Source organism: Populus trichocarpa, chromosome 15 (assembly GCF_000002775.5).
Source record: "Populus trichocarpa isolate Nisqually-1 chromosome 15, P.trichocarpa_v4.1, whole genome shotgun sequence".
Classification (NCBI taxonomy): Eukaryota; Viridiplantae; Streptophyta; class Magnoliopsida; order Malpighiales; family Salicaceae; genus Populus; species Populus trichocarpa.
The window spans coordinates 7,831,302-7,903,390 of record NC_037299.2 but is presented as its reverse complement, the minus strand read 5'-3'; the positions used below and the strand labels follow the sequence as shown (position 1 = coordinate 7,903,390).

General features: G+C 32.5%; 2 protein-coding genes across 2 annotated transcripts; one reads left to right on the top strand and one right to left on the bottom strand.

Annotated features, from left to right (window-relative positions):
- The first annotated feature begins 7,523 nt into the window (after positions 1–7,523).
- LOC18105735 (RING-H2 finger protein ATL43) lies at positions 7,524–9,617 on the top strand. The gene has a single exon (XM_006374329.3). It carries the CDS (start codon positions 8,068–8,070, stop codon positions 9,376–9,378), a length of 1,311 nt encoding a protein of 436 aa, XP_006374391.2. The 5' UTR covers positions 7,524–8,067; the 3' UTR covers positions 9,379–9,617.
- A 14,547-nt stretch (positions 9,618–24,164) lies between these two features.
- LOC18105734 (DExH-box ATP-dependent RNA helicase DExH14) lies at positions 24,165–60,989 on the bottom strand. Its single transcript, XM_024586899.2, has 49 exons — positions 60,739–60,989; positions 60,589–60,650; positions 60,336–60,495; positions 59,728–60,181; positions 59,572–59,637; positions 57,213–57,317; positions 56,839–57,141; positions 55,487–55,603; positions 54,797–54,856; positions 54,298–54,369; positions 54,047–54,163; positions 53,797–53,958; positions 53,326–53,391; positions 53,084–53,236; positions 52,914–52,997; positions 51,456–51,530; positions 51,241–51,372; positions 51,104–51,169; positions 50,318–50,383; positions 50,105–50,227; positions 49,057–49,206; positions 40,332–40,544; positions 39,892–40,047; positions 39,576–39,800; positions 39,385–39,486; positions 39,184–39,264; positions 39,007–39,087; positions 38,238–38,441; positions 38,042–38,158; positions 37,789–37,911; positions 37,384–37,473; positions 35,416–35,541; positions 35,251–35,313; positions 34,522–34,610; positions 32,943–33,033; positions 31,818–31,967; positions 31,545–31,736; positions 31,395–31,460; positions 30,505–30,660; positions 30,264–30,407; positions 28,508–28,575; positions 27,900–28,065; positions 27,759–27,821; positions 27,438–27,533; positions 27,169–27,336; positions 26,326–26,496; positions 25,238–25,387; positions 25,039–25,170; positions 24,165–24,508 (listed from the first exon to the last, which is right to left on the bottom strand). Exons 1-49 carry the CDS (start codon positions 60,849–60,851, stop codon positions 24,407–24,409), a joined length of 6,291 nt encoding a protein of 2,096 aa, XP_024442667.2. The 5' UTR covers positions 60,852–60,989; the 3' UTR covers positions 24,165–24,406.
- Between the last annotated feature and the right edge of the window lie 11,100 nt (positions 60,990–72,089).

Below are 72,089 nucleotides of genomic sequence, written 5' to 3'. Positions count from 1 at the left end.
AAAAAAAATTAGTTTTAGAGTAAATTAAATTCATTCGCACTATGATGTGAACAATATTTTTTTTCCTGAAAAACTAGTATATAGTGAATTAAATTCACTCGCACTATAATATCAATTTTATACCTGGTAATATTTTATTTAATTTTATTACACGCTCAAAATATTATGAAAACTGTAGTTCTTAGCGGATAAATTTTATACGTAATGGAATTATAAATAGTTTAATGGAATAATAAAAAATATTTTATATAAAGTATTATTTATTTCATGATGTAATAGGATGATGTAATAGGAGTAATTAATTCTACAATATTTAAATTTAAAACCATCAATATTAATATATATTTTTTAAAATTATTTTATAACCTTAATTTCAAAATCATTCTTAACCAAACACATTAAACTACTTTTTATTCAACCTCAATTTCAACCACAGTTTTAACCAAACACCTATTTTTTCAAACCAACCACAACTAAAAGTACTTTTTTTAAAACAACTTTTTTCAAACCACAACCACAACAGCTACCGCAATACCAAACACACTCTTAGGAAGAAGAAAATGAACAATGGTGCCAAAACGACACCATTTTGTTCATTTTATAAAGAGGTCCTTGATCTTCCAATTTTGTTGAATTCAGCCAATTTAGACTGATTTCTCAAGATTTCTTTCAATTAAGTTTCTGGTTATGTCAATTTGGACCCTTGATTTTTGATGTCTTTTTTTAATTTGGCCCTTCGTCTTGGATATCTTCAATTCCATCCTAAAATAATTTTCAAAGTTTCAATTTCTTTAAATTTACCCTTGAATTTTTTAATCAATTGTAGTCCCTAAATGTGCACTCCTCTTTCATTTTGATCATTGGTTTTAGGATTCTTCAATTTACCCCTTAATTAGCCTTCAAACTTCAAATTTCTTACATTTGAATCCCTAATTGCACCATTTTGGCCTTTCAAAATTTCAATTGTGTCCCTAATCTTTTAATCTTTGCAAATTTATCTGAATTAGGCCTTTAAACTTGATTTTTCTTCAATTGAGTCCTTGATTGAATCCTCCCAACCTATTATAAGTTTAATTAAATCCTTTAACTTAATTAATTCTTCCAACCTTGGTCAAATTGACTTTCAAACTTAATTTTTCTTCAATTCAGTCCTTAAATAAGTCAATTAAATCTGTTAGAAGTTTAATTAGGTTCTTAGATGTAATTAATTCTTTAAATTTTGATCAAGTTTGGATTTGACCCTCAATTTGCTTCCTTCCTTCATCCCATCTTGTCAAAATATCTCAATCAAGCTATTCTTCTAGTATTTTGCAGCTCGAAGACTTATCTGCTCGTGTCTCGAAAATATTTTTGGATTATATATATATATATATATATTTGGATTTTTTTATTAAAAAATAAAAATATACAGTTTTTATAAAACAAATTTGGGGGGGGGGGTCCAAATTTGGGTTATAATAGGGAGCATGAGGATATTGAATTTTAAAATGATAAATCCAAAGAGGATAAGATGTCACCACTTAAGGACTGTAATGATGTTGAGTATTCAATTGATGGAGAAGCTTTGATGATTTGAATATCACTTAATATTCAAATTAAGGAGAATAATGTAGACTAGCAAAGAGATAATATATTCCATAGTAGATGTCATATAAATAATAAGGTATATAGTATATTGATAGTGAGAGTTGTGCTCATGTTACTAGTACTATAATTGTTAGAAAATTGAATCTGAACACCATTGAACATGAAAAACCTTATAAGCTTTAATGGTTGAATGATTGTGGAGAAGTAAGAGTTATTAAGCAGGTTTTGGTTTCTTTTTTGGTTGGAAAATATAAGGATGAGGTTTTGTGATATTATATGTCTATACATGCTACTCATTTATTGTTGGGGAGACCTTGGTAATTTGATAAAAAAACCAAACATGATAAGTTTAAGAACATGTATTCTCTTGAGAAGGATGGAAAAAAATTCACACTTGTAACATTGTCCTCTAAACAAGTGTATGAAGACCAATTAAAATTGAAAGGAGAAAGTGAAACGAAAGAAAAAGATTAACCATGTAAGGATGTGAGGAAGAGTAAAAATAAAATGAGTCACGAGAGAAGAAGGTTGGATTTGGCCAAAATAGAAATTAGTGGGGATTCAGCCCGGAGAAGAGAAAAGAAAAGAGAAGATAAGAAAGGAAAGATGAGAAAAAAATAGAGTGGGGAAAAGATAAAGAAACATGTTAATTTTTATTTAAAGGGGAGTGAGATTAGAATGCTTATTTTTCTAACATATATAAGATTTTACTTGTGTATAAGGAAATATATTTTAACATTAATGATCTTAATCATAGTCTTCCTAATATTTATGTTTCTTTGTTATAAGGTTTTGAGGACATCTTTTTTTATGAGATTTCTAATATGTTGCCACTTATTAGGGGAACTAAATACCGAATTGATCTTGTATATGGAGCATCTATACCTAATCGACTAGCCTATAGATATAGTCCTGATGAGATAAAGGAACTTCAAAGGCAAGTGGAAGAATTGATAACAAAGAGGTACATGAGAGAAAGCTTGAGTTCATGTGCAATTCCAGTGTTGTTAGTATAAAAAAAGAATGGGAATTTGAGGATGTGTATTGATTGTCGTGCCATCAATAATATTATGGTAAAGTATAGACACTTAATTCCTAAAATTGATGATATGTTAGATAAACTACATGGGTCTTGTGTGTTTTCTAAGATTTATTTGAAAACTGCATATCATCAAATAAGAATAAAAGAGGGCAATGGACAAAAAACTACCTTTAAAACTAAATATGGTTTTTATGAGTGGTTAAGTTATGCCTTTTGAACTTACTAATGCACCTAGTACTTTCATCAGATTAATGAACCATGTTTTGGGCAATTTTATAAGTAAGTTTATTGTGGTTTATTTTGATAATTTTATAATTTATAACAAGAATTTAGAGGGGCATGTTAAACATTTAAGAAATGTATTGGTTATTTTGTGGGAAAAAAATGTTTATACTAAAAAAAGTGACTTTGACATGGAGAAGATTGTATTTCTTAGATATGTTGTTAATGAAAAAGGTATTCAAAATGGATGAGAAAAATGTTAGGGTTATTCAAGAATGACCTACACCCAAGTCAATCACTGAGGTAAAAAGTTTTCATATTTTGACTAGTTTTTATAGAGATTTGTTAAGGATTTCAATATTCTAGTTGCACCTTTAATTGAGATTGTTGAAAAGTCACTAGGATTTAAATGAGATAAAGAAAAAAAAGCATACATTTAACTTTTTGAAAGAGAAATTGATTTTGGCCCCATTATTATCATTACTTGATTTTAACAAAAAATTTTAAGATTGAATGTGATGCCTTAAGCATAGGTATTAGAGTTGTTTTAATGCAAGAAAAAAAAAGGTCCATAGCTTATTTTAGCAAAACACTTAATGGTGAGACATTTAATTATTCTACTTATGATAAAGAACTTTACACTTTAGCAAGAATTTTGAAAACTTGACAACATTACTTGTGGCCTAAAGAGTTTATGATCCATACTGTCATAAGTCATTTAAACATCTTAATAGCCAAACAAAGTTGAATTATTGGCATGCCAAATGGGTAAAGTTCATTGAAATGCTCCCATACATGATTAAGTATAAGTAATGTAAGGAAAATATAGTGATTGATGCACTATCATAAATGTATGTACTTTTTTCAACTATAAATAATAAATTATTAAAATTTGAGTATGTGAAATATTTATATATTTAGGATGTTGATTTCTACCAAGTATATATTACATGTGAACAGTTGGCTTTTGATACGTTTTATAGGGCTAATGGAAATTTATTTAAAGAAAACAGATTGTGTGCGCCTAATTATTCTATATGTGAATTGCTAGTTCATGAAACTCATGTGGGTAAATTAATGGGACATTTTGGGGTTGTTAAAACTTTATATATTATACATAAGCACTTTTATTGACCTAAGATGAAAAGAGATATGCAAAGAATTTGTGGTAGATGCATAATATATATGTAGACAAGCTAAGTCTAAATTTTTACCTCATAGTTTATACACTCATTTACTAATGCCTAAGAAATCTTGGGTTAATATATTTATGAATTTTATTTTAGGTTTGCCTAGGTAAAAAAGGGGTAGGGATTCTATTTTTATGGTTGTAGATAGGTTTTCTAAGATGACACATTTCATATATTGATATAAAACTGATGATACAACTAATATAATAAACTTATTCTTTAGGGAAATAGTTTAGCTTTATAAGGTTCCTAGAAGACTTATTTGTGATCATAATGTTAAGTTTCTTAGCTACTTTTAGAAGGTTTTATAGGGTAAGTTAGGAATAAATTGTTATTTTCTAATACTTGTCATCTATAAACAGATGGTCAAACTATAGTTAATAGGACTCTAACTACATTAATAAGAACTATCATTCAAATTTTTTTAAGGAATTGGGAAGATTATTTTTCGTTTATTGAATTTGCATATAATAGAAGTGTGTATTCTACTACTAATTGTTCTTCTTTTGAAATTATTTATGACTTTAATCCTTTAAAATTTTTAGATCTGGTTCCTTTACTTATGGATGCAAGGGTTAGTCTTGATGTCAATAGAAAGACATAGGTAATGAAGGCTCTTCATGAGAGTGTACGACAACAAATAAATAAATAAAATGAGCAATGTGCATTCAAAGCTAATAAAGGTAAAAAAAAAGGTTATCTTTGAACAAAGTGATTAGGTTTGGATGCATATACACAAGGAGATGTTTCCTTAACTTATGAAGACTAATTTGATATTGAGAAGAGATGGTCCATTCCAAATCCTTGAAAGAATTAATGACAATATCTATAAAATAGATTTACCAAGTGAGTATGGTGTTATTGGTACTTTCAATATTTATGATCTTTCATTGTTTAATATAGGTAACAATTCGAGGTTGAATCCTTTTAAAAAGAGAGGGGATGATATAATCTAAACTACACCAAATAATTCATTAGAAGTTTTAGATGGGTTAATTACAATACTAAAAGCAAAGAAGTTCAAATATGCATTTAATAGGTTTATTTAGAGTATTTGGGTCAAGATGAATTTCATGGAGGCTATATATTTAACAAGTGATGATTAGAATTTATTCAATTTAATATGTGTATAAAAGGGGTCTGATCCATGTACTTTATGGGCTAATTAATTTTGACAGTTATAGACTTATGTTTTCTAATGCATAATTTTACTCTAACAAGCATTTTTTATAATCCAACGATTAGATTTGGCTAAAAGTTTACCAGAAGATTTCAGAGACCTTGTTTTATATTGGGTTAAAATCTCAAGTCAATTAGACATCTAGAAGTCCTTGGGATAAGGTTTAAAAGCTATTATATAAGAATTGTATTAGTTTCCTAGTTGATTTAGGATTCTTTTCCTATTTTATTTAGAACTCTTTTGTTATTTTTTCAGTATTGTTTATAATATTTTTACCTAGTATAAATATGATTATTTATCTTGTAATTAGTTTTTTTAAGGACATACTTTGATTTTGGAATAATTTATTATGTGATTATGAGATGATTCTCTTGATTCTTCATTAAATTACTTTGACTTATTAAAGAGTTGACAAAGCTTCATGACATCTTCTATAAAAAAATTTCATGTTTTTTTATAGGTGTTAGGTGGAGGTTTGGTTACTTATAGTCTTGGTAGCATGATACAGGTTATCATTGTTTCAAACTCAGTTCCAAACTTGGTTATAGCTTTTTTATTTTAGAAGAGTTGATTTGACAATCTAGATTTTTATATCAATGAGGTTTGCATCAATGTGTCTCATGCCTAACATCGTGATACTTAAAAAGTTCAAAGTGCTAAAGTTTATATAATACAATGGCATATAATATCTCATAACACAACTATAAGTTTACTACAACAAAATGATCGAGATAGTCTATGATAAGAAGGTTTCGATCCATTTTTTCTATGAGAGCTTATGCGATGTAGCGTTGAGTTAGAACATGCATTTGGATATTACCAAGATCTATAAGTGGAGGGATTTGATAGATACTTTCATAACGTAATACAAGTTCAACATAGACGTGGTGCCAGGACATTCCAACTTAGAAACATGAAAAAAGACCTATGAAATCCATTAGAGAGTACGCCTAAAGGTAGTATAAAGTGGTTGCACATATCTATCCACCTCTAATTGAAAAGGAAATGATTACTCTCTTCTCAAATACATTTTTAAAACTCTAATTAAAAATGCTCTTAATGTGCTCACATGCACATCTTGGATTGTTTACCAGTTGATGTATCATATATGCGTTCGACCAATATGATGGCAAGGGCATATATGTTAGGTTTCTCAGAATATATAAACGTAACAAAAATGATGATTTAAATTTTTTTCAAGAGTTTAAAGGATCCTATAGAAAATTTAGGGTTGTTTAGGGTTTGAGCAAATATTATCTAAAGATTAGATCTTTTTTCTAAGGTTTAATAAACTTTTTTAAAGCTGGGTTGTCGTAAATTGTAAGTCATCTAAGTGTTCAGACTTTAAAAGTAATCCATACGAACCACTAATTAGAATCTTTTAAAACAGATTATTGGTCATAAATTATTGAATTGACTTTTAATGCGAGTGACTTGTTATGTTTCTAATATGTTGGTCTAAATACAAATTACAATCCTAAACAAAATAGGATTAAATAATTTAATTTATTATCAATTCAATAATTGATTTATCTATATTTGAAGATCAAGTGCACCGTCTAATAACGTGTCATGATTTTCTAAATACTAGGAAAGTCATATGTGGGTTGACTTAACTTTTTAGTAACTTGTTTCTTAGTGTAATTATTATCTCTTCATAAAAAATATTTTTATTTAGATATTATAGCATGAAATATATTTTCTTTGTCAAATTATGTTTGTTATCTACAATATAGTCATTGATATTTTGAATAAGATTTGAAACTCTTTTTAAATCTCATTTTACCATGTATAAGGTTTTCACAATCAATACTATTTGAGAATACGTGAAATATTTTTTCTAATTCACATAGGGTTGTGAATCCTCTTTTAATCACTCAAATTATCTTTATATAGTTCATGCTATACTCAGTATTTGTCTGTTTGTTACCCTTGATTAGCACAATATATAGTCAGAATCAAAGCATATAATTCTTTTTATAATATAACTTGGTGATATCAAGAATAAAAATCATTTACACAATTATCATGTGAGCATTTTCATAAACACAAGTGATTTTTTTATATAAAATCCTCATGCTGGTCAATTCATTATACATGTTATCTAACAAGCATCTATATATTAGTTTTAAGTATTATTTGATGTGTATATATGTTTACATAATACTTTCGTTGAATTTCATTTATCTAATTCTCCCACAAAAGATATTATTTATTTTTAAATTTTAAATGTGATTCAATTGTTATAAAGCAACGAAAAAAAAGAACATCTAAAACAAAAGAGGGGGTAAAAGTTGAAACCATATAGTATAACTATGTTAATTTCAAGACATGAGTCCGGCGTTCACACTTTCAGGTGGGATGAGGGAACCGTGTTTCATGATCTGTCGAGGTGAAGCATCGAACATGCGTCACGTGTTTGGCTCCTGTCTTTTAAGACCCATGTTTCGGAGATTTGAGGTTGAAATCTCTTTCCAACCAGCAAGCTAGCTGCCTCTCTCCTGCGTGTTCACTTGTTTCATCTCTCTCTCTCTCTCTCTAAGAACTCTCCCTTTTAACTCTTTTTAGAGACGATAGGCCGTTACAAACTACAAATTAAGTTCAAGCTATTCGGTCGTTGATATGGTTCATTTGTTATTTCTGATGGGTCTGTCTCCATCTCTGAAGGTAATTTAAGAGAAGGGAGCTGTGAGTATTTTAACGATATCCCAACCAGGTGAGTTAGAAGCCTTTGCCTCGTCTTCTTTGTGTTCTTATCTAAGCCCATTCCACAGAATCTCGCCGGAAAACAAACCTCCTTTTCCGGCCCAAGAGTCTCAAGCTTCCCACCATCTCCAGGAGGACACATGGGCGCTTTCAACAAAGCGTCATCAATCTTGTTCATTTTTCTTGCTTCGATTTTCTCTATTTGTTTTAGACCCTTATTTGCAGACATTAATGGAGACATTATCACACCATTAAACCCACCTACACCTCCTCCGCCCCTTTCGCAGTCAAATATTAGTAGACCAAATGAGACACCATTCAGGACAAGCATAGCCATAATTGTAGCCGTTTTAACCACCATATTTTCCGTTACCTTTCTCTTACTTCTCTATGCCAAACACTGCAAGCGTGGAAATGGTAACACTATCAGCGTTACGGGTTACGACATTAACGATCCGAATGTAAGAGCGGCAAGAAAACACTCAGGGATCGACCGAGCGGTAATCGAGTCGCTACCAATATTTCGGTTCAGCTCACTTAGAGGGCAAAAGGAGGGACTAGAATGCGCTGTTTGCTTAACAAGATTCGAGCCTACAGAAGTTTTAAAATTACTTCCCAAATGCAAACATGCATTCCATGTCGAATGCGTGGATACTTGGCTTGACGCTCATTCAACATGCCCTCTTTGTCGCTACCGAGTGGATCCAGAGGATGTTCTGTTGATTGGAAATGATGTTAACAATATCAATTACAACAATGCAGAACAAGATCCTGAATTCTTGGACATTGAAAGCGGAAAACAAGGAGACGGTTCCACCGCCGCGTCTCCAGGATTCCGGCGAATTTCAGGCAGGCATTCTTCGGCTGGTGAGAGGGTGAGTAGCTGGTTCCAGCACAAGTTAGGAGTTGTTCCTGCTGCGACGTCGTTTAGAAGGTCCTTGGACAGTTCGAGTTCGAGAAAGAAGAATATCGAGTCTGCGTCTGTGACCGTTGGATGTTTTGATCGCGGCGGCCATAGAAAGGATGGACTTCTCTTAACCATCGATGATAAAACAAGATTAGAGCATAGGATAATCGTCTCAGGTGGGTTCCACCAGAGATGGAGCGACGTACAGCCGTCAGATCTACTTTATCTACGGTCAGAAATGATATTAAGTGACAGCCGTAGATTGTCGACATCGTCAGCGTCGGCATCAGTGAATCTGCAGTTGGACTTGGTAGGGGATGGGAGGCATCGGAAAGGGACTGGTGGCAGTGGCAGTGGCAGAAGTGTAATAAATACAAGAAGCATGTCCGAATTCACGGGTTTGAACAGGTTTGCGAGCCGAAGCACTAATAACAACAATCAAGAGGGACAGGTAGCTGGGGTTGTTTCGAGATGGTTGGCTTGGATTTCTTCTCTCTCACAGCCAGCAGTACGGTCAGAGCGTACTGCCACTTCAGCTTCTTAGCATTGTTTTGTTTTATACACGACGGGATAATAATAATAATGCCATTAATTATGGAGGAGCATGGGAACAAACACTGTAGATTTTCGCTTTTTTTTTTTAAAAAAAAAAAAAACCTAGTGGAGTGAGAGTGGTGGCAGCAACACAACAGGAAATTATTGTTAGCCGGGGAGCGGGGCAAGCAGGTTTTTGTCTTGCTTTTTCCTTTTTTTTAAGTTATAATAATTTTTATGATTTCTTAACTTAGTACTCCTAATTTTGAAAATCATGAGTTAATTCATTTATTGTAATTCCTTTTTTAATGTTTAGATTAAACTTTAATTAAAGATGAAAAATGTTTAAAGACAAACAATTGAATTAATTTTCAATATAGAGATTTGATGTTGAATTTCTCAAACTATATGAAATAACTAATTTTTATTTATATTTTAAATAAAATCACAAAGATTAAAATAGTAGTTTACTCTTTTTTCTATTCCATAATAGCTGTATAATGAAAAGTGATTGAGAAAAATTCGAACGGTGCACCATCGTAATAATAATAATAATAAAAAGGGTGAATAAAAGATTAATTTTGGAAGAAAAGTGGGCTGGAAAAATATTCGGTTTTTCCAAACATATACACGCAACAAAATTTTTTTATTATTATAAATATTTTATAATTTTTTATATAAAATATTTTTATCTCACATATTTTATCTTTATTAATTAAACATTAATGAATTAAATATAATTGAGTATTAAAAATAAAAAAATATTTATTAATAATAAATATATTTTTTATGAATAAAATTAATATTATTTTAATATATGAATACTAGGAGACTGCAGCCAAGTTTAATAATTGAAAATAACTAGAATCGGGAAATAGGAGCACATGGATGGAAGAAGAATGTCCAGGTACAGCTGTTATACGGTTCCCTGAAAGCAACACAGTGTTTTGTCTGTTTGTTGGTGGCTTTTTGGAGGATACAAACGGCGGGTATTGGAAGTTGATTCTTCGGTAGCCACTCTCCGGAAGCCTTCTACACTGTCCAATAGAATATTACTAATTTGTTTATACTACAAGACAAAAGCTCCGAAGCCCTTAAAAAGCTCTATTAATTTATAATTTTATATAAAAACTTAGAGGCAGAACATGTTATTTATTATCACTTTGAATTCTCTTACTTAGGCCCCGTTTGTTTGCAGGAAAGTAGTTTCCTTTTGGAAAGTGAATTTCGGGGAAAGTGAATTCCGGGAAAGTATTTTCCGATGTTTGGTAGTGTAATGGAAAATAAGTTGGAAAACACTTTCCAGTGTTTGGTTATGTTATGGAAAATGAGCTGGAAAATAACTTATTAATGTTTTATTTTTCAAGTTTATTAAAATAATAAGGAACAAATCTTACAAATTAAAAAGTTGAATGAGAATGAAATTGAAAAAAAAATATAATTTCATAAATTATCTCAAATAAAATAAATAATAATCAAAATAATAGAGATCAAATCTAAAAAATTAAAAAAAATAAAAGGTGAAGAAATTAAAATAATAATAATTAACATTTCATAAATTATTTCAAATAAAATAAGTAAAAATCAAAAGAATGAGGACCAAATTTGATAGATAAAAAATTTCAATAAAAAAATGATAAGGAAAAAGCAAATAACAATTATAAAAATAAGGACCAAAATTAATATAAAAATTAAATTTTAAGAGATGAAATTGAAAAATAAATATTCAAAACAAATTATATATAGCAATCAAAAGTATGAGGATCAAATTTGATATAATCAGCAAATAATGACATTTCTAAATTTTTCACAACTTCCGGAAAGTGTTTTCCGCCCAAATTTTTCAGGAAAACACTTTCCTGAAAACCAAGCCAAATTTTCCTTTGACTGGAAAGTGTTTTCCGTTGACCAACTTTTCCAATGGCAAACAAACACAGGAAAGTTTGGAAAGTGGTTTCCCGGAAACCACTTTCCGAAAAACAAACACAGCCAAAAAGGAAAACACTTTCCTAGAAATCAAACCAAATTTTTCTTTGACCGGAAAGTGTTTTCCGTTGACTGAAAAGTGTTTCCGTTGACCAGAAAGTGTTTTCCGTTGACCGGAAAGTGTTTTCCGTTGACCAACTTTCCTAATGGCAAACAAACACAGGAAAGTTTGGAAAGTGGTTTCCCGGAAAATGAATTCCGGGAAACAAACATGGCCTTAAGTGTAAATTACTTAAGTGACCATATGTTTATTTTCAAAGGAATACTTGGCATTAAATTAATTCTATTGTTTTGCATGTTTATTGTTTTTTTAAAAAAACAAATATTACATTGACTAAACAAACTTGTCAAAATAGCATGACTAGAAACTTGTTTGTAAAAATAACATGATTTATTGAGATATGCAGGTCTCACATGCGTCACCAATCAAATTAAAAAACTCATATAAATCATTTTTCATGTTTTTCTTTGTTCCTCCTTTTCCTTCCATGCACCACCCTTACCCCCCTCTTGATCTCTCTCCATTGCGATAACTCTCTCTCCATCATGATAGAACATGTTTTTCTCTTTTGTTATCGTGTTCTTTCTCTCTCCCTCTCTCTAGTTGTGACAGCAAGTACGACCACCACCGCCACCATTATAGCCACTTTAACACACCACCACCGCTCACAACACCCCACCTCATGATTTCAAGTATAATCCACCCTCCCTTTCTATTAATTTGATGTTTTTTATACTAGTTTTTTTATATTATTATGTTAGGGTTAGGGTTAAGTTTTTTTTAGTTTAGGGGTTTGCTAATTTTGGTTAAATTAAATATAAATTATATTACTTAGCTATAAAATGCATTAATTGAGTTGATAATTTACATTATTTATAGAAAAAGCTGATGAATTAAGTTTTTGTTGATTATGTTAAAGTTCGGGTTTTTTTTTTAGTTTAGGATTTTATTTTTTTGGTTAAATTAACTATAAATTATGTTAATTAGCTTAAAATCACACCATTTAAGTTGATAAATTATATTATATAGGGAGAAATTTTATGAATTGTGGTTCTATTGATTATGTTATGGTTTATGGTTTTTTTTTTTAATTTAGGGTTTTGTTGATTAAAGTTTTGATGAAATTATGTAACTTGATGAATTTGCAATATTAATATATTAGCATTGGATTTTTGCTATGTTGTTTCATATAATATGTTTTTTAGTATAGGATTATTATGATGATATTATTGTCACACCAACAATGCTATCTTTTACTATGAAGGGGTAACAAGTTCCTTACCACTAGATTAAACAAGTCAATAATCACATATATCCCTATACTTTTACTTAATTAATCGATCACCACACATGTATCCTTAGGCTTACCATCAATCCATTATTATTTATTGTCTAAATTGTACCACATTTATATACAATATTGCTTATATAGAACCCTTTATATTATAGTTGGCATACCCTCCTTACGAGAGCACGACATCGCAACGACAATTCTCCAGTGGTGTCTTTTGGAATGATCTTTGGTTTGGTTGGGAAGTCGTCACCTAGTATTACAGCTACTAGTAACACTAACTGATTTTTTTAGAGACTCAAAGCAAGGGACTTATTGCGTAAAGAAAAGGTATTAGTACTCTTAATATATCTTACCTGAGGTAAGTTGCACTGTTTTTATTTGTTTGTTTTGGTCTAATGACATCTATCTTTACCGACTTACTATGACGGGTATGCTATGATGAACAAACTCTAATTTTCTAAGTCAAGAACTCGGTCTGGAAAGGTGAAATATCCTCAATTATTGTTGAGGCTTTTTTGGGGGAAAACTTAGAATTTTTTTTTTGTAACGTCATTCCGAATAATATTTCAGATAAAATTCCTTTTAAATTTTATCATTATATTAGAAGTGAATAAGTTGTATTATTCATAACAATATTTTGAATATTAACCTCATACAGGTTTCTTATCATTATATTAAAATGAGTCATAAAATTATTATCCCTAATAATATTTTGAATATTAATTCCTTTTATGTTTTTTATCTTTGTATTAAAAGTGAATAATATTTCCTTGCCAAAAAATATTTTAAAATATTTTTTAAATATTGGCCAAAATCCTTTGGAATTTTACAAACTTGTTGTAAAATTCAATGCAATATATTTTTTAAAACAATGCCAAAAGTGTTTTAAATTTTCTTTAAAAATATACTCAAAATAAATTTAGGATTTTTGGCCATATGCAAAAAAAATATATATTTATATTTTTTAAGCTTTATTTGGTAAAAATCTCATTTTTTTTGTAATAAAACTAACAGGGTACAAGTCCTTTTTTTTTACTCGACCGGGTTGACTTGAAATCTTTGGTTTAACCATAAACCGTACCAAAAATTCTGGTTTGACCCAAAAACAAAGTGAAAACAAAGATAAAAAAAAAATACACTTGCCGAAAACACAAAAACTCAAAAAACTTCAACAAAACAAATCAAACGCATAAAAAATAAAGAACACAAAGAATACCAAGCTTGAACCTGAATAAACCCAGCAACGTGGGCTCAGTTCAGACCAAATTTGGTCAGTATAAAAAGCATGTAAGTGTTGAAAATCATGTGACGAATAAAAATCTAGCATCTAATCTTTTCAATTTTCACTAAAAATTCATGATTTTGTTAAAATGGATCTCGATTTAAAACCCAAACCCAAGGCTTAAAATCTATTGTAAACATATTATTTGTGCAAATAAACACTAGATTACTTGTTAATTATGTCCATTGAAGTGTTCTAGGCAAGGAAATTGACCAAAATTCATCCAAATCATGTAGCTTAGACAATGTTCTTGGAAAAAACATGAAGAACACAAAGAAACCTAAAAAACTAAACCCAGCAAATGTGATATTCAAATCAAGCCCAATATGGGTAAACCAAAGGAATAAACATGTTGGGAATCATATAAGGATCAACAATCTAGCATTCATTTACTTAAATTTTCAACGAATCAACATGATTTGGTCAAAAATAGGTTTCAACACCGAAACCAAACAATAGGATTTAAACGCATTAAAACATGTTATTGATGCGAATTAACAAATTATTGACTAATCAAGTCCAGGGAATAGTTCTAAGCAAAGAAATGGACTAAAATTGATCCAAATCATATAGCTAAGGCAATGTTCTTCGTAAGAACGCGAAGAACATTGCCCAACCAAAACCCAACAACATGCCTGGAATGCAGCCACTACCAAGCCTTCAAAACTGGCATTTTTTTCTTCTAAAACATGCTTTCTTTATCCAAACAGGTCACACTAACATATACAAACATATTTGAATAAAAAACACTAACAAAAAATATCAAAACATGAAAATCAAGCTTGAGGTATCAAATCCAAAACAACAACTTAACACAACTTAAATGTTCATGGAACATGGTTTCAAAATTAGCTTTTTGAAACCATTTTATGCAAGAACATGCATGGCAAAGCTAAGGTAAACACGCTTGCATTAACATGCATAAGTTAGGTCAAAACACAAACTAAAACAACATTATATATATATAAACTTAAAACAACAATAAATATGTTTCAAAACATAAAAAAAAACTTTAGAAATAACAACACTAAATGGAAAACACATCATCAAAGAGGTGAATGCAACATCATTTATTAAGCATTTCAAAACTCTTTGTTATGCTTGTAAACATAAATATAAAACAAAAAAAAAAAACTAAAACAGACCACCAGGGCTTGCTTTTAGATTAGAAAGGTACCTAGGATAGTTACTCCCTTCTTCTTCTTTTTTTCACTCTTTTTCCTTTGATTTTAGGGGGGTATTTATAGAGTTTTCGGGAGGATTTTGAATTTATTCTTGACCCTTGATCTTAAAGGAAGGGTTTTGAACCTTTGATAAGAACTTATGAGAAGCCTTTGAGTGTGAATACATGAAAAAAAAAAGCTAGTTTTTTTACACAATTGAGTTTCATCCCTAGATGACTGAGTTGCCCACTTTCAAGGCTTTGTTGGAGTAATTCATCGTCCCCTACGACCACCTGGAGCTGGTAGAGACGGTGTACACCTTTCATTTGAATCCAACATTACTCAATTTGGAGGTCTGTAGCTCCACATTCATTCGTTTGAAGTTGCTAACTCGACCAGCCAAAATTGTCAGAGCTATATGGGTTGTCTACTTTCGAGGCCTCTTCGGAGTAATTCTAATGCCATCGTAGCTTGTGACCACATGAAATTGGTAGAGGGGATGCACACCTTTCATTTGAATTCATCCTTACTCAATTAGGAGGTCTATAACTCCACATTCATTCGTTTGAAGTTGTCAACCTAATCAGTCAAAATTGTCAAAAACAGAGGCCAAGTCGACCAAATGGTGTGTCACTCGCCTTCTCTTCTTTAAGTTTGAACGACGCGTCGTCTGTGTGGGATTAAAGTTTTTAATTTGGGATTTGAAATTTTTAATTGAATCCCTGTTCTTCTAATTTTTTTAATTGCACCCCTAATTGCCTCTAAACTTTTAATTTCTTGCAATTTCACTCACAATAAACTCAATTGACAACCCCTAAGATGATCGCTTTTTTCATTTTAGTCTTTGGTTCTGAATTTGTGTATTTTGACCCTCAATTGACCAAACAACTTCCATTTTCTTCAATTTGGCCCTTGATTTAGTCAATTTCAGCCCCTACATTTATGCATCTTTTTCAATTTAGTCCTTGGTTTTGAATTTCTTCAATCAAGTCCTTAATTATCCATCAAACTTCTATATTTATGCAATTAAGCCATTGATTTGACTAAATTAACTTTAAAAATTTCAATTCGACCCCCAAATTTTAACTTCTTCTAATTAAAGCCTATATTGACTTTAAAAAAATAAAATTTTCTTGCATTGAGCCCTTAAACATCTAATTTTAAATTTCTCTCCTCAAATTGAATTTTCTTTATTAATAGGGCCTTCCTTAGGCATTCTGGTATATACTGTCAAATTTTTCAATCTTGCATATTTGATCCTCAACCATTCTTCAATGATTCGTTAGGCGTTCTGATATACTCTTCTTACTGATATATATATATATTCTTCTAATGTTTTTTTTGTATTTTTTTTCTTTTTGCTTATGTGGGGCCCTAAAAAATAGGTAACAATAGATGCCTTTTTTTTACAATACCTACGGAGCAAAAAGATTGATTAAGTGCTTTGCATAGTAAGTTTGTAAAGATAAATAAATTGTTCTTCAAAACTAAACTTCTTAAAGCTTTTAGTTTGATTGATCTGAAACTCTATTTATTGCTCTTCTAGCCTAATTTTTATCCACAAACCTTCCAAATATTCAACATCACAACAATAAGATTTATCAAAAATCAAGTTTGCTTTCCACAATTTATAAATTAACAATTTGATCTTTATTAACAAAGTTCATAATCTTGTCTTAACTTCTTCTCTCCACTTCAACTCACCCTTACTCATCTAATTTTTAAAACAATACAAGTTTTATCAATTAATTATGTCAACTTTTTCATCTTTCCAAAATCTCTTAAACTTAGAATTTAGCCAACTTTGACATCAAACACTCCATCCATTGCATCTTTCCAAATTCATTACTTAATCACGTTAATTTTCTTAACACTAACATGTATTACACCCATTAAATCCATAAGTTATCATATCCATACTCCAATAAATGTCATTTCATACTTTCCAAAACATTCACACAACATATAATTCATGCTTCCTATCATAACTTTCACTTTAAATTCAATCACATAACTGATTAGTACTTAAAAGTGCATTTTTTTATCAAGGTTTTATATCATCATTTTGGACTTGAAGTATCAATAACTCCTTAACTAAAGCATGTTTTATAATAACAAGTCTGATACTATAAGATACATTTAATGTATGGTAAAATGTTCATCTTAAATGTAGGCCTATCACATAAATCAAAGGGTTGATTAATGAGTTTAACTACTAAAATTAAGAAGACAAAGAGAGGGGCAAGCTTAGAAAAGAGATGTTGGTTCAGTCCAAACTGGAACACTATTTGGTTATTGGATCATACCTAAAGATGTAGAACTTGGATTTAGGTCTGGTCTATATGGATGGAAAGATAAAACATAGGCCTAAAAATTTCATGAAGAGTCCAAGATTCAAGAAGGCCGTTTTCAAGTTCAAATTATAGCAATAACAGAGAAGTCGGAATCTGACCTGCAGCCCAAACACTGCTCAATGTTCAGCCCATATCTCGAGTTCTAGAAGTCCAAATGACCTCATTCTTGTTTTGTTGAAAAGCTAAGACAATTCCCCAAAACTTTCATGAAGACTATCTATTAAAATTCTGATGTTAGCAATGATATTTTCTGCAGACAAGAAGATAAGGATGGTTACCAAGTCAAGAGGTGGCCACCCACTCAACAATTAGTCATCAAATCAATAGTTCTGAATTTTGGCCTATAAAAGGAGGCATTTGCCATGCATTTAGGCATCTTAGTTTTCCAATCAAGATCATGTTCTTGCTCTCTCTCTCTCTTTATATTTTTGTAATGCTTAAGTTTTGCTCTCATTAATATCTTGTTTATAATTTTCATCATAACTATGTTCTTATCTAGTTTGTTTATGTTTCTCTTCTTAATCATGTTTAGCTAAGTTCATCATATCAAAATCAAAAGGGTACACTAATGGTGTAAAAATAAGTATAATATAAACTCAACATGGACTTTAATGTTAGATACTAACATGTTTTGTATTTGTTAACTTATTCACTCTTAATACTTTGCTTGTTAAATGGTTAATCTAGATTTATATTGTATAACCCTTGGAACAACAAATACTTGGCACTTTCATAGCCCAACTGTATGGTATAACCGACACCTGTGCTATGAAAGGAACTTGATTTGTTGTTAACATAAATTAATATCATGAATACCTGACAACATTTACAAGTATTAACATTATTCGAATAGGATAACTAATGTAATCATGTTAACAATTTATAATCCGATTGGAACCTCCTTTGTGTGTGGTTTCTAGTTGAGTAATGAAAAGAATTTATACTATACTTATTTGAAATACCATTAGTGGATCCTCTAACCTTGACAATTTTTTTATCCTTATTTAATCCTTACATCAATATCCCATAAAATTCTCATAAACTCTTTGTTTTATTAAATATATATATTATTTATAATTTATATAGTTCATCTTCATGTGGTTCGACCCCATTTTTGCCGGGTTATTTATTACTTCGACACTTCTGCACTTGGGATAAGACATCAACTATTTGATTGTGTCAATAACTTTACACATCAAAAGACATGTACACAAAATCCATTAGTTTATTTCAATTTTTTTTCTCATCTCTACTAATTACCCCACGACCACTTGTGATTAGAAAGCCCTATTAGTTTATTTCAAATTTTTTTCTCAAAGTTTCCACTTAAACAACTATATTACATAATCCAACTTATTTTTCACACAAATAGCATTTCTTCATCCATAATTCAACAAACCCTAGCCCCTCCTTCAAATCCATTTCAAAATTAATTACCTTTTCAAACTCAAATTGATGATAATTTCCATGGTCCAAAGCTTCTCCTTCCCTTTTTCTTCTTTAATCTTTCATTTTCTCTCTCTATCCAAATCTTTCTCTCTCTTTATCTAAATTTTTTTTTGTCAATAATCTCTTATTTTCCCTTTTTGCTTCCATTGTCTCCCCAAAACTCTCCATTTATTGTGAATGTTCAGGGATAATTTGAAAAAAAGAAGAAGAAATAAAGCTCTCTCTCCTCTAGCGATGACCAACTTCTTAAAAAGAAGAAGCTGGACTTCCATAGCCAATTATAATTTTGCCCTTACTTATTGTCCACATGTTATTTTCGGCTACCGGTAATTTTGTATGACTTTTCTGAACTCTGATTGACCTGGAATTTTAACCCATGTTATACAAACATGTTAGGAGACTTCACGTAAAAGTTTAGCTCGATCCGACAGTCAAGTTCAGAGTTATTCTTGATGGCGTAAAACTGGTCAATAATTGATTTTACATAAAAAAATCTAAATTTTCATGTTCCATCCTTACATGGATCATATAAGTTGTTACACTAAATCCTTGGGATGATCTCCTTATTCTAAAATATACTTATTTTTTCTATTCATTGTTTATTTCTTTTACAGACTTATTCACGATAACGTTACTGATTTTTAACTAAGGTTTACACCAGCATTTTTTCATTTAATTCTTTTTTAATTGTTATTCCTCATTTTCATTATAATTCTTCATTTTCATTATAATTCTTCATTCTCAAAACATATTTATTTTAAATTTTTCTAATTATTCTATTCGTCGAAACCTCATTACCAATTTCATCAACGTTGTGAATTGTAAACTAAGTTTACCAACATCATGATTTTAAACTAAATTTATTAGACCTCATTTTAACTTCATCAACACCTTTAAATTTACTTACGAATGGTATCCCCTCCATTTACACATCACATGTATTTTTATTTCCACAATTTATTTATCTATTTTCATCCCGAGTTTTCATTACTCGTCGAAGTCTTATTACCTTTAATTATAAGTTAACGCAAGGGTTAACATGAACACTCAACCCAAAATCCATACCATACTATGGCCAAAAACGTTATTAAAATGTTTTATACTCTAGTTTTTGTTTTTCAATAAGAGGAAACAATACAAACACTAATGACTTGGCTCAACATGGATCATGATACAAGACAACCTTCAATAATTATCTCTATCAAAATCATTGATTGATCAGCTATAATTGATATCTAACATGAATGTCATAACAAATAGAGCAATGCAGATTTCATAATTGAAAATGAAAAAGACAGTTAAACAAAATTGTTGCTAAAATTTTCTATCAAGTACAAGCATAGAATCTTAAGACCATGCTAAAAGATAGTTTTCTTGAAGGAATTGAATGATCGGAGATCATAACCATAAAACACTCCACTTAGTTCCTTTAAGAACTCTATCTTATAGCATGGCATTCTAGTAAGGGTTCGATCAATGATCAATCAATAGTTTAGTTTCTCATCCTGGTATACTAGGTAATGAACACCTCCCTTCATAATTTTGGCAATAATCATATGTGAATTGATTCATATCCTCTATAAAGAATACTGATTCTTGGTTAATGGTGGTAGTTTTTAAGAGTTCAAATCTATGAATGATCTATTCTTTAATGAATTTGATAACTATTTCTCAATTAATCAATTAATAAGGAAAGCTTCAACTTATTTGTTGAAGTAATCGGTGGAAACTAAGATGTAGTTATGTCCACTTGATGATGGAGAATGTATCTTGCCAATAATGTCCATTGTCCAACCTTTAAATGATCATGGTTTGACCATTTCATTGAGTTCATTGGAAGGTATGTGTTGGATTGAATCAAAATGTTGACATTCTTAGCATTCATTTACATAACTAGCACAATCCTTGGTTATGTTTGGCCAATGAAAGTCATGGTTCATAATAAGCCACCTCATTTTTTTGTCAAGATAGTAAGCTCCATAAAGCCCTTCACGAACCTCAAACATGACTAAAAAAACTTCTTTTAGTCCTAAGCATATAAGCTAAATTTTAGTTTTATATCTTTTGAATGATATATCTATTAGAAATATATAATTAACAACTTTTATCTTGAAAGACCTTAAATTTTATTTGAATAATCTTGCAAAAAAGTTATAAAATCATCTTTTTAATCTTTACATGGATCAAGAGCACTAGTGTCATTAAAATGCTTTGCTCGTACTTATTTGAAAGTTAGCAACAATTATATTGTTATTATCTTTATCATTCTTTACCATAGAATTTACATTACTTTGTTTGTCATTACAATTCTATTGGATATCACTTATGGATGATCAATCAAAGATTTTATCTGAGATAATGCCATGACTATTTAAGGCATCTTGTACCCTAATTCATGTTGAGCTAAGCCATCAGCTTACATATTGTTTCCTTCCACTAAAACTTTAATAAAGTTTATGACTACGTTATGGTATAAAATTAGGTAAGAGTGTTTACACTTATATTCTCCATATATATGGTTGATAATAAATAATAAATCTCTCCCCGATTCTATTAGTATTTCTAAGCCTATTATTACAACCTTATATTCTACAAGAAAAATTAATCCAAAATGATAAAATCATTTTATGATCTATTGATGATCATTAGCCAATTTATCATCCTTATTTTTACCTAATGTTTTACCCTATTTTTTATTATTGTTTTTAGAAAAACCAAAAATAGTAAAAAACAAAACAACAAAAAACCTAAAAAAAATGTTCTTGACGCATTTGCGTTGTTTTCGGTGTCTTTTCCAAAGAATTTTAAATAATAAAAAAGGAGAGAAAGAAAATAGAAAAAGAAAAATGCCTTTATTTTTTAGTGATCTAATTATAATTATGGAAATGAGAGGACCAATTTGAGATTTAGAAACCCTCTCACCAAGCAACCCATTTTTTTAATCAAATGGTCTCCAATCATTCTCTTAATCTAAGGGTTCATTTTTCTTTGATTTGTCTTCAAGTTATCAAATAAATGGTTGAGATTTATTCTTAAAATTCAATGGTTGATCTTGGTTTGCTTTGCCTTCAAGCCAAAGAAATTTATTTACATATAAATATATGGTTATACCACACACAAAAAAGATGAAATTTTAGGAACAAGAAAATAAATAAATAAAAAGATTCCCACACTTTTCTCTCCAAATTTCCCACAAAAAAAAAAAAAACCTATCCCCAAGACCTAAACCTAAAAATTTTAGGGAGAGGGGGGGTATCATCTCTTTTTCCCTCTCATTTGTCCTCCCCGTCAGCTCCAGCCAAACACCCTTGAGCCAACACTCCCTCTTACCCTTCTCCTCTTCACCCACTGATAACCGCTCTCACTTCTCAAGATAGCCACACTAACAGACCCATCAACCAGCCTTGACAATAAAACCCAAATCCATTTCACCTTTTCAGCTCCTTTTTCCCTATCATGACAATCCATCTTCCTTGCTGCAACAACAAACCCTCTCATTTTTAGCTAACAAAAACATTCAACCCAACCCAGCAGCTAACAACACACATTTCAATTTTTTACTGATTTGTTGCAGACCTGACAACTCTAGCTTCACGATTTCCCTATATCTCTACACAGCAGCGACACCATCGAGATCTACGCAAATATAAGCACAACCCCTCTCTTTCTCTAGTCTTCTCACTACCATCATGAATTCTCTCCATAATCATAAGTACAACTAGCAACCCACACCGACAGCTCCCTCCACAACCGCCACTAACCATTTCCACCGTAGCAACAGGACCAGTAGCAACCACCTACTACCGATAATGTTAGCCTCTACCATGCCTCTCCCCCACTGTTTATGGTTGAAGCAACGAGAAAGAAAAATTGAGAAGACAGACTCGAGAAATAGATATGTGAAAAAAGTAAAATTAAAATAAAATCAATTGTTTGTTGCGTTTTGTTCCCTTTGCAAGTCACGGTGAGAGTCACCATTAGCACAGGGAATAAGAAGAGGGGAAACCGCTCTAGACCACCCATTTTTTCACTGACAACAGCACGTGAACCCAAGCATCGCCAATGGTGGTGTTGCGTGGAGCAAACACGCCACCACTATTCCGCCACAATTCCACCACTTCTAGAAGCTTCTCGGTATTGTCCTTGAGTTTCCAAGACTTCTCCCAGATTATTTTGTGAATTTTAGATGGCCTATTTTTTCAAATTTTAAAAGTTTAATGTGTGTTTTATGTATTTTTAAATTTTGAATTGTTATTGTTTGTAAACATATAATTGTGGGGTGTGTGAGTAAAAATCTATAATAATAAAAAAAAGAAATGTTTGTGTATTTGTATTTTCTTGTATGTTTTTTAATGTTTAAAAACATAAAAGACAAAAAGAATTAAACGTTTTAATTACATACGCTCATGTCTCTCAAAAATACATAAATCATATCTTGTTCAAAAAATACATAATCACTAAAATTTTAATTCATGAGAATTAATTGCCAATATTTTAACATAAATATTGAACCTACAAGTAAAATTGATATTTAAATATCAGGAGTTGATCAAAAAATTCTCAAAGTTATTTTAAATATTTATCAATTTTTATTTAGAGTATTTACAACACACGTGTTGGGAAAAACTTATTCGTTTTTCAAGATAGATGAACCCTGTCAGGACATCTACATAGATCTCTTCCATAAGAATTTGTTTTAGCACACGATCCCATAATAAAATCCTAAACACCAGATTTATTCACATGAATAAATATTCATCATAAACCATAGACAAACTACCGATTAGAAACCCATCAAAACCATACAATGCAATTGACCTCAAGTAAAGTCAACCATAATTAATCTCTTACCCTTGAATCTTTAATAAAATCAATACATCCGAATTTCATGACTTTTAATCACACAACTAGGTAAAGATTCCACGCGCGACAATCATCCTTATGATTGAGTTTGGTTAACTTTTGTTATGTCTATTGATTATGTCATTCAAGCTTTTAAACTTGGGCTTAGCCTTTCATATTTTCTAGTCGAGGATTATCATGATTACTTTTACTTTCTATTTTATTTGTTCATCTCTCAATTTTTTTTTCTTTGAACTCTTATTTTCTCCCTACTTTTTAATTGTTCTCTTCATTTTATTTTATTTTCTTTTCTCCTTTTTCATATCGACCTTTCCTTATTACACCATAAATAAAATAAAAATTGATCTGAAAATCAAATAAAACTAAAATAAAGCACTCTTTTTTATTAAAAAAAAAAAAGCACATTGAAAATGCATAATATATATATGGATTTTTTGGGTATTTAGAAATCAAAATTGAAAACTTGTTTCATAAGGGTAAAAAACTAGTGCCTGCAGCAACTTTCTGTACACACCAGATCTATAAATAAATTCCTCGAGCTGTGAACTCCATGGTATCCGCCTTTGAAGGGATGCAGTTTATATAACGCACTCCCACAAATATTGGTGGGAAATTCACGAAAGTGTTGGATTGAGAAAATTCTTATTCAATCACCTGCTTCTGTTTGTTGAGATTTGATAAGTTCTTCAACTGAATGTTCTTGCTCAAAACCAACGTAACAATCTGAAACCAGCATCAATTTCATCCCCTGAGAAAGCCAACATATCCAGTGAATTCACAAACAAAAATATAAGAATATGCGGCAGAAGTCAGAAGAGTGCAATAGTCTTTCAAGATGCTCACATGGGGGTGTTTCAAACAACACACTAACATAGCACGGAACTACCTCCACACAAACTCACTACGGAAATATTTTCAGCATAATCATTGAGGTATATCGTAAAGAATGATACTTGGAACCGGTCTTGGCCAATCAGGGTCTAGGAATGGTGCAAATCACCGTATATTTCATGATCTCCTCGTAGTTCTTTTTATTTGCAGAGAAAGGGCATGGATTAAGTATTGAGTTTTTTTAAAAACAGTAAAAATCCAATTTTATTTTATTTTATTTTATTTTTTTGAAAAACAAGATCCTGAGAGGGGAAAAAAAACAGATCCCAACAATAAAAAAAAAAGCCAATTACATACATGATGAGTAAAAACCATTACTTTAAAGGAAGGCTCCCGACATGCAAAAAGAATGCCAATTAACATGACTTTAAAGGAAGGCAAATTAACCTGGACAGAAGTTAATGTTGATGGCAACTCCATATGGGTCACCAAGTGATCTGTGAAAGAAACTCTCTTCAAAGCATATAGTTCAGAAGTGGATGTGTTTCCAAGAACTAGCCACCATGCTTCATCTTTCAGCTGTAAAAATAAAAACAAGCTTAGTCTGTTTACCAACTAATGAACAGAAAAGAGGAAAACCATGTACCTTAGGGAAACGGGGAGTGAAAGCCCTTGATCTATTTTGCTTGCGATTGGTCTTCTCCAATTTTATTTTCAGAGCGAGAGATTTTCTGCCATCAATGTCCTTTTTCTCAACTCTTAACTTCATTCGAATGCAGGGGAAGTTCTGCAGATCCTAAAAAAAAAAGAAAATAAAGGTTGAATAAAATGGATGGTTGCATGCATAATGTTAACAGTCAGACAAAAGTTTTGACTGATGTATATAATTAAGAAATTCAAGACATATATGAATGTGTATTTATTTAAGGTCTAACTTCTCCAAGTAACTTTTAACATTAATTTGCTCACATTATGCCATGTCTCTCCAATATCCATTACTAAAGCTATATGGCTGCCTTCCTATCTGCAACATGGAACTCCTCACGTGGACAACTTTCTAAAACAGGTGACACTTGTAAGGAATGTCCAACAAGTTCCTGGCTCAATAACTTCATCTCTGACCTCAATGTGCCCATTCCTAATTGTCTATGATAAATAAGCAGCAACCAATTTATGCTGCCCGTGTATGGATGTCTCTCTGTTTTTTTTTTTACTAGTGAAAAAAAAAATTAATAGGCATATGAACTTCTCATCATGCATGAAAAACCGTATCAATCAAAACCAATTTTAACCCTTTAAGAGAGCCAGTGATGGTTGCAGGGGAAGAGAATTTAGATGAACGGACTCTGCAACTGTAATCTTCCCATTTGTCATCATGAACACACAAAAATAGCCCTAGAAATCATCCTCATGTAAAAAAATTTGTAGTGGATTGGTGGACATCCAAGTTAGCCACTTAACCTCTGCTTAGATGAGATCAGTCACATCCTCAGATGCAATCAGAGTGGACTGGATGGTTTCTGTACAGCCATACTGATAAATCTATAGTCAAGAAGAGCAAACCTGGTATCCTTAAGCCCTCCATGCACAAACAGCCCCTTGTAGAGTTTGCCAATAGTAGGGCATGTAGAGAAATGTGATTGGCAATGGATCCCATCCCCAAAAGGGCCTGTGTACGAGTTGTGTGTTTTCCATGCATAAAAAGGTTGCACAAACATCTAAATGGTTGCTAACCTGATAAAATCTTGAAGCAGGAAAATTTCCAATCATGGCCTGCAAAGTTGCCCCGGGAAGATCCAATAGTTGTTGCACTGTAGATATTCCTCTTTTTCTTAGTGATTGCTGAAGATCTTCATTCATGCATGGCAACATCCACAACGAAGAATCCTTATCGAACCATAAGCCCTGGGAAAAGCACAAGTGTGTCAAAAAGGGGATGAGGAAAGCAAGGTTTTCAATTCATCACATCAATTGTGTTAAGAAGAATCATAAACAGCAACAGCATGGATGAAGAAAACAAGTGATTTTTGCTATATATCTACCACATGGCACATCTGTTCCTACAATTGTTGGCAGAATAATGCCGCTGAGAATCTCCAGAAACCATGATTTTTGCTTTCCATCCATCTTCGCACTTTTTCTGCTCTCTAATTGCCATGTGCAGGACCTTATGCAAGCCATGTCTGTTGCTTACTAGGTTAGCTCTCTCTTTGTGTGCATGGTGTCTCAAAAAAATAAAACATATCTTCCCTTCCACCAAAGAGCAACAGAGGATACACTCTTTTTACTTGTTCTTATATTCATTCTTCAGCTATTTTTTTTTCACTTGTACAATCTTTGCTAATCCTTTTTATTCTAGCATAGCTTTAATAATTTTACATAAATGCAAAATACTATAAATTTTTAGTTGATAAGCTTAAATAAAATATATTTTATTTTTATACTTGAAACTTCCTAGATTTCAAAAATTTAGGATCTAATGTCAGATGTGCATTGAAACAATCGATTTAGCTTCTCCATTGGCTTGTTAAATCCTTCATTTCTAGTAAAGATACTGGGTAAAAAGGAGAGAAATACCTGCATGACCATTTGCAAAAGATGCATGCAATTAACTGAGGCTGAAAGCCATCCACTGTTAGCACATATATCTATCATGGCCTGGATGATGCGAATACTTTGGTCCAACACTGATTTTAAATCAGTTACATAGTCACTGATTGGTAACTCTAACTGGGAAAAGTGTGCCTGGAAGCCAGAAACAAGGTGTTATTTTAATGGGAATGTGGATTATTAAGAAAGAAAAAATCATTACAAAAACAGAGGTAGTATGCAATGGGAAGTCTTACCTGAAATAATAGATTTGCTTTCACATGTGGGTCATCCAAGCCATTCTTATCCACCATATATCGAACTCTTCCAGACAATGCTTCATTGTAATTTTCCTGTAACAAAGGAATAATTTACGGTTTACCACAAAAAATTATTCTCACCAAACAATAGCAAGTATCATATATACAATCATAACAGATACACTTCCTATGAACAGGTTGTTGCACAACATTAACTATCAAATGATAACTGGAAATGACAAATCATGGGACATCAATGAAGAGATGGTTGTCATTATAACAATATTATCTTGCTTCAATCTCTAAAGGGCCATGTACCTCGTTATGCCGCACAGGAAGTTCATCATATTCTGAAGCACCGGATAGGATATGCAAAAACATCTATGACAGAGGAAAAATTCTAAGATTGAGGAACCAAATTAAAGGAACATCACATCAACAGTTTAGTAAAGTGCTTACTTCAAGAGATGTATCTGGCCCTATGTTTGACCCAAACATTGATACAGTCATGTAGCTAAGGTAATATTGTGATGCTATCGTACCCAGCACCATGGACTCAACATTTTCCTCATCCATCTTTATACACCCACTGTCTTCCAGGTCTTCAAATGTAGTTTGCACTAATCTGCCAAAAATTCCTATCGATGTCACTGAAAGAAAATCACAAATTGTAACAGAACAGATCCCATGAAATGATGTGGTCCATTTAAAGGCCTGCTGATGTTATTATAATCAACATTATAAGCTGTTTTATAAAAAAATTAATGAGAAGAAAGTAAGCACAGAATAAATAGACTAACTATTATTCAGATTTATAATTCTTATTACATGAACACCAATTCTTTATCGTTTAGCATTGACTTCTAAAATATGCTAATTTTTGAAATGCATATGCTATTGTTTGAAATGCACAAGTCATTAATCAAAATACCTTTCGAGTAGAACATCTTTTGAATTATAGGAATTGTGTCAGCTAACCGATCATGAATTTTAAAGTAAAACTTGAATCAATTTAGTGATTTAATCAGCTGAAATACTCTTAAAAGAAACAACTAGGTCCTTATTACCTAGACAAATAAGAATTCAGAGTTTCAGCCTCCGCATTCTCTAACCCATAGTAGGCTGGATTAACCATCTGCAAGAGAGATTTATGACTTATCTTTTGCAGGTGAATAATAATAATAATATAATAATAATAATAACAACAACAATAATAATGCTCAAAATATAATACATGGATACTAAAAACAAAATATGATATATAATTGATAGTGGCTTCTACACAGGGAATATTGTCATGCTACAGAGTTAATCATTCCAGAGTGTCAAGTAAAAGAGTATTTTATTCATCGTCATTCAGCAATGGAAAAGAAAAATAGAGAAACCCAAAGCCTTTCATTTCTTTACAAGTTTAGCACATTTTTATCAGGTATACATCTTAGTTCAACAGGTCTTATTTTAATTATGGCCACCAACAAAAGCTGGCAATTTATGTGCCCTGGATATTTGCCAGAGCACAGATAAAATATCCAAAACGCACAAACAAGAAGATTCTTATTTACATATTTTTATTTGATGACATTAAAAGAAAATCAATCATAGTTTACCTTCTGTTTTACTTATATTTATGATGTATTTTTTGTGATTTCATCACTATTTGATTCACTATCCTCTCCTTTATGCTCACTGCAAAGGATAAAACTCTCCAAGGCCACGGGTTGAAAGTTAAACATGGTACTAATATTAATAAGTTGACTTTAACTTGAAATGGAGTTGTGGACACCTCAATATTAATAGTGCTACTAATGCATTAAATGTTTTATAATGTCACATTATACACTAATAGTGGTGTTTTATAAGGAAAAAAAAAAAACAACTTTGATTCATGACGTTATAGAGACAGTGCAGGCAAGCCTATGTGGTGATTAAACACCTGATGAACGCTATTTAATTCCTAGAAGTTTGATTGACCACAAACCTTGTGGTCTCTATTAACTCCTAAATTTATTATATATATTTCCAACATTTAAAACCAGTTTCTATCCTTCCATTAATGCCATGTTGCTATTTGAGTCTCAGGCAAATCTGTCAATGCTAGCAATGCCAGGACTCCTGAAATGACAAAGACAACATGAAAACAGGCTCAAATTTTTTATAGGGCAAATTACTTTCAAGTCTTACAGTTTTAGTGAAAACAGGGTAATTTTTAAAACCAACACTATATTTCAAGTGATGTATGCTTTTACTTGAAAAATTAGAGTAAAAAAAAAAGTTATATTCGAGCACAGAACAAAATCTCAAGAACTAGGTTTTAGAAGCTAAGAGACTAAAGCTGAACCTCACTAAAACCTCACGGACTTAAAATAATTTTACCCAAGTTTTACAGCACAGGTGAACAATAGGCTTAATTCAAACTCATTTTAATGAATATTGACCACGTAACTTGTTAAATATGCCAACCATTTAGTCATGTAATATCAATATTCCATCTATCTAATACTAATAATAATCTTTTCTGAGAAACGCTACAAAACAAGATATTGAAAAATTTTAACACTTTAATCGCAATCTGGATAACAGAAACTGGTAAAATTTAACTTCCAAAAGCTAATAATAAGATTTCTACATGATGAGAGACTTCCACAGAAATTTTGCAGGTAGGAAAGACCACTGAGTTAAAGTTTTTATATATATATACTTTTTGGACTATTAATAACCTGACTCGTAAATGAAGAGCTGGAGCTGAAAGATCATAATCTAGGAAGGCAAACTCTTATCGGAGTAAATATTTCTTCCTTATATTGAGAATCATCAAAATCATACCAATCTACGGAACAAGTAAGTCCATGTAAGATAATGCATTGCATCCTCTTTGTGGCAAATTGTGCCAGTCACTATCTCTGCATTGATGTGTTCGTGCAATTGCTCCCTCAGACTACTCTCAACTGGAAACGGTTCGTACAAAAACTGAAATTAAAGAACATCAGAGTTAAGCCCAGCTTCCAAAAAGAGTATAATTAAAATTACCATAAAACACATACAAATTACTAATGGTACTCTTAACCTTTTTATAGAAGCTCTTTTTGGGTTCATGAACAAGAATAACAGCTTTGCCATGTTGATCATACTGTGGACGGCCAGCACGACCCATCATTTGCAAGATATCTGTGATTGGAAAATCTACATATCTCTTTGCTTTTCCATCATAATATTCTGTTCCCTGGAAAAGAGATGCACATTTTTTGAAATAAACATCCATAGTTTGCAAAGAAGGAACTTTCCCTGGAGAGTATATAGATATAGATATCTGAATTTGATAATTTAAAAGGCATTCAGGGAATCACAATAAACTGATTAGCAGTCAGAGGTTTATTATTTTGTCATATTTCTTCTCATCCTTTTCTTTTTCTTTTCCTATGACTTTCCATAAAACTACTTTTTACAGTTTGAGTTTGGATGTTGGATGCCAGCATCTTTTTGAAGTTTACACAATACACTACAGAGGGCAAAATGCCTCAACTTTGCTTTTGAACATGGCACACCATTAACAATCAAGCTTATAAAGATTTCTACACCATCACATGATCGATTCAGAAACCAAACAGAACAACAAACTCCACAAGTATTATTTCAGGTTTACATAATGAATGAGGCATGTATGGAAGTATTAATTTCAAGCCACTTAACAACTACTGGTAGAGTTGTGGTGTCTGGTGAAGAGCAAAACGAGCTTGAAATGTTAATGACCCCGAAGCATAAGAAATATTATGACAGATAAATCAAAGGCCAGATAAAATCTTGCCAAATTTACATTTGTGCCAGCATGAGTAATCCAAGTACAGTAATGGTGCAGAGCACGAAAATGGTAAAAAAATCTTCACAAACTAGTGGTGAAGTTCCAATGAAATCTGTAATAATATAACATAAGAGTATATATGCATATTTATGTCTCACCTTGATAATAACTAGATGGGCTGGAAGATTTACACCCCATGCCAGTGTACTAGTACATACCAATACCTGTGAATCAATAGTCTCATTTTCTGTTTGGAGTATGTGCTTACTGGGTATGGAAAAAAAATAGATCATTCAGGTGATAGAAACCTGGATCTTGTTATTTGCAAAAAGTTCCTCAACCAGAGATCTATCTCTTTCATTCAGACCTGCATGGTGCAGCCCAATCCCAAACTGTAAGGTGTGCCTGAGGTTCTGATCAGTGACCTGAGAGAGAACCATCTGCAGCACTTCTTCTGTCATACTGAGGAACTGCCTAGGATGTTCATCTGAAGCTGCAAACTACATAACATAAAAACACAAAGTTTAAAATGTATTGTAATAGGACTACTCAACATGCCATGATGTGATGATGCACTTCACCTGAATAAGGTCAAGAGCAGTGAGCCTTGTCTGGCGACGAGATGAAACAAATATGATAACTGGTTTTGTCGGTGAATGGGTGCATATTGCAGCATAGGCAGGTTTATTCATGCTATTCATCCTTGGGCAGTAATACTTTCCAGGATATCCCTGTCCATAAAAAGCAACTACTTGTCAAATGCAAAATCACTTCCATATCAACAAAAAGATCTACATAAGGTTGAACAATAATTTCTACAATTACAAGTCTTATGGACCAAATGTTAGTACGTACATTTTAGGTAATCTCAGCAAAAACATCCTGATCTAAGAAGTGCAACGAAAGCAACACCAATTTTTCAGATATGTAATATATACACAAAGACCAACTCTAAAACACAGGGTGTACAAAGTGGGCAGCAACAAAAAGAAAAATACAAAGAACAATAAATAAGCAGGCAAAGGTCCAATACCTAAACCTAATGCATCTACCAGAAAAAATAACTCTGGCATAGAAGATTATTAAACCTTATATTGATCTCCAACACCGAGTGGCTACAATACATCTCAGCCAACAATCTAAACTTTACAGCATACCAGGTTGTGTGCTTGCCCACATAATATGATTGTTGCCTCTTCCTGACACCCCTTCCAACTTTTAACACAGCATTTTGTCTGTAAACTGTGGTTTTGCTTCCAATAGGATGTGCCTAAAACAATGTGTGAAAAGTTGAGGAAGAGGCAACAATCTTGTTATGTGGAGAAGCACACCACCTGATATGCTGTATAGTTTAGATTGTTGGCTAAGATGTACTCTAGAGCCACATGGGGTTGGAGATCAATATAAGATTTTATGATTTCCTATTGAAGCAACACTACAGTTTATGGACAAAAATTAGGGCTACAGTTCCTATATCAAGCATCACAACCAATTCATTACAAAACTGACTAAGATAATCAAAAGCTTTGATGACAAAATATTTTTAGCTACCATACAATCGAAAGATGACTGAAGATTGAAAAGGCCCATTTCTTGCATAATCTTCTCTTTCTAATGAAACACTCTTCTTTAAACAAAAGAGAAAAGAAAAGGACATTATTTCAGTTGCAAGATAAATTTCCATGAAAAATACAGCATCTACTTGCCTGGATATGCACTTCAAGAGGCACAGGTCTCACACTTGGCTTGAAATTGAAGAGCCCGATTTCACCAACACCCAACCAATCAGCCAAATCACTAAATAAATAAAGATCATAAGACAAGAATTACAATAAAAAAAAGTTGTCATTAGCATCTTAAATGCACCAAAACCATGGAAGAAAAGGCTACTAAAGCACTGACGATTAGCATTTGTGGAATAGACATCATAGTAGCAATAGAGCAATACAGCTATGTGGTCTTTTTTTCTTTGGAAAACTCAACTAATGACATAATCAATGTGATACAGCTGAGTACACAAGTATCAGAAATTTTAGTAACAAAAAAAAAATAGCAAAACTTTAATGCAGGAACTTCTCAAACTAGTTCCTTCCTATTCCGAAAGTAGATTGATTTGACTAGCATAATGTTTTCATAACCATCCTCAATTCACTTTCAAAACAATAATATAAGATTATGTAAAACTCCTCTTATCCCCTTTCCTCCTGTATATGGCATTGTAAATCTTACTTTTTTCTTATTCTCAGTTAACTTCAATTGCAATTGTAACATGGAAGACACGTTTGCATTGTGAGTTTAGTCTATTTTTCTGTCAAAAAGGAAAAAAGAAATTGTCTATCCATGAGCAATGCACATGAGAAATGTTTTTTGAAATTATATTACATAAAATATTATGCTATAGTAGTTTAAATTTATTTCATCTTTAGTCCTAAAGAAATGAAATTTTATATTAAATTAGGAAACAATAGGATGGACTTTTGGTCAAATTACATATACTTGTACTTCTTAAAAGAGGCGATATTAATAGCATGGAACTCAAATCAGTTAAGCCTCAACACTAAACTATTCTATAAATTGTATAAGCAGGACTACACATCTCTTGATGTCAAATGGTCAATTTCTCATGCCGTTTGGCCTCATTTTTTTTAATGTTATTGAAGAATTAAATTTAAAAGATAGATTACAAATAAAAGAGTAAAAGCAATTACAGATGAAAGGACATTGGCAGAAGTAGAGATGATAATAAATAAATAATAAGTACAAGATTAAAACATATTAAAAAGATTAAAAACCTTAAGAAAATTTCAGAATTGACAACATTTGATGCAGAAAATAATTAGAAGAAAAACTTGAGATATTAGAAACCATGTAAGATGAAGGAATAACCACGCAGACACATGAAGAGTGGAGAAAGAGTATTCATTTTAATTTGGTACTGCATGAATAATATTTGGCATTAGTAATATCCATTGGCATAACTGGTGAATTTCATCACATTTCAATATCAATTCTAATGAACATATTAACAAATTCTTTGAAGATTTTGAGAAAAGGAGGTAAAGGATTATGAAAGGGTATCATTGTTGAGGTTTAATGAATTGATGAAAAAAGACAGGATATTAGTGGGAAAGTAAGATATTTAAACATCAACCCAACATTTTGGACCATTAACAGTAAACAAAAATAGTTGTCTTTATTATAAGACCTCATGCATCTATCAAAGAATAAATCATTGGCAACAATTGGTAAGACTTGGGTGCTTGAGATTGAATCAGATGCACACACCTTGCATTTGCCAAAGCAGTTGAAAGACCTACAAAACGCACCGCGCGCTCTGTTTGTGATGATATGTATCTCATCCTAGAAACAATAACCTGGAAGCAAAAAGTTCAATGTTGTCAAAGGAACAGCAAACAATTTATAGACCAATGAAATAAAATGTAATATCGAGTTGGCTCTAAGCATTTAAACAATTCAATGCCAAGACCTCTTTTTTCAATACTCCCCTCAACTAACCGAATAAATTAACAAATTTTGGCAAAAACACTTCACTTTGAAACCACTTCGAAAGCTGTCACACCAAGGAATTGTCAAAACAACTCAGTTGATCATCAATGGCCTTCTGATTAGAATGCACGCCCATGATAAGATTAAAGTACAATCATGAGAAAAAGAAGTTGCCTAAATCTATCATCCCCTATAAAATTCTGTTGGAACTCGAACCCAAACCCAAACTATCTGCTATCAGTTTGAGCCACCGCTTAACATATGAATTAATCGCAAGTAAAAGAAGAATTAGAACAATTTTTTGAAAAAGTAGTAACTTGACAGAAAACAGGGACAAGTGCAAAAATAAAATAAAATGCTACATAAAACATATGAATAAAATCCAAAAAAAAAAAATTAATCTCGTTCATCAATAGATAACCCTGAAATAATAAATGAGAAGACAAATTCTGAGGTTCTATTACAATAAATGCTCAGGAACAAGAAACAGAAATTTGCCATTAATACCTCAAGGATAGGTCCACGATCAGCTCCCAGTAAATGAATCTCATCTAAGATCACAAGTCCAACCTATCAATGAAATTGAAGCAAATGTCTAATGAGGTTAATAATAATTGAATGAGAAACAACAATTTCATTCAAAAGTAGCAGCCAAATATAACAGAAATGCACCTTCGTTACATAGCTTCTACTATGCCAATTACGACTGATGCCATCCCACTTCTCAGGAGTGGATATAATGATATCAGCTGACAAGAGAGCCATCAAATCAGGAGTATAATCTCCAGTCATTTCAACCTGATGAAAAACATAATCTTAATTCCATAAGCATAGTTAATGTCTAGCAGACACTCACACGCACACAAATAAACAAACACTTGCAGTTACTAGCTTACATGTATACTTGTTTTAAAATAAGACTTGATCACAAAACAAATAAAATATTATATTATTGTTGTTGTAAAATAGAAAATTTTATATTAGGTTTTCTATAAATTTGATAGTATTAGTTAACACCTATAAATTAGAAGTCACTCCTAATTAGGAAATATGATTTGATTTGGCTCCTGATTTCATGTCTTGTATTATTCTTTAAATAGGAACCTTGTACAAACTATTTTGATTCAAGTCAATATAATGATTTCCAGAGTAATTTGTTTTCATAATATCAGAGCAAGGATTTGATCACCCACTATCTTGTTGTTCATCAAATGGTATTCCTAGTGTTTCCTTGGCTCAAATAGATAGTCATCCTTGTGCCTTATCTTCTTGTTCAAATTTTGCTTCTTAGATCATTGATTCAGGTGTATCCGATTATATGACTAGTCATTCCCCCATCCTAATGAGAAAATAAAAATTACAAATGGTAGTTTCTCACCTATTGCAAGAAAAGGGTTAATAACAATTTCTAAGAGTATAAATCTTAAATGTGTCTTCCATGTTCTTAAACTTGCTTGCAATCTTATGTGCATGAGTAAATTAACCAAAGATTGTCACCATCGTGTTATTTTTTTTTATTCTATCTGTATATTTTACGACCGGAGCTCGGAGAAGATGATTGATAGGGCTAGGATGAATGATAGGCTTCACTACCTTAATGACAACTTCTTCGGCAATAAAAAAAAAAAATTGGAGGCTTTAGTAGTATAAGTTCAATGTCTGGTAGTGAACAAATAATGCTTTGACATTTTAGACTTGGACATCCTAGTCTTCTCTATCTTAAACATTTATTTTTTGAGTTTTTTTAAAATTTGAATTGTTTATCTTTTCAATGTGAAAGTTGTCATTTATCAAAAAGTTATCGTGCTACATATCCTTCAAGATCCTATCGTGCTTCAAAACCATTTTATTTAATTCATAGTCATGGGGTCCTTCAAAGATCACTACTGTATCTTAAAAAAATGGTTTTACATTCATAGATGATCACACAATATTATGTTCAGTGTAAAACTATCTTTTCATGCTACATGAACACAATTTGATTTGCGAATAAGAGTTTTTTGTTGCATACTCTTTGTTCACATACAAACAAATTCCAATCTAAACTTAATCCTAGAATTAAAAAATGTGTTTTCATTGGATATGCCCCAAACAAAAGAGGGTACAAATGTTACACTTTGACTACTTGATCAGCTAGCAGGCCATGGAAGATATCTTTAAGCTAGCTTGAAAGGGAGTGTTGTAAAATAGAAAATTCTATATTAGGTTGTCTATAAATTTGGTAGTATTAGTCAACTCCTATAAATTAAGGATATATGATTTGATTTAATTTCTGATTTCTATTCTCCTTTAAATAGAAACCTTTTACAGACTATTTTGATTCACATCTCCAGAAAATACTGTCTTTAATTTCTTTAAAATTTATTTTGAAGAAAATAAAATTTTAATATTTTAAATAACTTAATAGTATCAATACACCATTAGGTCACTTATAATTACATGTTATAGAGATCATTTAGGAAAATATTTGAGTTTGTGCATAGTATTAGTATATTAACATGTCTCTTGTTAAGTCACCTACGCTAAGGATATTTTTTCCAAGGACAAATTATTTTGAATATAATAGCGAGTGAAGAATTTTTGTGGCTTCATGCTTTGATATATAGTATATTTATAAAGCAAGTGAATAAATGTTCTCACCATCTGTTTCCCAAGCTGAGAGACAAGATGCTTTCTCCAATCATTCATTCTTTCTCGAACAATAGCCTTCAGAGGTGCTATGTAAATAACCTGCATTTAGAGAAATAACTAAACATACTGCATTCCAGGGTAAAAAAACACTTAAAAAATCTTCCAAATAATGGATCAATTGGTATAACAAGAAACCTATTGTTATTTTCAGAGCATAATTAAATCCAACAAGGACCTTATTCTCCTGTTCTTTAACAAAATATTGGTCATAGTGGTTTGCGCTTCCAGAACATACCAAAAAGCAACGCACATTTAGCTGGAAACAGCCCTTGTCCTCTTAGTTTTGCATTTTTCTCAATAACTTATGTTTGCACATAATGTCTTTTGCATTGCAAAAATTGTGAAAAATAGTACCTTCATGTCAGGCTGTGTACTAAAGAGGCGAAGCATAGCAAGTTCAGCAGCTATTGTTTTCCCACTTCCAGTGGGAGCTCCTAACAGAACATTATTGTCAGAGTGATACAGAATATGAAAGATCTGCAACTCACAAACAAAAGCATCAAATCACAACTGCAGAATACTTTTCATAAGGTCAAAAGTGATGAACAGTTTAAAATAGCTAAAACCATGAAATAAACCAACAAAAATTATATATAATGGACTACACCTGCGTTTGTATAGGATTGAAATGAGAAAAGCTGTACAAGGCTTCATAAGTGTTGTTCCCAAGTGAAGTTACAGGAAGCGGTTTCAAATCTAGAAGTTCTGTATGTGAAGTACGAGCCTGGACAGACAGAATTTGGTAAGAGAAGAAAATTGCCATAAAGAAATGTTCAAACGATCATCTAATGTACAATGAGTACCTCTGGTAGCGCGAGATTATGGAAAGATATAGTGTAGAAAGATTCAGCATGCAACCAAGAATCAGAAACAGCACGAATGTAATATTGTGGGGGATGTGGTTCAAAAATTGGCACAGTGAAGGATAGCTTGTGAGGTTCCCCACGAATCATCCGCTTTGTCAGAGTTAAAAGCTCAGAATGATAGATGTGGTCATTCTCAGAATCCTGTTTGAATAGTTAATTAGGCCTCAGTTACATATGAAAAAAACTGTGCATCTCATTAGAGACAATGTCAAAGTTGCACTCATTAGAAACAATGTCAAAGTTAAAAAAGACTAGTCAAATCATGACCTCTCAACACAGGAAATTGCAATGCATACCCAGTAAAGGAGAACTTCTGTAAGTCCAAAATTTAAATCAATCATCATGTGATAGTGCAGTCGTGAGCTCAATAAGTGAGTATAACAAGCCTGTTTACCAACATTTTCTACACCCAATCTTGCAATTACAAGAGAGTAAAACGCACCAAGTAATATTTCTCTATGGAGAAATTACCGATAGAATTTTAATTTTTAAAAAAATTGATTAGAAACTAAGTTGCCAAATAAATATTTGAGATGGCATAGTTACTGAAATTTAGAGTTAAAAGGTTTTACACTTCCAGTTCAAAATGCATATTAGTAGACAAGAATTTATCCTTAAAGCCCCTTCCAGTTTTAGAGTGAAGCAAATCATCAAAATTTTATCCTCTAACTACATAGGAATCACATTGGGAGATATACAACAACACCTCAACAAGAATCCACCAACGTTGAGCAGCACCATGGAAACGATCTTTCCATATGAATTCTGGAATTATGAGCAAATCCAGCTGCATATTGAAATTAAGCATCATAATGATGTATCCATATTGATAGAATGGAATCTATAATCCTGGAGATATATGGAAGCAATTGACTATAATTACCTTCAATACTGTTCTGGTGATTGGACTAACAGTTGCTGATAACTGGATCCTTGGGAAGTATCCCAAATATTGCTTAACCAACTTCCAGTGTTCACCAATCCCCAAAAAATAACAAAATAATAATAAATTATATAATTAAAGTCAGTATTATTTCTGCCAACACAAAACAATATAGAACATCACTCCATACAAAAAGATTACCCTTCCTCCAGGAGCATAACGAATAAGTGTTCCGATATCCTTTTCTTCCATCTCTTGCAGATGATCTAAGTCAGATCCTCGTTCTTCTAGCTTCCGCAATATCTGGACCAGGTACAAAGTGATGTCAAACAACGGTCACCACAGGTGCATTTTGGGGATAAAAAACGTAAATCAAAGTTCAGTAGGCAAACTTCTGCTGAAAGATCCTTGTCAAATTGTCTAAGTGGATGTTGATGAGGCCAGATTTGGCGATCTACAGCCTTGCAGTATTCCAACATGAATAAAGACATCTCACTCCAGCCTCTGCGCAAACAAATCTCAAACAATGCCCGCATGATACGGGCCAAGCTTGCACTGATATACGAAGCATCAGAAACCAGTGAAAAGGTATCAATCGAGCCACGAGATATGTACAACTGCAAGTTGACATAAACAAAACAAGAGTCAGATAGAATAGTTTCTTAAACTATGGTAGGGACAATTAATTACACAAGAAAAGCTAAAAACCTGAATAAGAATTGAAATTTTCCCATGCTTGTTTGAAGGACCACCCCTAACTTCTAAAGGGCATGATGAACGCAACAACATCTCCAGCTCATTTTGCTCCTCTTCTCGAACAACAATATTCTCAAATTCAGAAGAATGGGCAACCATGTCAATAACCTACCACAGGAGCAAAGCAACATAAAGGTTGTTAAATAAGATGATGGAAAGGAAAAGGCAAATAGTAATTAGAGATCAGAGATTAGAGAGATGGTATCACAGTCCAGTGCAACTGAAAATACTGACTTAACATATAATCACTAAATAACTCATTACTAGGAAACCTTGTGCACCAAAAATTCTGACAGCTTTTTTTCACAAAACTCAAGAGAAAATAAAAAAGAACCATAACATTTTGTAAACTGATGTTACACATAGTGAAACCATGGATAGTAAAAAATAACCTCGCTATCATTCATGTGGCGCCTCAATAATTCATTGTAAGTTTCAACGCTAGAATATTGTATATAAAAGTGGCTTGCAATGCGACCAAGCTCTGTGCAGTAAAAATTGCCACTTTTCTCATCAAACCGCATCATTTTAGCTTTGTCAAGTGCACGTGCAGCATCTGTTACAAGAGCTCTCTGCTTTAAACTCAACGAAGGGTCTTCAATGACCTAAAAGCACATAAAGATTCTTCACATAAGCGTCATGTGGAAAACAAAGTATAACAAGGACATCTTTTAGATTCAAGACCATTCAAGTTCATGCTCTATCAAGGACATGGAAGTAAAACAAACAAATAAACTTACATGCATGCATGAGTCCATGCATACATTAATGCAAAAGTTCAGTTTGAGCAAAGTCTCGGAGTAGACAAGAGAATCAAATCATGAGGTTACAGTAGTGATTGAACATTAGGGAACTATCACAAGCAAATTCATAATATTTGTGGCTATCATGAGTGTGAATATTAGCAATTTCTAGCAATATTGTCTTTAATGCCAAATTTCTCAATCATTTCAGTAGAAAGGGATGATGCTTATGCTCTCAACCTAATTAAGAAGGATCATAATTTCAAACAATTGTAACAAGTATTACAGTGTTTTTGGTACCACATAAACTTGAAGATCCAAACAATATTTTGTAAAAGCATTGAGAATTTAACCTTATATCTTCAAATCAAGAGATGAATCTTGATTTTTTAATCAAAATGTGCATGACTGTGGTTTGAAGTGCAATTCAATCTTATGCAAGATCTTCAATTACAGCACCTAACTACTAAGTTTTACAAGCAATAAAAGAAATGATAGGTTAGGAAATGGAAAATTGGCTTTAGGTGGCTATTGTGGTGTCTTTAGCTTACAGTTATGGTTTGGGCGAGTAACAACAATGAACTAAGGATCAAGTAAGCTAAAAGGGAGAAAACAAACCTAGCATCACCCTAGGGCTCCTACAAATCTGAAGTGGGGAAAGTTCTTCAATATTCTTGGCATAATAATGTTTATTGCATTATTTTATTAATGGTTAAGATTTTTAGGTTTTGAGGGGTTTAAGAAGAGTTCAAAATGCAGTTTGGTAAATCAAGCATAACTTTTAATCCGACCATTGGATCGAGCTAAAATTTTAATAGAAAATTCTGAAGGATCTTTTTCCTATTGTGTTAAAATTTCAAAATGATCAGAGATCAGAAAAGCATTCAAATAAGGCTTGGAATTTACTATGCAGGATTGTCTTTATTTACTTTGTTGTAATTGGATTCTTTTTTTCTAATTTTAATTTAATTATTATTTTACTATTTAGAAATCTTAATACTAGATGGATTCTATTAGTTAGGTAAGTTTTAATTAGTATTTATTTTTTATAAAGAATTTTAGTTTTAACTAGGAATCCTTTCATATAAAGGATTTTAGGTCTAATTAATATAAATAGAAATATTTAGTTTATTTTGAGATTCAAACTATTCAGATTTCTAATAAAATACTAGAGTTTTCTCTAGATTTCTTTACAGCTTAGGTCAGTAACATTGAAAACTGTAACTTTTATCCACATTATACGCCACGTTTATCCACGTTATACGCCACGTCAAAATCACTCCTAAGAATTCTAAGACATCACACCTAAGATAAGATGCATCACACATCTAAACGGCTGAAATCTTAATTTAGTTTCACTAAAAACCATCCTCTCAAGTGGGATTACAAAAAATATAATTTGGCTACTAAAGTGGTGCCTATGAAGGTGCACAATAGCAAGTGCTAGTTGGCAGGTCACTTCCATAATGCTAAAGAAGTTGACTAATCTACTTCCTAAAATTATAAGATTACCCCTAACAAAACAAAAATTACAAAGCTGCCCCTGGCAATTAAAACACCCAAAATATGTTGTGTTATCTATTAAAGAGTCTAGATTAGCTCCAATTAGGATGAAGGCAAATCGAAAAACTTGTAGGATTCGATTTCCCTCTTGTTCTATAAACTTTCTAGATGTTATTTGCACCATCTATCCCTATCTTGAGAAAACTTGACTCTAGAGAGTTAAATGACTTGTATCGTCCATAAAATCATGGTCTAGGCATTGAAACTCCACATCAGAAATCAAGTAGATTCAAATAATAGTTTGTTCTTCCATTTCACCAAATATTTTTTGTCGTAACATATACGAGTTGAAACAATACTATTGTCCACAATGTGTTCAATTTCTTCTTGAATTATGGGAACTGGGGTTGGAGTGTTGGAGCATCTATGGAAGAAGTATCTATATGTCCTAGGTAAAGAGTGAGGTCTTCAATGTTGAAGATGTTACTCGTACCAATATCTTCAGGTAGGTCCAAAACAGAAGCATTAGAGCTAATCTTCTGTAAAATCTTATAAGGGCCCATATTCCTATATTGAAGTTTCTTGTATTTGCTAGTTGGAAAGCCTCCTAGCCAAATGTGCACCATAACTTGATCTCCAGCTTCAAATTTAGCATGTCGACAATGCAAATCCACTCGGTTATTGTACCCCTTATTGCTTGAAGCAATTTTTAAATGTACATCGGCATGTATGCCAAGAATATGCTCCGCAAATGAATTTTCTTCAGCACTAGTACCGGCTGAAACAGGTAATGGTACCAAGTCAATTGGCTTTCTTGGCTGTAAACCCAATACAACTTCAAATGTGCTACAGCCAAAGTGCGATTAATGAATCTATTGTATTTGAATTTTGCAATAGGTAGCATCAAGTCCCTCCCATATAGTTATTCTGTGACCTCAGTTTGTCCATCTAAAGAAGAATGGCAGCTAAGAATTTCAATTGTGTTTATACTAATTGCCATAAGGTTCTCCAAAAGTAGCTTGTAAACTTTTCATCTGGGACAACAGTTAGAGAAAGCCCATGAAGGTTGACCACTTCTTAGAAGAACAATTTTGCAACATGAACCGCATCAGTTCAGTTGTTTAAAGAATGTGTTTGTTTTTTTGGTTCAAACTGTTGTTCAAAGTGTTTTTCACCTGAAAAAACATCAAATTGATACTTTTTTTGGTGTTTTGATGTGCCAATATCAAAAAAAAATTAAAAAATATCAAAAACATTTAAAAAACATGAAATAATTTCATTTTAATACATTTTCAATTGAAAAGCATTTTGCACCGCTTTACCAAACACTCACTTGGAATAAGAGATGAAATGTGTCATTTTTTAGAAGTGATCGATGAGTACAAAATAAGAGTCATGCCTTTGAATTGTTCTTGGCAATCCAAGAACAAAGTCCATGCTTAGATCTTGCCAAAAGTTTATGTGAAATAGAAAAAGGCATGTAAAGACCAATATTCTTCTTACTTTTAGCCAATTGGCAAGTTTGGCATTGGATTGCCAGCTTGGCAGCATCATGCTTTAAGCTTGGTCCGCAAAACCTCTCTTCAACCATTGTTATTGTTTTTTTACTCCCAAAAAAAACTCTCTATTGTTCTCAAACATAAATATGCTAGATTGGTGGCACGCACTACATCCCAGGTCAGGCAAATGTTTTCTCAACATAAAAAAAATAATGCCCCGGCGACGCTAGTATTTTTAAAGAAGCAAGAAAAATCCAAGACTCGGCCATTAACTTGATTGGATTCCATAAATTCAGTTAATTTAATAACATAATTATAAAAAAAAAGGCAACGACAGCAAATAAACCGAAATTAAAAAAAAAAATATCAACTCAAAAAAATAACACTTGACAATATTACAAAAATATATCCTCAATACTTTTAAATAGTCCCTCGATGATCACATTTGATAAAGAAGCAAAAATTAAAAGAAAAGATGATTACAAAATAGACATTAACCTTCGAGTTGAATGAATGTTAGAGGAAAAAATTTATAAAAAGATCAAATTAAAAAAAGGACAAAAAAAACAGATCCAAGTCCATGCAAGTCAGGCTACCAAATTCGTGACATGGTCGTGAGACCTGGATATCCCGATAAAAAACAAATTGAATAAAATTATGAAACTTAATTCTCAAACAATCCAATGTTGAACGGCAAAATTGGAATAAAAAATCAATTTTAGGAAAAAAGCAATGAAAAAAATACTTGAATCAACCCGAATTAACCAGCAAAACTCATGACCTAAGAAAGGAGATTAGTATAATCCCATATAAAGAAAACTGAAAAAAATTACAAAGCTCAATCCTCAACCATCCAAATGTTGAATGATGAAATTTAAAAAAAAATGTCAACTTTAAAAAATGAGCTAAAAAGGACCGAAATCAATTTGGGCTAATCATTGAAACCCGTGACCCAATCATAAGGTCATGACTAACTCCATAGAGGTCCAACCCAAAAAAATCACGAAGCTAAATTCTCAATCAACTGGAAAAAAAAATCAAAAAATAATCTAAAAAACAAATATCAATTAAAAAATAACCAAATTTGATAAAATAAAAAGAAACCAAATGTTAAGAGATGAAATTGAAAAAAAAGCAATTAAAGATTAAAAAAAAAAAAAGCAATCAAAAGAATAAATATTAAATTTGGTATAAAAAATAAATAAAACCAAATGCTGCAAGCTGAAATTGAAAAAAAAATCAATCAAAAAAAGAATTCAAAAGAAAACAAATAACAATAAAAATAATGAAGACCAAATTTAATACAAAAACAAAATGACAAGACTCCTTTTAATTTTGGCGACCTAACTCGAATCCCGAGAAGAGAGAGAAGAGGGAAAAGAAGAAACCAAGGTCGTCAAAGCCCCTCAACTGACACGCACTGAACAACCCGGGATAGCGCGGTGTGCCGCTTCCATACCACTACTAAAGCCAGCATTTGGCTGCCTATAGAATAGTAGTGAATTTATATACTTGTACATATAGTGAGACATGTCTCATCTATCCCACTGTCTCCATCTCTGTCTCTTTTTATCTCAAACGCTACCTTAACAAAATGTCCATCTTGGAGAGAGAAGTCTTTGCATTCCTGCTCGTGTCTCAGTATATATAGTGTTGAAATCCTTGCATCTAGAGTACTCATTCTTCAAATGCTCAAAGCCCACAACCTTCATTGCCATAATGGTAGCCAAAAATAACACTCAACTAAGAGCATCAACATTTTTATTTTCAGTTCTAGCCTTCTATTTGATTAAGAAGGTATAGGCTTGTAGAAATTCAACCCATTTTTCATGTCTTGGGTTCAATTTTCTTTGGTTATTGATGTACTCGAGAGCCTTATGGTCAAAATTGAGAACAAACTCCTTGTGAATGAGATAATATGACCAATAGGGTAACATTTGCACCATTGCATCAAATTTTGTCGTAGGTGGAGTATTTTTGTTTGACATTATATAGCTTTTCACTAAGTTTATTGAATGACCTTCTTGAGAAAGTACACCACCAATTCCATGGGAAGCATCACAAGAAACTTTAAATACTTTAGAGAAATCAAGCAGCTTTAAAACTGGAACCTTATCATTTTTGTTTTGACTTCTTCAAAGGTTTTTGAAGTTGTCTTTATCAAAACAAAGTTTCCTTTCTTCATGCAAACAGTTATTGGAGCCATTCTAGTGCTGAAATTTTGAACAAACCCTCATAAAATGTTGTTAGCCCATGAAAACTCCTCACCTAATGTAAAGTAGTAGGGATAGGATAGTCAAAAATAGCTTTAACCTCCTCTGGATTTGCTTCTTGACACAATGAAACCTAAAAATACAGCTCTCGGGAGCTCATGAAGGAGCCCTTCTTCATGTTGATAAAAATTTCTTGTTGTAAAACTTTCATGACTTTTTGGAGGTGGAAAAGGTGATCCGCTTTAGACTTGTTATAAACCAATATACCATCAAAGTAAACAACTAGAAATTTGCTAAGAAAAGGGTGAATTACCTTTGTCATCATTCATATGAAGGTGCTTGGTGCATTGCATGAGCTAAAAGGCATGACCAACCACTCATATAGGCCATCCTTTGTCTTAAATAGTGTTTTCCACTCATCCCAAGGGCTTACATATATATGACAATAACCGTTGTTAAGATCTAGCTTAGAAAATATGGTAGCTCCACTCATCATGTCATCAAGCCTTGGGATTGTCAAGCAGTATTTGATAGTTATCTTATTGATTGCATGACCATCCACACACATACATAAATTGACTTGGTGCCTTCATTTAGCTTGCTTGGCCCTCTTGATTTCAGTGCTCATATGATGAAGAGTGATTTTCCTTACCATTGCAATTGAAATGGTAAGTGTTCTCTCCTCCACAGTGAGACAGAGAACGATCATAAAGTCATTGGTGACCCAAGAGTATGTGTGTGACATTCATAGGAACTATAACACCAAATAGAATCCTTATACTAATCATAAGATTTAGAAACCAAACACTCGGTTACTAGTATAATGGTGTTATCAATCCATGCTACTTGATATGGTTGTGGATGGGGTTTTGTGGGAAGTTTTACTCTTCCCACAGTAGGGGCAGAAACAACATTCATACAACTTCCCCCATCAATGACAAGCTTGTGTAACTCTTTCCCTAACATTTGAAAAATTGCAGTTGTTCTCCAATCTTCCTTTCCATGTTTATGAGTAGCTAGTATACATCTCACTACCATAGTAAGAGAAGTATCTACATCCAAATCAGCTAAATCATCATCATTATACACCAAGTCTTCTCTATTTTCTTCTCCCTCAACATCTTGATTCAGTTCTTCATGCTCCCCTCCAATATGCAAGTTGGCTTTAGTGGAACATTGATATCCCATATGGCCCTTACCTCCACACTTGAAATAAGCGTCTTGATCATTGGGCTTCTTAGGTGCTTCTATCAATGGCCTCTTCCCTCTAGGATCATAAGGCTGATTAGAAGTTGTAGGATTTGTCCGAAAAGTTCTGCAATTATCTTTGACCCTTGGCATTATTGAATCCCTTGGTTAAGGCTGCAATTTCCTGGTAATTGGCACTTTCAAGTATTCTTCCATGTCTAGTGCCACTTGAAATGCATGTTATGCCATATAGTGGTTGTTGAAGTAGTTCTCTTCTCCAGTCAGCCCTTCAACCTTGTCAATGTGAGACGAGAATCTTCAATAATTTGACTCTGCGTCTTCAGTTCATCAAATTTCTGCATATACACTACAACTGAAATGCTGCCATGTTTTGAATTGACAAGTTGTTTGCAATTCTTGTCATGGAATCAGAAGGGAAGTACTTTTCTTGAAGTTTTGCCTTCATTTCTTGCCAAGTGCCAATTGGTGGCTGCCCTAGATATCACCTTCAATACCAGTCCACCACACTTTTGCTAAGCCTACTAACTTCATCTTAGCAAAGCTTAAACACGTCTCTCATCAGATATCTCATACCAATCAAAATACTCCTCAATTGCAAATAACCAATTAGAGAAGGTTGTAGTGTCAAGTCTACCATCAAAATCTGTAAAATTCAACTCTCACCCTTCTTTGTGATGTCTCCAGCCATATCTTGAGGCTCATAATGTCCCTTTCAAGAAACTCCCTAGCTCGATCCAAGAGGGGAACTTGGGGCCTTCGTATAAGTCTTTCTTCCCTCACTTCTGCCCTTGGAACTTGATTATCTAGCTAACCTTATATACAAAGTCTATGGAACTCTTATCTCCTTCAGATTTAATTTATTTATACCAGTAGCTCAAGATTCATAATTTGCTAAAAATTGTGGTGAATAAAAGATACACCAGTGCTTGAGTTTTGTTTTTGTCTGGGGTGCTGATATGCAAAAGAAACTCTTAGACGCAGGTAAAATAATTTATGTTAGTCTCATTGATGATTCAATTGGGAACTACAACTAAGGACTGGTGCGACCAATTTCAGGAACCCATTTAGCATATCAAGGGAATTAGGATTATTGTAGAAGCACAGAACTTATTAGGCCACAAAAGTCTATGATAGTAATTTGCTAGCATATCCAATATGCTTTCGCATGAGCCAGACCTGGTGATGTAGACAAGAAAACAAGCTGATTTCTTGTATTTCTGTGTGGTTAATGTAGACAAGGGAATATCTATAAATTCCAGATTAGGTGGAAATTTTCGGGGCCTAGGCTTTTATTTTATGTTTTCTTCTCTTATTAATCCTTAATTAAGTAGATTTTTATTGGGAATAATATGTAACACGATAGTAATTCTGAAAAAGATCTTATAAGAAGTCAAGCCAGTATGTTTCCTATTTAAGAGTCTAAGTTCTTGTTGGATTAGGAATCCAAACTACATAAAGCTTTAAGAGGTTGTTGAGTCTATAAATACCAATGCTTGTATGCTTTGTTTTCAGAAAAGGCTTTGATGAATAAGATTTCCAGCCATATGCTTTTGATTGTGTGATGCAATCTTCTCTTTGGTGTAAAACACTGTTCAAGCTTAACCCTATAATCAGTACCAGAACAGCCCATTAATATGTCCTGCATCCCCTGGGAGGTCTCATTGGTTATCCTAGAGGCAATAATGGGCCAATATCACAATTGTTCATTAAAAATTCTATTGAAGCCCAACTAGTGACCACCCTTAAAAGTGAGTTTGAGAAAGTACTCTCAAGACAATCAAGTTGCAACAAGGATACTTACTTCAATGGCAATGAAAATGCATCCTAAAATATCAACTAAATCGTTAAAGATAACCCAATTTCAACATGTTGAACCATGTGAACATTGTTTGTAGAGATCTGATAGTGCCAGTTGGGTAGATGTAGAACTTAATAAAATAGATGACATACCTCATCCCACCCGATACCATATGCCAGAGGATTCTGCCTCATCCTGATAAAAAGATATGTGTAACCAAGCCATGCACAAGCTTCCTTGACATTGGTAACAGTACCCAATGCCACCTCAGCATTTAAATTATCTTTTAAAGAGCTAATAAACTGCAAACACAAAGGAAAAATCACAACCAATATGTGAACCAGCCATTTAACTACATAGAATCAGTGCAAAAATGGAATATATTTCAATGCACAATCAGAATATAAGATATTTTAAGCAACCATCACCACACTGAAAACCATATAGCAAAACCCAACATAAACCATTTGCATTATCCTGCTAGACAGAACTTGTGAACTCAATGGATTTCCATCATGGCTTCAACAACAGATGGCCAGACCATCCAACTCTGCAGCAAATTAAGGATATAATATTTCCGTGCAAATTGCCAAATTATGAGGTTACCTTTTTTCCCGCATGCTTCATGCATACCTAGGATTTACCCAGCATATTGATTAAGAGGTTTAATTTATTTAGGTGGCTAAGTTTGCAACTAGAACCGTTTGTAATGATTGCAAATATAGTGGCTTTACTGTTAGTGTAACTATCATCTAGTATTAAATACCTAAACCATATTCATTAACAGAGTCACTACAATCTACTAGAAACTGAGATATGAAAATCTTCATCACAATTCAACAAATGTAATATCAGATCAAATAGCATAGATGCATACAGAACACAACTTCATTTTGCAGACAAGCTACACATAAAATCTTGTAACAGACATGGGAGAATAGACTCCAAACAAGTAAAACATAGTCCATATTTTGTATTAAGCTGTTCAATAATCTGTGTTGTTCCTTGCCATAAGTGAAAGTGAAAGAATCCAAACTTCAAACGAAAAGATGGTCTTCAGAGTTGACAAGGGAAGATGATACCCAAGTTACCTACTCCATAGTAACCCAACTCCAAATCATGTTTAGAAACTCTAGCACACCAATAATATGAGTCTAATATTATGCTTGGACATCCTGAAGTCAAACTATAAATAACTACCTGACTTTCTATAGGAAGTTGACATGTCAGCAACCTTAGATAGTATGCCAGTTTCTCATGGGACGTGATTATGATGCCTTCACCACTCTTGTCAAACTGAGGTCTCCCAGCCCTTCCAAAGATCTGTATACAATGAAATCATGAGAACTGTAAAAAGACAAGACCCCAATAATAAGCAATAAAGAAATTAGATACATTTCCTCCGAGTCTAACCTGCATAACATCAAGCATGCCTAGGTCACGCCACCCACCAGCCTTTGGATCATATAACTGGGTCCCCTGGAGAATAACATCAGAATGGTTAATAGAAAGAGGAATGCAAATGAAAACTATATCAAAGATTTATCTATGTAAAAACGCTATCTTATGCATTGTATTCCTGAAACTAGCCAGTATGAAGAACAACTTCAAGTGCATAGCACTGCAATCAATGCATTTTCTGTTATTAAACAATGTCACTTTGATATTTACTTTAATGAGCCGCATGTCGAATGAGATGTTGCATTAATATCAATTCAAAGGTTTTAGTTCACCTGGTTGAAATGAAATTTTACTTCCAAGTGTGATTTCTACTTTTTTTTAAGGAAAGGCTCACTTACTTTCTCTAACTAATAAGATACCAAATTGTCTTTTAAGTTAAGAATTTCAAATAAGCAGCAGGTATTTGGTATTGTGGTGCAGGGTGTTTTTCAAAAGTGCTTTTCAATTGAAAATATATTAAAATGATATTTTTTAAAAGCATTTTGACACTAACACATAAAAATCATTGAAAAACATCTAAAAAGCATCAATTTGATGCTTTATTAGGTGAAAAGCAATTTGAAAAGCACTTTGAAAAGCAAAAGCTAATACAATGCCAAACGGGTCGGTGACTTTACATACATTGAGATTGATTTCATTTTGTCTATGGTTGCAGCTATGGAAAACGGTTGCAGAAAGGATTGAATTTAGGCAACAGTAAAACCAATGAACATACATGGCCTGATAATGAGCACAAACCTTAATCACAACAGTGTGAGCAGGTAGATTTACACCCCATGCCAAAGTTGCTGTGCAAACAAGTACCTAGAACAGAAAATGATCTAATTTCAGCAAAGATGTTAGGCAAAATTTCAAAGCGCAAAGCAGAACTCTACCTTCAAAAGTCCACCAGAGAAAAGCCGTTCGGTTAGACCTCGGTCAGCTCTTAGCATCCCAGCATGATGAACACCAACCCCACTTCCAAAGAGTTCAACAAGATCTTTGTTTCTGGACTTCATGACTTCTTTCTGAAATGCATAAATTTGATAGCTATTAATGTCATAAACCTCACAAGCACCAAGAAAAAAAAACGAAATACATCAGTTCCCACCTTGAATAAGGCAAATTGTGGATGTTCATCATTTCTAAAGAGCTCTACATCTTCATTATTCCGTGCAAGTTCAACCTGTAAAATATATTGTTAACAACTATGACTATGCACCAATATTGGTCAAAACATACACATTCTCCATGTATATCTGTGGAGGCATAAGTTTCTGTTTCCATGACTTAATGAGTATTGAGTTTAGACATCGATACACATTGACACTCCACAAATCAAAGTGTTGCAAGACCTGTTCCTTAATTTCTCAGTCAAAGGATGACTGCATTATTAATGAGAAAGGATGTACATGAAACACTTCAAGTTAGGATATCCTCCCAACCAGGCAAGAAGAATATCAAACTGAAAATAAAATAGCACTCCAGTCTTGCTTGATGTTAGCAAGGTAACATCCCCAAAATCCTGAACCACAAAGATGCAAGAAACAGTATCCTGTCACGAGAAAATTGTCAAGGAAAAGTGATCCTTACAAAATTATAGCATTTATCTCCATTCAAACACATCATGTAACTGCCAAAATGGGATTGACTGTACAGCCTTGTAATTTTTCATACAGATACCCATGAAACAAACTGGCAACAAATTTAACATCCCACCCAGGATCACCCGAGTATCACCTTCAATACCAAATAGCCTACTTACATTTCCCACAAATTTGACAATGAAGAACCAGATGGCTTTGAGAATTTCCACTAAAACAGGATTACAAATATTAAAATGGAGGCCCAAGATTGACATCCTCAACTTATGAAGCCTCCTAACATGCAACAAGTCATTAGTGTTAATCTTACTAATAACCCCAGTCTAGATAAAAGGCTAAACTTTGGAGGCACGGTGGTTTTCCAAGAAGAATTAGAAATCAGAAATTAAGTAGGATGGGAAGGTTCTTCATAAAATTCAGATGAAATACATTGTCAACTTACATATCTATAATCCAATACAGACAGGATCATGCAAATTTTATCATAATATCATCATTCATTGGTTGTCATAATATTCTGTCTCATCCAAATGCTCAGTTGATAGTTCTGGTGTCTAATTGTGAGTCAGTCAGGATAGCTAACTCGCAAAACACCACCAACCCACCCAGCCACCCCCCACCCCACCCAAAAAAAGAAAGGGAAAGGAAAGAAAATAGTGTGTGCATGTAACTGACCGATAAAAAAAATCATAAAAGAGGATTATTCCTTAGTGGACCATCATTCACCAGCAGCAGAAGACAAATAGATATTAAGACACATGTAAATATCAGGAAAACATTAAAATACATGTAGATAACTGAGAAAAAAAATAACAAATGAAACTAGAAAACTGCAGAACCAGTAGTGTCAAAGAAGAAAGCCATCTAAACCAATCAATCTGATCTAGCAAGTAAATGTCAACAACACTTACAAGCAATATCTGTTATTAACAAACGTCACAAGTTAAAAAAAAAAAAAAATGTACCAGTTTCTCAGCCGTCTTTGCTGTATCCTTCCTGGAATGAACAAATACCATTGCTTGATGACCTTGCTTTAATGAATCAACAACCTGAAACAAAGAGTACCATTGCTCCAATTAATTTTCAGTGTAAAGATTGATAAACTTCCAAAGAGAATCCATCTACAAACAAATACCTTTTTATAACATATTTCATTCAGCAAGTCCTTGCGAGCTGCAAAGTTCTGCTCACTAATTCCAATATACTGTTGGGCAAGAGGCACTGGACGATAACTAGAATCAAAGAAGAAGAGACCTGTCTCTGGACTCACTCTGAGAAATTGAGCAACCTAGGAAAATTCACGATTAAAGATTTAAAGATTTGGATAATAGCTCTGAAATATATACAAGAAAGTTTCAACTATATTGTAGAGAAGACCTCCAGGTAATTGGGTAGAGTGGCTGAAAGTCCAACAATGCGTATCATTGTCTGTGTTGACTCCACCTGTCACCCAAAACAGGAAAAGGAGACGGAAAGAAATGACTGATCAGTTCTCCACCCACTCGTACAAGGGTTTATAATGATATGAAAGATTTGAAAGAATGTTAGTGGAGTAACATCAATAAGGAATTCTCTAGCACATACATACAGATATGAAAATTACATTCCAGCCATGACTAAAATAGTCTCAACATAAACAAAATCAAGGTACTAATGCATACAATTTGCAATACTGTGGTTAAAATAGGCAAAAGCTATCAAAGGGAAGAAAAAAAGACAGTGTATCATTTTACAGTGAAGCATTGCCAAATTACAAAGAATTTGATAGAAATAATCCCATAGATGAATATGATCACAGGGAAGTACTTTTCAAAATTACAGTGCAATGATGGTTCAAGAAAATTTCACCTGTCGCAGAGTCCTGGCAACTAGTGCCTCTATCACAGGGCCTCTATCATCATTCAAAAGATGTACTTCATCAATAATTAAGAGCTTCACCAGCATTGAGAGAGACATATCACTGCTCTTACGAGTGATGACATCCCATTTCTCGGGTGTTGTCACTATCATCTGATTCAGAGAAAGTCAAAGAGAGAAACCATTATAGAATGCATGCAGTTACTGCATAAAAGCACAAAACAATTCAAAGAAATAAAACCTGAGTCTCTTCAAGTTCACTCTTAGACAGTTGCATGTCCCCAGTAAGTTCTCTCACAGTCATGTTCAATGGAGATAAGCGATGGCTAAATGTTGATGTGACCTCTGCAGCTAACGCCTGAAAAGAAAAGGAAGATCCAAGAAGTTAATAACAAAACCAACACCCCCCCCCCCCCCCCCACACACACACCCTTCTTCACCCTAAACACACACACAGAAGTGGACAATATATGTCTTACAGGTGGGCTATACCTTCATAGGAGCAACATAAACTATCTTAAATTCATCTTTGTGCAAGTACCCATCCTTGAAGTGCTGTCCAATCTGAAGACATAAATAAATGAAGAAGAAGAAGAAGAGGCCAACTTACTAACCACATAAATTTCAAATATATATATCATCCTGTGCAGTATTTTAGACTACACTTCCAATTGTTTAAGAAAGATAAAAAATATCATATGTTGTACACCAAAAAAAAGAAACTTGATATCAACAATATCACTATAGGATAAACTTTTAAACAACCAGTAACTTATAGTTAGAGGAAAAAAAAACCAACCAAAAGAATAGAATCGTCCATGTGAATATGGTATTACTGATCAAAAAAAATAAGGTGATATATCTAAGAGGCATTAAAAGAAATTTCTCCCACTCATGTGGCACCATACAGCCCCTCTCTAGTAAACCATAAGCAGTCTGCCCAAAGTCTCAAACAAAAACACAAGACAGTATTAGCCCATTGATCAAATACCTCATGTAGAACAGAGATCATAGCTATGTTTGTTTTGCCAGCTCCTGTCGGTGCACAAACCTGCAAATACAAAGAAACTTCAGACATTCTAAAAGCAATCCTTCATGCAATGAATCCAAACATATGGTTGATCATGCTTTATAACAAGCAGTGAGTAAAAGCCATATATTGCTTTGCCATCAAGAACAACCTATCTCTTCAGCTGGATTTCCCCATTGACAACAAAAACCAATTCTGTCATAAACATCTAAAATCATTCAATTCATAGGTTCTTAGAAACCCATTAGAACTTCAAATTTTAGTTTCAGATTATCATTTATTCTCAAACTATTTGAACCATAACTGAAGCTCCAACTTTACTTTATCTCCCCAGTCTTACCCCCCCCCCCCCCCTCCCTCCCCCCTTTTCCAAAAAAAATCCCACCACTCATATTAAGCCATTACAGTTTGGCAATCCTCCATCTCTAGTTTATTCACCCAGATAGAAGAATGAAAATGACTATATTTTGAGACTGAAACTAAAAGTAGGAAAACTCTATGTGCTAGGGGTCCACAGACTTGAAATGAAATAAAATAAATGCATGGCTTTACATAACTGGCTGCCATAAAGAAAGGCTTTACAGATCAGCAATGCATAATTAACCTAGTTGCTAAAATGATTAAATGTTAACCACAGAACAGATTACTCACAAGTATATTCTCGTTAGTGTAATAGACGGTTTGAAATATCCAGCTCTGTATCCGGTTTAGAGATTTATAGCCATGAAAAGCAGCTTGAGCAAAGTCATCCAACTCCTTTATCTCAATCTAACAAATTATCAAGATGACAGAAACATTGTGAGAGACAAATCAATATCAATGAGCAGCATACTACTAGAGTAACAGCAACCTTCCTGGAACAAGCAATGCACAGAAAGAGAGAGATACAGAGAGCAACACAAGCAAATGAGAATTAAGCAGTAAGTGTTCCACAATGAATCACCATACCCACCCTAAAGAGAGACACCATTATCACAAACTGTCCTGTCACTAAACAACTTTATCCTGCAACCCCCAGAGTAACACACTACTTATCATTAATCTTCTACACAAGAAGTTGCACAGATTTCATTTAGCTACCATAAAAAGCTTCCAAGTCCTTGACAACTGCCCTCTCTTGCAGAAGGTCCCAGTTTTCCAACCTGCAAGTGCATAAAGCCTCTTCCAATGCGTCCATATTGTAGTCCTGAGTTCTTATCAAATGCAAACATCCAAAATCCAGAAAACATCTAAAGCATGGCGACAACACTTCTGGAGAGTGTTTCAGTTGTCATGTCATCAGTGATTACTTATATGTGACAAATCACCACCTTCCATCCTCTGGAAAAGTGTAGAAATCTAGGAGTTCAGAACAGTTAAACTTCTAAGAGTTTGAAAAGTGATGCCTGGTTTCTTCAAACAGTCTATCCTTGGGAAAAACAAGTGCATATTCTTAAAATCGAAGCAAGCACTGTTGTTGCAAATCAATGATTAAAACTTAGCATCACTTTTGCAAGAAAATTGGGAAAATGAAATGCAAACAATTTCTCTTGGCAGCTTGAAGCTCATACATTTTCCTCAGTATCAATACAGTTTGAGAATGGAAGGGGTATTCATAAATTGGTTCTTACAGCTATCAAATGGACCTAAATTAAGAGGCCAACATGAAGCTTGCCAGAAAAGAAATGGAATGATTCCTCTCATCATCAATACAAAAAACAAATGCTCTAAATGACAAAGTATCGTTCAGAACTTGTAACAATCATCTCAACATTTGTTTCTAGACATAATAATAAGCAAAGAGAATTACTTCAACTTTCTTATTTTGCCAGACAATGATAATCAACTGTATTTCTTTCTATTGTTATCTTTTTTCTTTCCTCTCTTCTGTGAAAAACACCTTTAGTTCCAATATCACCAACAGGACATACAGTTATCACTATCAAGGAAAACAGAAGCAAGAATGCACAGAATATCTTCACAATATATCATGAAAGAGATTAATCTACACCACAAGAAATTACCAGCTTTTCTCCAGGTTTCATTTCTGTGGTTGGTGTTGGGGGAATAATGACTTCCTCATACCCCTTGTAATGTTTCCTGACAGTACCTTGCGGAAGAGCAGTCACCGACAATGAATGGGGTCCTGGTCCAGACCCAATAAGATTGTCAAATGGGTTTTTCCTCTCACTTGCTTGAAGTAAAGATGAAAAACTTGCAACTGCCACATCACTCTCAACCCCATGTTCTGTTCCACGTCTATTTCGCTTTTCTTCCTTGCGCCGGAGTTTATCAATTTGCTTCGCAGATTCTGTTTGGATGGTAACCTAAAAGAAGAAGTTGATATGTCACTACTTGTAGAAAAATTAATGACATAATTATATAACTCTTTTTGTACCTGAGTACCATAACTAGGCATGCGTGATTGAGAGTTTGAGGCCGTTTTATCTGATTTAAGTAGAGACAATCCACGATGGATAGCATCAACAAGTTCCTTGCGATGCTGGGGAAAAAGTAATAGAAACTTTCAAATATAGCCCCAGAGAAATAAGTGATAGGTTTGTTTGACATTGAACCATCAAATAATCAAAAGAAAGAGACAGATAGGGAAATAATAATTTAAGAAACATAACATATGCATTATTTCCAATCAAGTTGTTCCAGCAATTTAGTGTGCATCTCTCACTGATAAACATACTAGAAACCCAGAAGAGTGATACCATACAAAATTACAGGTCGTGATAGATTAAAGATGAACCCAATAGGGAGTCACAATTCAGTGGAAGACATTGCATTGATTTCAGATGAAATTAATCTATAATAACCTTCTGTATAAACTTAGAACAGCAATGTTCTAACTTCTCAAGGAAGCATCATACATCATATATCAGCAAAGAGAAACATACAAGTCCATTGACCAGCGCTTCGAGTCGAACCAAGTTTTTTTGAAATGTTTAAAAAAAATCAAGATTGCAGGAAATTTTTAAGCTACATCATTAACCCCGCAACCTGGATGACCAATAACAATGTGGTATGGATTTTTAAAAAAAAAATATTCAAGAGGACAAAATAACTCTGTAAAAAGCAAATCGAAACCAATTAATCAAACAGAAACCAAAACAAAACATGTCATGAAGACAAATTCAAAATAAACCAACTGTGTAAAAAACTTTCAGTGTAGCATCTTTTTTTTCAAAAACAATTGAGCCTCCAACATATTTGATTGACCCATGCTTTGTAGCCTAACCTACCAAGCCCGCGATTCGGGTCTTGAAATCCATTGGGTTTAATAATTTATTTATTTATTAAGTTGATTTTTTTAACCTAAATATAGGATAAAAAAAAAAAGCTAAAGGATGAAACTGGAAAAAAACAAATTAAAAGAAAAAAATTACAAGATGACTTCTTTTAGGAAAAAAAAAGTACATGGTGACATATTAAAGCAACCTAGGTCAACTTAGGTTAACTTGCAACACCTGCGACCCGGGTCGTGACAATCATGTAAAAAACAATTTTAAACAATTAATCCCACAGAAAAAAAAAATTCAAACACATCACGAAGACAAATTCGAAATAAGCTAAATGCTTGAAAAAAAATTTCAATATGGCATATTATTTTTAAAAAAATATTGAGATGATAGATCAACTCAGACATTATGGCTTAACCAGTCAAACATGCAACTTGAGTGATGGACTTAATCGGGTTTAATTTTTTTTTCTTTAATTTTTTTTTACCTAAATATACAATAAAAAATAAATAAAACAAAAAAGCCAAAAAAAGAGCCTAGGCCTACCCCACGCGCCTAGGCCTAGTTTTATTTTTTTTAATCTTTATAAAGGGTGAGCTACAGGTTATTTGCCCCTTTTTTAAAATAAAAAAATAATCAGACGACATGTTGCTTATCTACATGGATTCTAACCACCACTACGGTGGTTGGAAAATCAGGGCAGAATATTTTGTGCCCTACAAACCCTTTTTCAACCCATTTTAATTAAAAAAACACCCTTATAATATCTAGGAGCCAATTTATCAACGTAAGAAACCCGAAAAACCGTCCAAAAACACAAAATCAAACCGTGTAAAATATTTCTTCCTTTCGATCTTCTTTTTTTTTTTTTTTTGCAATATTAAGGTTCTAATCAACCACTATCAAACTCCTCTCATTAAATGGAACTCGTTGAGACCAAAATCAACTATTTTGGTGGTCAAAATCGGTATCAACGATGATTTTCTCTCTCTACACCGAATTCTGATGACTTTCCCTCTCCTCTCATAAACTAGAGACTAAAAATGAGGAAAAAAAGTTTTTTTATGACAATTGAATTTCCAATAACTAAAGGGACCGATAATTTATTAACTAAAAAGTATGGGGACCAAATTGATCTTTTGATATGAAATTCAAAGTTGCCATCTATTTTCCCCGTTTTTTTTACTTTGATCTTCTATCTTTCAATTTCACCCTTTCTTAAAAAATAAAAAACAATTAGGTTTCAATTGGGCTCAAAAGGATGCAATGAAGGGAAAAAAGTTTGAGAACCAAAATAAAAATTTAGAGAAAGAGAATTGTTCTAATCCAAAGTGAAATGTGAGACCATGCAGTCAATCATGAACATGAACATGAACATGAACAGTAAAATGACAACACATTTTAGTTTATTTTTTAATTTTAATTTTAATTAATTTAATTTTTAATTGCAATTTGTAATTTCATGATTTACTGGATAGTAATGCGAAACTAGAGCAATAGTTAGCATACCAGTATGAGGTCTTGTACAATTTCGAAAGCACTATCCCCGACAAGATCCAATAAATCACCGGCTATCTAAAAGGGGGAAAGAAGTAAATAAGAATTAGGTTGCCATGCTAAAACCGACATCCATAGCTTACGAACATAATAACTATTAACTAGTACCTCCTCACCGGGCTTGTCTGAATCAAGTACACGGCATATAGCCATTGGAAGATCATCTTGGGAAAGCTGTGAAGTACTTTCTCCAACTATCTGGTCACATGCATCTCTTAACCAACTTAAATCGAAATTTCCACCATCAGTAGTAGAATGATTTTGTCCCGGGTCACCATGATCATACCATCCATCATGAAACATGGAAAGAGGAGCAGCACTTTCCTCACCCAACAGTTCACCATCCTCCAAACTAGTATCCACCAGAAACCTAGCTGGCGCTTGGAAAGCAAGGTCAGCACCAAACTCTAGATCATCCCCACTCCCATTGACATGACTTTCTACAATAAGTGCAGCTCCAGAGTTTCTTGGTTGCAAACCATAAAGCCTCTGTGATAGAGCGGCAACTTTCTGCAACCTCGCATCTGAAACTGCATGACCAATAAGTTTCTGCAATTTCGACCTGCATTTGAACGAGTAACAACAATTGCTGAATTCCGGTCACCATCTCATGAGGAAGCATAAACAAAATCCGATGCACTCAACTCATGCACACCACAGACTCAAAAAAACAAAACAAAAGTGTTTCTATTGGTATTGGAGAATCAAGTTCTTACTTCTTTTGGGTAAAGTTGCTATCGGCACTCTCCTCTTCCCCAAATATGCGGTACGCATTCAATGCCACCTCGCGGAACTCCTCTGATTGCACCTCTCCATCTATCAACTCCACAACTCCTCCAATAAATTGCCTGTACGCTTGTCGCACTTCGGTTGAGGCTGCTCCATAAATTCCCAATCAACTTTAAAAATCATCTTATTGTATCAAATATTACAAGAAATTCCTATAAATATTTATATGACAAACACTACCTTCTTCCCATCCATCAATGATCTTCCTCGCGAGTTCTGATTCATGAAGCGAGTTTGCAGTACTAATCAAGCCAAAAGAAAAAAGAAAAATCAACATAAATTTAAAACAATATTAATTCAATTTAGGGGGAAAAAAGTACTGGCACATACTTGTTAGGCTTCTTGAGGTAGTTTTGAAGGAGGACTTTTCTCTGGAGATAGGCTTGGTCGATGTCGAATGGGCTTCTGAGAGAGCTTGTCAGCCGAGGAAGTTGAATCAACATTTTTTTTTCTTTTTCTTTTTTTATTAATTTTCAGGGATGTTCGATATCAGATTCAGAGAAATCCAATCCAATTTAGTTCTCTAGTTTAAAAATCACTAATTGGGGAACTCTGATTATAAACCCTACTGAACTGCAGCAGCAACACAGAAGAATATATGTATATAGCATGAAGCATAAGCCTTTGGATCATTTTTAGAGCAATCTCAACTGTTCAATATAAATTCCCTTGTAACTAATATTCTTAAATGTAGTTTAGTTATTTTTTTATTTTGTCTCATTTCCTTTAAAAATTATAATTTATATTTTAAATTAATTTAATTTTAAATTTAGATTAAAAAACATTATTATTAACAAATATACTAAACCGTGTGGGGGATTCACTGTTTCCCCACACACAAAACACTGTGAATTACAATAGTAATCCACAGTGTTTTTTCTTCTTTATTTTTTTTAAAGCTTTTCCCTTTTTTTCTTTTTTTTTTCGTTTTTTTTTTCAAAAATTTTTTTTTCAACTTTCTTATTTTTTTTTTTCATTTATTTTTTTTCCAAAATTATTTTTGTTGATTTTACCTTTTAAATATTAGCCTGGTTAAAATTTTTGCTTTATCATTTTTTTCTTTAAAATACTGTGGATTGCTGTGATGTTTTTCCACTTAGTTTTTCTATTTTATTTCTTTATTTTTCAAAATTATATTTGTCGATTTTTTTATAATATTGAGCTGATTGAAAATTTGGTTTTGTAATTTTTTTTCTTTAAAACATTGTTGATTGCTACAGTGTTTCTCCGCATGATTTTTTTCTCTCTAAAATTATCTTTTTTTTATTTTATTTTTTAATATTGAGCTGGTTAAAAATTACAGTTACAATGTATAAGGAAAGCACTGTAACTTTTTTTGAAAATTACTGTTCATTGCTACAGTGTTTTTTCCCACATGGTTTTTTGTATAATTTTTTTCAAATTATCCTTTTCAATTTTATTTTTTTAATATTAAGTTGTTTGTGAATTACAATTACAAGTCATTACAAATAAGGCTAAATCATGTGGGGAAGCACTGTAGCTTTCATCACAAAATACTGTGAATTGTTATAGTGTTTCCAACATGATTTTTTTTTCCTTTTTTTGGTGTTTGTTTTGTTATTTTTTTTCTAAAATTGTCTCTGTCGATTTTTTTTTAATATTGAGCTGATTAAGAATTTAGCTTTATAATTTTTTTCTTTAAAACACTGTGAATTGTTGCAGTGTTTTTCCATGTGATTTTTTAATGATTTTTTTTTAAATTATCTTTGTCGATTTTTTTTAAATATTGAGTTGGTTAAGAATTATAATTACAATAAAACTAAATCATATGAGGAAAGCGTTGTATTTTTTCTCACAAAACACTGTAGATTGCTACAATATTTCTCTAAATGGTTTTTTATTTTATTTTATTGGAAAAAACGTTATAGTTTTCCTCACAAAACATTGTCAATTGCTACAACGTTTTTTCTTATGGGTTTTTTTCCTTCCAAAATTATCTTTGTTGGTTTTTTTTTTAATATTAAGTTGGTTGAGAATTTAGCTTTGTAATTTTTTTTCTTTTTATTAACTGAAAAGCTAAATCATGTGGCGAAAACACTGTATTTTTCCTCACAAAACACTGTAAATTACTACAAATCATTTTGTTCAGTCTCTAAGTTTTGGATCACCAACACAACTTTTTTTTTCGTCATGAAATATTTACTCCATCATACCTTTAATTTCTATTACTGATCTAGCGCTGATTCACAATTATAACACTATCAAAAGTATTTGTTTTATAAGCCCGCGGCAGCGCGCGGGCATGTCATCTCGTATATAATATAACACTACATGATTGTTTCGCACTACGATATAGGTCAAGTTAAATTTTTTTTAAATGTAAAAAATTTATTTAAATATTGCTAATATTTTTTCTTAACAGAAAAAAAAATCATATAAAGGTTTATCCAATGTAACCCGGTTGACTTTATAGTTTCAAAAACAACACATACAACTCGTAAAAACAATATTTGACTAAACAACATTTCAAGAAGATATCTTTTCTTAATATTAAAATAATAATATATTGGATTGACATGGGTCAACTCGGATTAACGTGTCAAATTTGTAACTCGGGTTATGAGACTATAATAACCCTTAAAAAAGCAAATCACAATAAATTATGAAGTCTAATTTTCAATCAACTCAATGTTATATGATGAAATTAAAAAAAACATCAATTAAAAAATGACCTAAAAAAATAACCCGAGTTAACATGTCAAACTTATAACCCAAATCAGAAGACTAAGATAACCCTATGAAAATCAAATCGAAACAAATTACTTTATTTCAATCCCTAACCATTTCAATATTAAAGGATGAGATTAAGAAAGAAATCAATTTAAAAAAGAACATAAAAAAACAATCTAAGTCAATTCATCAAGCTAATGACACGGATCATCAAACCGAGACAACCTTATAGAAAAAAATAAATAAAAAATGACATGATTTAACTCAGGTTAACATGTCAAATCCGTAACTTTGGTCTTGAGACTAAAATAACCCCGTAGAGAGAAAGTCAAAACAAATTATAAAACTCGATTCAATCATCCTTGTCAGAGCTAATGTTGCACGATAAAATTTGTAAAAATCTTAATTAAAATATGGACATAAAAAATAAGTCAAACCAACCTGAGTTAACCGTTAAGCACTACTTATAGGTCATTAAACTAGGATAACCTAATGAAAAACAAATTGAAACAAATCATAAAGTCTAATTCTTAATCAAACACAATATTAATTGATGAAATTTTTTTAAAAAAATCAATTAAAAAAATAGAGAGAAATGATTCAATTGGGTCAACCTGCAACCCGGGTCATGAGACGGGGATAACCCAATAAAAAACAAATCCAATGTTGAAGGACCTATGACCCGTGTCATGAGACCGATATAATATCTTAGAAAAAAAAAACAACATAATTTAACCATGGTTAAAATGCCACACTCGTGAGACAAAGATATTCTCATAAAAAACAAATCAGAATAGATTATGAAACTCAATTCTCAACTGACCCAATGTTGAATGATAAAATTAAAAAAAATCAATTAAAAATACACAAAAAACAACCTGAGTAAACTTGGGTAACCTATTAAACACTATTCACGGGCTATGAGACTAGGATAACTAGGGGTGAGCAAAAAAACCAAAAAACCAATAAAACCGAGAAAACCAGAAAAAAAATAACCAAAAAAACCGAACTGTGAAAAAAAACCGATTAAACCGATTAAAATTTTTAACAAACTGATCGGTTCGATTCGGTTTCGGTTTTATAAGCCTGAAACCGAAAAAATCAAACCGAGTCAAACCGGAAAAAAATCTAGCCAAACCAGAAAAAAACCAAGTCAAATCGAAAAAAACCAAGCTAAACCTAAAAAAACGAGCCAAACTGAAAACAACCGAGTCAAAATGAAAAAAACCAAGTCAAACAAAAAAACACTGAGTCAAACTGGAAAAAACCAGTTTGTAGCCTAACTAAAAAATGAGATAAATTCACTATACACCACCTTACAAAGCATAGTTCACTAGAAAAATGTTTTTTTATTTATTTTTAATTTCATCATCAATATTAGGTTTACTATGGATTGGACTTCATAATTAGTTTATTTTACTTTCTATGGGTTATCCCGATTTCATAACCCGGGTCATAGGTTTGGTAGGTTAACTCAAGTTGACACAGTTTTTTTTCCTCCTTTTTTAATTGATTCCTTTTCCATTTCATCATTTCTTAAAAAATAAGGTTGATTACAGTTATTCTAGTTTCATGACCCGAATCGCGTTTTTTATCGGTTAACCCGAGTTTATTTGAGTTTTTTTTTCTTTTTTCTAGTTTTTTTTCCTAATTAACCTTAGTCTCATGACTTAGGTCATTGATTTGGTTGATTAACGCAATTTGATCCGGGTCATTTTTTTATCTTCTTTTTTTAATTTAATTTTCTTTCATGTTTATTCTTCAACAATGGTTTAATTAGGAATTAAGCTTTATAATTTATTATAATTTATTTTTTATAGGGTTATCACAGTCTTATAACTCAGACAAATTAACATGGTTTAACATGGGTAGATCCAATATATTATCATCTTAATATTAAAAAAAATATTGTCTTGTGGTGTTGAAAATACATCACAATATCGGGCTTACACTCGATTTTGCAAAAAAAAAAAAAATTTAATTTAATTTCTTACAAAAGACTAAAAATAGATGGACTAAAACTAAAATTGAGGAAAAAATGTAGTATTATTCTTTAACAAAGAAGAAACTAGATGTGAAAACCAAAAGGAAAAAAGAAAAAAAAGGAAGAAAAGAAGAATTGGTTGCTGGAGCCATACTAGAGTTTCATTGTTACCGCACACCACTTTGAAAGGAAGCCTGTGCCAAGACAATTCCAACAACATTAAGGAGGGTCATTATTGAAGGTCCAAGGAAGCTACATCCACCTCCTTAATACAACGACTCCCTTCACAAGCTGAAGCGTATGATACACACACCATTTATTTATTTATTTATTTATTAATTCAATTTAGTCATTGATTCTCTAATAACTCTTCAATTTGATCCTGAATTTTATTTGACCTAAGGCCAAGCATTTTTTTTTAATTTAGTATCTAATTCTCTAATAACGCTTTAGTTTCATCTTGGATTTCATCTCACCTTAGCCTAATAAAGGCCCATCTAGGGAGAGAAAAAGAGAATGGAAAAGACAGAGATAGATAGCCAAGCAAGTTAGCTCATTGTGGTCACGTCCATGACCCAAGTTGTGACTTTGATGGGTTAACCCAGGTTGATAGAGATCGATCTAATGTTTCATTGTCTCAATATTAAAAAAAAGATATCATCTTGATTTTTTTTAAAAAAAAAACCAAATTATTACTATTCATCTGAGTTACTTTTGGACCTATCAAATCGACTGGGTCACATTGTAATAACTCCCATACAATTTAATTTGAAGCTCAAGCTAAGCAAGAAATTAGCCCGAGAGGTTTCAAGGTTGTCTACTGGAGCTGAGTTAATGACACTTTCAAAGAGTTCATATGCCTTACCCTTTTTTTATGTTAAAAAAACATCGTGTGATTTTTTTAAAAAGAGTCGAACAACATCATCTTATAATCTTGTCCAATAAAATCAAGTTTTAACCGCTTCAACTTTTTATTTTATAAGTTTGCGCTTGTTGTATTAAAACAAAAATATGCTCTTATGAACATTATTACCACCTTAAATTCATATCAGCATCAGAGTGTGGGTAACAAAACTAGTTTCATTATTACATTGTCCAACTCTCTTTTGGCCATTTCAGCATAAAACACGAAAGAAAATAGATAAGGATACCCATCAACTGCTATACTTACCAGTCACACTCACTAGCATAAGAGAAGTAGAGATTAAATGAACTTGGACTAAATTGGTTTAAGGAATAAAAAAAAGAAAAAAAAGTAAAAGAGATGGGTTATACTGAAATTATTATTATTATTATTATTAACAATTAATAAAAAAAACTAAAAGAGTATCAAGTTTTACTATGAATAACCCTGTTTGATGTCTCATTACTAGAAATAAATCTTTCATTTGAAAATTCTTAAAGAAGTGCTCTTTTACTTTAGATACTTCTTGTACCTATTATAGAGTGTTGAAGATTATCCTATCTAGACCAAATGTATTCATAACATAAAGCATTTGGGAAAACTATGCATTGGAGAAATCCTAATTGCATAGATAATAAGTGAGAATTGTAAGTTCACAAGAATATTAATTGTTCTTTAGGATGGAGATGATCACCAACTTGTAGTGTAAATCTCTACATGTTAGGATGCTTATTCAAACCATAATGTTTTTTTATGTTTCAACTTATTTTCTCTATAAAACATGAATTATTTCATATTCTGCATGTCTAGTGCTTACAAGGTGGTGGTGGTGTTGTTTATTGAGGGTAATCAAACTAAAAACTACAATGGAAGGTTGTTGTTTTTTTTTTTTTTTGTTTAGGCTAGTGCAAGGGTCTTTTTTGGCTTTTGTTTTTTCTTTTCTATTTGCATAAAGCATGAAATTCACCCCTATTTATAGGAGATGAAAGAAGAATATGGAGTGTTTCTTTGGCATGGTTTGTGGCCATTGATTTTATTAGGAATGATCTAAACCGTTGGCTAGAAACCAACAATTTGGTACTACAAAACAAGACTATAAAAACTGGTCATGTTAGACGTTTTAACTGTTTATTGCAGCGGTTGCAAGGCTGTGAACGAAGTAGAAAAGGACTAGGGGTGTACTACAAAGTCAGGGGGTGGGGATAATGCGTCTTTTGTCTCGTTTGGATGAGAGATAGAGCATTAAATGGCCTTCAAAAGTGGCTTCACAAGGAACTTTTTCTAGTATAAAGGTAGAAGATGATGAACAATGTCAGATGTCGTTGGCACTATTATTTTTTTTGCAAAAAAGTCATTGGTTCTAAATTTCTTTAATTTGACCCTTAATTGACCCCTACATTTTGTTTTTTCTTGTAATTTTATCCTTGATTTCACCTAATCAAGTTTGGAAAAAATAAATTTGATCCTTTAAAATTTCAATAATCTCAATTAAGCCCAAATTAAGCTTTCAAACTTATTTTTTTACAATTAAGTCCATAATAAAATCAAATTTACCCATTAAAAGTCTAATTAAGTCTTTGCACTTAATTAATTCTTTTAATTTGACTCAAATTAATTCTTCAACTTAATTAACTCTTTAATTGGACTCGTGACTAAATCAAATTGGCATACTGAAAGTCTAATTAAGTTCTCGGACTTAATTTTTATGTAAAGTCATCCAATGATTATTTAATTTGACCTTATATCTACATTATCTTTCAATCTTTGGTACAATTAGGTTCCTGATTTTGTCCAAACTCTCAGTTTGGTTCCTCCATACATTTGAAACTCTTCTCGGCATGTTCATGCCAAATTGCCAGTTTATTTTTGTTTTTTAGATGTTTTTGTTTTTAGTTTTAAAAGAAAAGGATAATTTTGGGGGGAAACCTAAAATTGAGTTATGACAACCATCCACAAATATTTTCAAGTCAAATTATCATAAAACATTTTACAATACAATCCTACAATTAAAGGACTTAAAATATAAAACATCAAAATTTCATATTGATAATGAAAAGAATGAATCCATAGTCATTATTATAGCTTTATCATAATAAATAAATAATCCTTGAATATTCAATAGTTATATGTATTATATTTCTTTAAGAAGCAACATGAATATCATAAAATGTGAAAATCCTACAGCTAATAGTTTATGCCAGTCTAGTTTCAAGAAGCACATGTAGAACATGTTAAAAATAAGCATACTAAGAATTTAGAATAAAAAATTATATCATCACATCACGACATTAACAAACATACTTGTATTAAATTTACTTTTAATATTTCCATAGACTTCATACAATATTAAACTCTATGGAAGAAAAGAAAAGAAAGAAATCATAATCTTTAAACAAAAGACCTATAATGGTAAAAAAAAAAAAACCATTTAAATTGGTTATTGCAAAGAAAAAACATAAGATCTGAAGGCATTAAGCCTAAATTTAGGATTATTGAAAGAAAACATTGAGAAAAGAAAGAAAAACACTACCATTAAAAGTGATGGTCAAGGAAAAGTTCGAGAGACTCTTAAAACCTTATAAAGAATGATAATGAAATAAATTCCTTGTCTCTTCTTATTTTTGTAAATAAAGTGTTATAATATGAATCATTAACCTATATTATGTTATTACATGAAAACAAATTGAGTATCACATTTCCTTATGATTATTGTACTCATTAAAATGTGCTTTACATTTCTTTTGTTGTATGGATTTGAATATTAAAATGTTTATGATATATGCATGTGATGGATCAACATATATACGTTATCTTTTGCCTAAAACTCATGTTTAAAAAGACCAAAGGCAGAGTGATAACCCAACATCATTGGGCTTAGCTATGCACTGAGTCTAAGTACATGTGTGTTTGGCGAGCTGACAATCCCAACATCCTTGGACTTGTCATCATGCCGAGCCCAAATGAATATAGAATTGGCGACCTTTCTAGGCCTCATATTTGGCCACAAGACTCCATTTGTGTTTTTCTTGTGATCCTTATAATAAAATATTAATGTCAATGATACTCATCTCTCTACACCCCTGGGTGTATAAAAGTCTTCTAAAACCTATCACTTATACCTCATTAATGATGTATAAGGGATATTTATCCCCCATTAATGATGTGTACATATTTATCAATCATTAATGCATATGTTAGAGATATTTTCTCTCATTAATGTTATCAAAGCAAGATGATACTCAAGCCCCTCCTCCCTATAAAAAACCAAGACTCATGGACTATAAAGACCTTATGAATCCTTCAGCCAAAAAAGGTTCAAGATCTCCATTTTTTATTGCATTTTATTCAAAGTCTCTCTCTAAAATATCATTACCTTTTCTCTAAAAAAGATATTTATTTAAGCATCGAAGAGTCCCTAAATCCATCAAATGAGAGCTTTTGTAGGTACTGGCTACCAGACACATTGACCAAGAAGAATGGACCATATTGTTAAAATCAAGAGATTAACTGATTATCCAACAAACAAGCCTTGCTCCTAAGTTGCTTGAATTTTTTTGGGCCGTCATCATTGACGTTGTCTATGAGAAATAATAATAAAAAAGTCATCGATTTTTCTTTCAGAATTGATTTATTGACATCTTTAATCATTATCAAAGACAAATAATCTAGACATACCTGGAATAGAACATGTCACGGACCTCCAGGCGGCTGCTAGCTCAACCACTTTATCAAAGCATTGATAACTTCTCAATCAAGTCCAACTCCCCCATTGAGGTAGTGCTAATTATTCAAGGGATTCGTTAGGCCGGACGAGCCCGATACAGTAACCTAAAACCACCCTCTATCATGGTTTTCAGTGACCTCTATGTTAAATTTGTATCGGTTTTTAGCACTCGTATACCAACCAATAAAATCTTCATAGAGCTGCAACATCACTCAACTAGGAGAATAATGTTCATTTTTATGATCCTGTTAATGATAGCAATAAAGTTCATTAGTAAAAGAGACTACTTTAATGATTAAGAATATTTCAAATTAGCTTAAGAAGTATGATCTAATGCGAATATTGGATATGTACTGTTTTTAAGAGAATTAAAAGGCTATCCAACATTTTTGCTGCTCTAAGTCAGAATATGATTTCTCCTATTTTTCTTGGGGACTTGGTGAAACAAACAAATTTGGTCTACACCTTTTTGTCAACTTTATAAATATCATTCGAACCTTAAGAGCTTAAAAGAGTTTAACAAGTACAAATGGAATGTTAGTTTAAATTATAAAAGATATGAAGTCTCTTTAGCAACTATCCAAGGAAAAATATATCAACTATGTAGACACCTACTAAAGAAACTCTATGGAACTAAGACTATGATCTTAGCAGAAATTGGATTCCCAAATCATCAAGTTAACTATACCTTATAAGGCAATAAAAATATACCATAGTCAATGGATAAGCATAAATGTTTCTTATATATGAATTAACTTATTCAAAGTGATGATGTTTTTATTTTCTCCATGTAATACTCGAGGACCTCTCCCCAAACTCACAAAGAATGAGATTGACTTAGTTTTTCTAGTACGATTGTATAACTTACCTTGGTAGAGATTAAACTCGGTATCTCCAGTGCAATTGCACAATTCCCCGAGGATGTGATTAACTTAGTCTCCCCAGGACAATAGTCCTAAACTCATCAAAGATGGAATTGACTCAGTCTCCCTAGTATGATTGCACAACTTATCTTGGCATAGATTAAACTTGGTATCTCCAATGTGATTGCACAATTCATCACGGATGAGATTGACTCAGTCTTTCTAGTGCGATTGCATGACTTATATTGATAGAGATTGACACAGTCTCTATAAGGCAATAACCCCAATGATTAGTACTTAAAAGTGCATTTTTATCAAGGTTTTATATCATCATTTTGCACTTGAAGTATCAATAACTCCTTAACTAAAGCATGTTTTATAATAACATATCTAATAATATAAGATACCTTTAATTTATGGTATATGTTCATCTTAAATGCAGGCCTATCACATAAATGAAAGAATTGATTGATGAGTTGAAGTACTGAAATTGAAAGGACAAAGAGATGGCCAAACTTAGAAAAGAGATGTTGGTGCAGTCCAAACTAGAACATTGTTTGGTAATCAAGTCATATCTGGAGCTGTAGATCTCGGATTTAGGTCTACTTTCTATAGATGGAAAGGTGAGATATAGGCCTACAACTTTCATGAGGAGCCCAAGATTTAAAAAGGCCGTTTTCAAGTCCAAATTGTAGCAACAACGAAGAAGTCCGAATCTGTCATGCAGCCCAGACATTGTTCAGTGTTCAGCCCATATCTCGAGTTCTACAAGTCCAAATGATCTCAAATGTTTACCCTGGAAAGATGAGACAATTTCCTAGAACTTTCATGATTGAAGTCTGTTCAAATTATGACGTTATCAATGACGTTTTTGGCAGACAAGAAGATAAGAATTGTCACCAAGTCAAGATGTGGCCATCCATTCATCAATTAGTCAACAAATCAATAGTTCCGAATTTTGGCCTATAAAAGGAGGCATTTGCCATGTATTTAGGCATCTTGGTGTTCAGATCAAGATCATGTTCTTGCTCTCTCTTTATATTTTGTAATGCTTAAGTTTTGCTTATAGTAATCTCTTGCTTATGCTTTTCATTTCCTTTCCTTGTTTATTTATGTTTCTTTCTTTCATTATGTTTAACTAAGTTAATTATGTCAAGGTGAAAAGGGTACACTAATGGTGTAAGAATAAGTATAATATAAACTTAACATGGACCTTAATGTTGGATACTAACGTGCTTTATATTTGTTATCTTGTTCACTTTTAATACTTTGCTTGTTAAATGGTTAATCTAGATTTATATTGTATAACACTTGGTACAACAAATACTTGGCACTTTCATAGCCCATACTGTATGGTATAACCGATACCTGAGCTATGAAAGGAACTTGATTTGTTGTTAACATAAGTTATAATCATGAATGTCTGACAACATTTACAAGTATTAGCATTATTCGAATAAGATAACTAATGTAATCATGTTAACAATTTATAATCTGATTGGAACCTCCTTTGTG

What these genes read in the sequence shown, in the direction of transcription:
- LOC18105734 (XM_024586899.2), bottom strand. Translation starts at nt 60,851, where the DNA reads ATGTTGATTCAACTTCCTCGGCTGACAAGCTCTCTCAGAAGCCCATTC. An exon ending in GTGAACTTGAAGAGACTCAG is followed by an intron (nt 53,959 to 54,046) that starts GTTTTATTTCTT and finishes TCTCTGAATCAG; the next exon opens with ATGATAGTGACAACACCCGA. An exon ending in GCCACATGAATGATAGCGAG is followed by an intron (nt 40,048 to 40,331) that starts GTTATTTTTTAC and finishes CTCCTGTGGTAG; the next exon opens with GTTATTGACATGGTTGCCCA.
- LOC18105735 (XM_006374329.3), top strand. Translation starts at nt 8,068, where the DNA reads ATGGGCGCTTTCAACAAAGCGTCATCAATCTTGTTCATTTTTCTTGCT.